Raw genomic sequence first — 70,856 nt, forward strand, 5'->3', positions numbered from 1 at the left:
TACACCCGTGTTCACAGCAGCACCATTCATACTAACCAAAAGGTGCGAACCACCCAGAAGCCCATCAGTTGAAAACAAATAAACAGATTGTGGTCTGTCTGTCTAATGGAACACCATTCGAGCATGAAAACGGATGAAGCACTGATGCTCTAAGGAGTATGCAAAGTTTCCCAATATGGTCCAGAAGAAGCAAGCCCACGAGGACAGAGAGGAGATCTGTGGTTGTCAGGAGCAAGGGAGTGAGGGGGACAGAGGGGTGAGCTGAAGGGTATGGGTTTGCTTGGAGGTGATGACATGGTCCAGAACAAGAATGCGGTGGTGGTGGCACAGCTCTGCAAATGTGCTAAAAAGCACTGAACTGAGCGCTTTAAGTGGGTGAATTCTATGGAATGTGAATTTGCTCTCCATAAAGCTGTTAAAAGAGAGAGAGTGTTGGGAAGAAGGTGATGGGTGGGGCTCTGCCAGCACCCAGGACGCTAGCTAACAGGTCCCTAGACGTAGGGGGGCTGCCCCTGAGGCCTGGAGGGGAGGTTTCCTTCTGCCCATGGTTGCAGGGTGCGGAGGGACCCCCGGCTTTCTCAGCACAGCTGCCTTGCTCCCCCTCCTGTTCCTTCCTTTCTCTTGTCCTCCCCTGTCCAGCTCTGTCAGCCTCCTCTCTGCCCGAGCCCCAGGCACTAGGCTTTAGGTGGCCCCTCTTCCAGCTACAAGCCTCCACCCCCACCCCGAGGTGCTCAGCAACCCTAGAGGAAGCTGAGGGTGAGAGCGGGCCGTGTGGCAGGCCCCAGAGGGAAGGACACTCCTAACATCCTGGAGACCAGCCGGGAGGGGCAGCCATGCCTGGGGCTCTGACAGGAAGCTGCCCTCTCCTGCGGCCCCACTTAATTTCCCAGAGATGATAACACCAAGCAGAGCACCTGCTGGGCACCCGAAGACGGGCGACCGGAGTTTGCAGGGTAATAGGTTGTGTCAGATCATCCCTACAGAACTCTCCAGCGTCCCCGGGACCCCAGGAGTTTGCACAGTGCTGCTCGCCGAAGACCGGAGCAGAGACCGCATCCCAGAAGAACTCTGCTCACCTGTCTGATTTTTAATGTCTTAACTGAGTTGACAAGCCCGAGAACACCGGAGAAACAGGTCACTCAGTGTCCTTCTCTCGATTTGCACAGATTAGGGTCATTTTCACCTTCTGGAAACTCAGGGAAAGTAAATCGGGAAGTAAGCATTTTTTGTTTTATTCTGGTTTGGGGGTGGTTGTTCAGTTTCGCGTGTTTTTAATCTTGTGAATAGACGAGAACAAATTCAGGTGCACTTTCTCCCCTGTGTTAAGCTAGTTCTTAGAATCCCTAATCCTTCCGCTGTTTCTTGCTCCCGGGAACCAGCACACAATCTGCTTTGCTCTTGATTTAAACAGGCTGACAAGCGGCTGCCGCTTGCTGGCTCAGTGGCGGGGCTGGATGGGGACCGTCATATATAATGCATGAAACGAGCCGCCGAGGGAACAAAGCCGTGTTGAACGCGTGAGTTTCCAGCTCTGGAGCCCTGTTCCCGGAGCCATTGTGCAAACATATTTGCTCCGTGTAAAAGAATGGGCTGAGGCTGCCCGCAAGTTGTTCATCGCAGTGGATTCAGTTTTTAAACCTGCATCAGGACAGGATTAACCTTGCTGAGGGGTATGGAGACGTAGGTGGAATGCATAAACTAATCCGGGCTGTGCGTTGCTATGGGAGAAGCACGGGGTGGAATTCAATATTTATTGCACATAAATACCTTCTCCTCAGCGCCCCTCATTGCTGTGCAGTCACGTTGCATGGCAGGTTCTCTGCCCGGTGGAGTGGGACACAGGGCCCACGGCTCAGGCCTGGACATACAGCTCTTCCTTCCATTCTCCCAGCATCCTTAATCCTGGTCATCCCAGAGACAAGAGATGGCCGTGGGCAGGTGGGTGAATTTGCAGACTCATGCAAACACACATCTGGTGACGGTCTGGGTTCTTTCTCACCTTCTACGGAGAGCAGCTTTCTGGAAGGCAGAGAGAACCCAGCCTTGGTCACAGAGGGGTCACCATCATCCTCCTCTGCAACCAGGGAAGCAAGAGAGAGGATGACCCAGTAATTCCAAGGGAAGAATCCCAGGGAAGCTTCTGATTGGTTGGCCACCAGTCAATCATCCTGATGGAGGGAAATCGGGGTGGAGCTACTGGGCCACGGCAGGGGACCTTGACCAGGGCTCAAGCAGGCTGACCAACTGGCCTCTTCTGCCTGGGACTGTCCCAATTTCAGCAAAGTTCCATGTCCCAGAAACCCTTTGGTCCTAGGTAAACCAGACAGTTGGTCACTCTAAGCTCAAGAATCCATCTAGAAATTTCCAAACCTGATTAGTGAGTTGGGTGAGCAAGTTATGACCTATTTCCCAACCATTGCATTTGAGTGATTGCCCCATAAAGTGTTTTAAGAAGAGACATTTCAAAAGGCATGACAAATAAGGATGGAAACAAGGTCAGAGGGCATCCCGTGGCTTTTTCCTCAGCAGAATGCAAAGCCCTGTGTCATCTCGCGGTTGAACTGAAACTGCCTTTTGGGAACCCCTACAGGTTCCTCTTTCGAGTGCTGCCCACCCAGGTCCCTAGCTAACCAGAGCTGCTCAGGTGATGTTTGGGGTCATTCACACTTTGGTATCAGGTGCAACAATTTCCACACTGCCTACAAGTCCTCCTAAGAGAAAAATCAGAGAAGAGGTCCTAACAACTCCCATTCCTGATGGAGATGCTCCTGGGTCTCAGGGCAGTGTGGACATCCAGATATTTTAACTTCCCTTCCCGTCAGGACAAAGGCCTGAGCAGCCTCCTCATCACCCCGTGAGCTGCACGGACAGCAAGGAGAGGGAGTTTTGGCCACCCCGGTCCCTTTGAGCTTGCTGATGGCAGGAGTGGCCCCAGGGCCTTGGGTCACCTGGGCATGCTTTGGACATGAGGCGCTGTGCAGTGGATGGCACACAGCTGGGAGCACCATCCACGTGCAGATTTCAGCCGTCTTTGGTGTAAAGGATGTCCACAATGGCATAACAATAGCAGGTGACATTCACTGAGTGCTGGCTGGGATGGCCAACAACCTCATCATGTTTCTTCATCTTCGCAACCCCCTGGAGGGTATCCTCATTCTGCATCTTACACTTGTGGGGCCCGAGGCAACCTAGTACAGATCACAGAGCTGCTGCAAGCAGGGAGGCGTGGATGAGCGTGGAGGGGAATTGAACTGCAGCTTTGCAAGGAGGGAGATTTTTGTCTTTTCTGGGACAGAGACACTGCCCGCCAGCCGCTAGCATCCTCATGGGGTGCTCCTCCTGTGAGGCTCAGCTTTCAAATCCATTCTGCTTCCTCCTATCAAATCTCTCTGGTTAGCTCGGCTAAAAGGATGCAAGAGATGACCCCATCCCTTGTAGAGACTGAGAAGCTGAACCTGTCAGGGAGGACCCCCTTTTCTTTTGAGCGTGCATCAGCTACTAACTGGACGGTTAGTCAGGGAGTTGACTGATTAAATCAGGACACCTTGTCCCCGACCCTTGGCGGATACCTCTCTCCTTCTGCCTCCCCCAACCCCACAGGCTGGAGGAGAGCAGTCTGCAGGGGGCGTTCGGGATCCTGGAATGTTGCCAGGCCCCACCCTCCGGTTTTGTTCCCTGTGGTCCTGGTGAGTGTGGTCACTGATGCCCTCCACCTGTTTCCTCCTTGCTCTCTCTAGGGTGGGCTGCTGTCAGCAGGAGTGTGGGCTGCCCTGGGCTGCTCAGGAGTTGACAGTGATGGATATAGTGGGAGCGGGAACCAGACAGTGATGCACTGAGGCTCCCACGCTGGTCAGCTCAGCATCTCTCTGCCCTGCCCCCGGCTGCAAGTCCACACCTTGGGCATCTCCACCTGTCGCATGTCTGCAGAAAGGCCCAGAGAGGTCCACGGCGGCTTCTCACTGCTGAAGCCAGAAGAACAGAGCCTCTCCTTGCTCACAGAGGGGGCGGGCCCCAGAAGTGCTGACAGGTGTTCAAGGGTGTCCACTAAGGGCAGACTGTCTCAGGCAACTGAGCCGACGGCCTTTTGTGAGTACCCATGATGTGGAGGGAGACTTTGACCCACATCTCCACACGACAAGTCTTCAGAAAGGGAAGAGCCGGGCCCGGGGGTTATCGCCTCAGCATAAGCCCAGGACCAGGGTTTCGTCCCTGGGGGCTAGCTGGAGGGAGTCAGCTAGAACTCCACAGGGGGAGCAAATCCTGGAGTGTCCACGATCCCGGCCCTCCACCGGCGTTGGGACGGCCTCTCCGAGAGCCAAGGGCACTCTCAGCCGGCTCAGGAGGAAACAGGAGCAATCCTATTTTTTCATCACAAGCTAAGAGCCATTTCTGCCTCTCCCTGCTCTGCCCTCTCCGACCCCGCGAGGCCTAGCTCCGTTGGAAGCTGCTTTGCTGTCTCTCGTTGTATAAAAACGCTCCTGGAGCTTTGCTGCTGCTGCTGCAGACAGCTTTGATTCTCCGCCGAATTGGTACCGCAGCCTCCAAAACGGGACCAAGCTCCCGAGAGCAGCACGAGGAGGATCACTGTGTGGTCTCTGGGTAATGAAGTCGCCACGCAGTTACAGAACACGCATTTTACGATGATTAATCCCCGGGACGGAGAGGATATTTTTCATCTTCAAAGCTCTCCTTGGTTGCTCGTTAGTCATCTCAGCCCCTGGGAATAGAAGCGCTGGTTCTCTTCTCAAGAGTGGGGAAACTGAGTCAGCTGTGCCTACCCCCACCCCTGTCGGAGTGGATATGGCCTCAGTGGGCACGCCCTTGGGGGCATCTCATCCGTGTGGTGTCCGCTTGCCTCTGCAACCTCACCTGAGCACGAACGCCGGAATCAGTAAAAATGTTATTTTAGATGAAAAGGAAGCCGCCTAGGTCTGCTCGGGGCAGGGCTGTCATCGAGCGCCTCTTGCTTTCGCTTTCGGTCATCTTTTTCTCCGGAACCTGCGCATTTTCAGCTCACAGCCTCCCCTGGAACGCGGACTGTCTTACCATTTTCTCAGTGAGCAGTTTAAAGGAAAGTGCTGTTTGGCTCCCAAATGCCTTTCTTTCCAGTTGGGACGAGCTGCTATAGATACAGCACATCCTGTTTTGCATTCAAATTGTTGTGAAAGTTTAAGGCTGTAAATAATGTTCTCCCAGTGCTCAAGACAGAATTATTATTATTTTTTCCCCAGGTTTTGGGACAAGTGATAAATTAAACATTCCTTTTGCGCCCCCCCCCCCCCCCCCCCCGCCGAACACACACAGCTGGCAGAATATGGAGCTGATTGCTCTGCACCTGCCGTCAAGGATTAAAGGTGACCTGGGTGCCGTCGTGAAGCCTGGGAAGGAGGACTAGACTGAGCCAGGGCGGGCGGGCGTCCTCAGTGCGTGGGAGGGGTGCTTTTCTGGAGTGGGGCTTCTGGTTCATGTTTTCTCCGGGCAATCTTCCAATAATGAAGAGTTCATCCTCCGAGCTCCGAGGTTGTCATCCAAGCTAGTCATCTTACACAGGGGGAAACTGAGGCAGGGAGGAGCTTTCTGGAGTGAGCCTCTCTTCTCCTCACACACTGTTCTCGAACACAGTCTGCCCAGGGTCAGACTGGACACCCCCTAGGTGGCCTCACCCAGATCCTGGGAACTGGAGCTTCCCCTGTAGGTGCTGGGCACGGCTCGCGGACGTGGGAGCAGCCGCTGTGCAGGGGTCCCTCCTGGTGGAAACAAAGCCATGGGCGTCTTGGATACTAAAAGCCCACGGGGCGGACCCCCTGGCCTGCCTCCCGCCTCATGGCATGATCTTGAGCACCTTCTGGGAGTCTCGGTTCCCTGGCCTATGAGTGAGGATGACAACAGCCGGACCTCAGGAGGCCACAGAGGGCTCAGTGAGGTATGCAGCTCATAAAGAACAAGACGGGGCGCCCAGCCGGCCCCCTTCCTGGCCTCCAGCCGGGGACAGCGCAGACCCTCCCCCGTCCATGCCGGCTCCGCCATCTGTCTCGAGGACGCTGGGGGTGGGCAGGCTGTGCTGTCCACGATGATAACCACCCACCTGCATGCAGCTGTCGAAACGCTCTGCCGTGTCGGTCACCTCCCGCCCCCCTCAACAGCCCCGGGGAAGGCAGGCTGGGGGCCTTGATGGTCGGATGGGGAACCCTGGCTTCAGGAAGGAGGAAGGGAACGGGGCCCTCCGAGTGCTGGTAGCTGCCTGGGTGCATCAGAATCCCCAGGCACATTTCTTAAATTCAGACGCCAGAGCCCACACAGAAACCTACTGGCCCAGGGACTCCAGGGCAGGGCCAGCAGGGCAAAGGGTTGCATCCCTTGAAATGTACTAGAAGATTCTTCTTGCCCTGTGGTACCCCGGGGGCACCCTTGGCCCCAAACTGCCCAGCATGGCCACTTGATCACCTGCAGTGGACCCTGGCTTCTCCAGCAGCTCAGGGTCCTGGCCAGGCTGCTGTGACACTTAACGCTGGGTCAGACAGATCACGGTCCTGGAAGATTCAGCAGAGTTGGGAAAACAGCACACCCCTGCCCTGCCAGGTGCAGTTCTAGAACCTTCTTCACCAGCATTCCACCTTCGTCAGACGAGGCACTCAGGCTGGTCTTCATCCTCACGGCCTGGAGAGCTGTCCTGCCCCACTGTCCCTTCAGCCAGCAGGGTGGACAGGAGGCTGACCAGCCCCATCTCACAGAGGAGGAGGGAAGCCTTCATGAAGCTCATGGGTAGCAAGTCACGGAGCCGCGGCGTGGCCTCAGGTCAGGCGGGACCCACCCTACCACACCTGCCTTGGAGCCCTTCCCAAGAAGGCAGAACTGGGAGTTTCAGCTCCCCCCAAGTGCTCCCCTGGGGACACCCTTGCCTCCCCCACCTTTGGGCGTCCCCAGGCCTGGCCATGGCAGGGCAGTAGGGGCAGACAGGGCTCTCCAACCCAGCCCCCTGGAGCCCAAGGGGCCCATCCCTGGCTGCTTCTCGGGGTCTTCTCCTGGAGCGCGTCTGCTGACCGGTTCCCTGCCCACCCTCTGAATCCCCCCGGGGCCTTTGCACACGTTCGGTCTCGGCCACCGTGTCTTAGAATCACGGCTGGTGCTGCTAACGGAGGTTACATGAAAAGCCAATGCATGACCAAGAAGTATGTTTTGTGGGGACGGGCTGCATGACCTGGGTCAATGTCCTTGACCAGAGCCCCCGCTTCCTCCTGCGAAAGTAGAGGTAATGAGGAGAAATACATGCCAAGAGCCCAGAACAGGGCCGAGCACAGGGCGACGCCCGTACAGCGTGGCTCTGACACATGTGGCTGTGATCACGATGATTTGCTCAAAGTTTCTAATTGTATAAGGCATGCATGCTCAACATAGAAGTCTGCATAAATGCAGAAGAATCAAAGAAGAGAATTAAGAACTACCCAGAAATAACCAGTGGTGGCATTTCAGATCCTTCCGTCCAATCTTTTTACTATGCACACCTGGGCCAGCGGCCATCGTGCTCCGTCTTGGGTCCTGGAACCCACGCCCCTCCTTCCCAGCTGGACTCTGGTGCAGACCGTGACTCCTCCTGCTCCCTGATGGCAGCCGGCCAGGGTCTACCGGAGCTCCTACGATGCTGGGGGACATGCACCGCCGAGCCCCCGAACTGCACTGCTGCAGGGCCCCTCACCATCGCCCCCTTTATCTGGGCAGAAACGTGAGCTCCCCCTTTCCCACCTTGCCCAGGTGGGATGGAGCTGTCTATCTGATGTGGGAGGCTGGGCTCCGACCCCTCGGTCTCCTGCTCCCTTCTCATCCTGGGGCGCAGGGGCTGGTAAACGTTGCATGAGCTTTAGGCAACCTTTGTGGAGGAAACCTCTTCCTTGTCCAGGAGTTCAGCGGGTGCATGAGACAGAGGCCAGGTTCTGGCTCTGACTGCGGGCACCCGGGGGCATCCTCACACTGCACACACGCAGTCAAGCCACATGAAGCTGCTGCTGGCCTTGCCCTTGGGTTACAACAGTGCATTCAGAGCATCCTCTGCCTCTGAGTAACAGGAAGCCAATGATATCACAGGTGCCTATGGCACCTCTAGGCCACTCCTGCCTCCTGCCCACCAATGCCACTGCGGTTGAGATCATGTTCTGCTGTGACAGGTTCCCCTAGAAATCTACCAGTTTACAGCATCTGCAGCTGCCTTTCAGAGTCCCGGGACCAAACTGTATCAGAAGATAGCAGAAGCAACAACAAAATCTTATTTCTCCAGATGGTCTGGAAGAGGCTTGGGAATTTGGGAACTAAAGGCCATCCTCACCAGGAGACTCATCCTCGGGGAGGCCGTGGCTGGCCAGAGTGCATGCTGGTGAGGCTAGCTCGTGGTCACCCCTCTCTGGTCCCCTGTCACGGAGGAGATGCCCAGTCGTCGGGGCAAGCAGGTGCGCAGCTTTCTGAGACTGTTTTCCTATGAGCGCAGAACTGACGGGTGCAGTTCCTCCTCCCTCACCTTGCAGGACTCAGGGCTGACATGGAAGCCTTGCTGAGGACAGGGAGTGACAGGAGTCGCCGGCTCAGGGGCTTTGGGAGCGCTGGGCTCTGCTGCGATTTCCTCCACCAAGCGGTTCCCTCGCGTCCCGTAGCCGTTCCCTCTCTGGGAGGATGTGGCATCCTCTGCTCTGACAGAGCAGTGTCGGGTGCTGGGCACGACCCTCCTGGAGGCTGGGCGCGGGCTGCCTGCCTCCTCTCATCCTCCTGATGTCCCCCAACTCCAGCTGGCTGGGCTTTGATGCTGAGGGCTTGGGTCATGAGGTGCGCCCCACAGACGCATGGACCACCCTCCAGGAGCCCATGCGCAGCCTCCAACATGGTTTCCTCGGGCCAGAGTCAGCACAGAGGACGGTCACCGAAGCAGAGACATAGTTGCACTGACTCTGTGCTCCTGGACTGGGTGTGGAGATGGGGGCTGCCTCCCCCAAAGTGACACCTTCTTCAGTCACCCAGGCCCACAGTCCAGTGCCCACAGTCTCCCCCGACCCCGTGCCTTTTCTTCAGAGACTCTCGTTTACCGATGTGTTCACATGTTCTTTACCTCCTCGTCCCCGGTGAGAGTGAGTCTGTGCCTATCCTGCCGTGGAAGTCCATTGAATGAACAAACACACCGTTAGGGCCCTTCTCCGTGCCAGGGGCGGAGTGAGGCACGGGACCACAGACACGGCCAGGGGCCTGGCCCTGAGGCGTTCACTTTGGGGGACGCATGTCCCCACTCAGCCGTTCTGCTCTCGGGCGTTGACCCGGGAGAAATGGAGACCACGTCCACGAGAAGACACGGCCAGGAATATTCACGGCACCTCTCTTCACAACAACCCCGCTCGGAAAAACCCAGAGTCCGGCAACAGGATAAACAGATTAGGGTATGGTGGTGCCGTGGGACAATCCTCAACGGTGGAAAGAAACATGCCACGGCACAGAGGAGTCTCAGCTTGATGTGGAGCAAAATGGGCCAGATGCGAAACGCCCGTGCAGTGCCGTTCACGCGATTGCTAAGGACAGGCACGACCGACGGTGACAGCCGTCGACGAACGGATGCATTGCAGCCACAAGGGTGACCGGAAGGGGCTCCAGGGAACTTTCCAGGGTGATGGGAACATTCCATAGGTTGGGGTATGGGGTGGTGGTCACCTGGGTGCCTACAATTGTCAAAATTTATTAAATTAAAATCTGCAAATTTTTTTCAGAAATTTTTCTCAAACAAAGGAAAGGAAAACAGAGCACACTTTAGCATAAATGTCCTCCTTGCTGTCGCTCTGGGACTGCACCTCCAGCCCCTACCCCCTACCTCCAGGGGGATCTTGCTTCCAAATAGACTTCGCCTTGACTGGTCATTTGAGATTCTGGCCAGGGGTGGGTATGGAGTCTTTTTTGGTCACTGGAATTTTTAAAACAGGTTTGTTAAGATATAATGTGCATACTGTAAAACTGACCCATTTAAAGTCTACAAGTCAGCGGTTTTTAGCATGTTCACAGAGCGGTGCGGCCGTCAGCACATCTAACTCTGGAACATGTGCGTCACCCCTGAGAGAGCCTGTCTCATCAGCAGTCCCTCCCGAGCCCCAGGCCTCACTAACCTGCCATCCGTCTCCACGGATTTGCCTGTGCTGGAGCCTCGTACACACGGAATCATGTGATCCGTGAGTTTTGTGACTGGCTTCTTCTACTCAGCATGATGTTTTCAAGGTTCGTCCTTGTTGTGGCATGCGTCAGTTCTGCGTTCCTCCTTTTTGTTGGGCAGAATAATATTCCATTGTACATGTACCACGTTTTTGTTTATCTGTCTGTCAGTTGATGGAGTTTGAGTTGTTTCCGCTTTTTGGCAATCTTGAACAGTGCTGCCGCGAATGTCTAAGTCCTGAGGAGCTCGGCTCCCGGTTGGACCCTCTGTGAGTCTTCAGGCCCCACCACAGGTGACTCTAGAGTCTCCACCTGGGGGACCTCACCCGGGACGCTGCCCCTCACACCACACTTGGTGACAGCGTGTACTGCTGTCTCTGAGGGAGCTGCAGTCAAGGACTCAGGGTCCCCAGCCAGCTCTGCTCTTTCACATGTCTGCATCGCCAGCCCCGGCATGTTCAGTCCCAAGTCTCTTTATCTGCGGCCTTGGGTGGGGTCTCTTCAGGCTCCTCTGCCCAGACTTCCTTGTCGGGGACGGAGAAAACTTGAAGACACTTTCCCCGCTTCAACTCAGTACCCGGTACCCCTCCACTCCTAGCTCCCCCTCGCGCACCCCAACCCCAGAGTCCATGAAACTGGCAGGCCTTTAGTTCAGGGCTCCCTGACCGCTGCGCCCATCCACCAGACCCTCGCCCTGTGCACGGTTCACGGGGGAACGAAACAGGGGGAGTCGGCATTTGCTCCATTTTTAGACTCTCGCTTAGCTCATCGAGGTTAGTGATGAAAGGCTGACCTCTTTCACTTACGGTTTGTCACTGTCATCGCTACCCCGACTCCCAGCAGCTCGGCCCTGTCTCCTTCTCCAGATCGGTGAGCTCCTGACATGCACACGTTTTTGTGTGGACACATGTTTCCATGTCCTTGGGCATATTCTAGGAGTGGGATGGCTGGGCCATATGGTGACTCTATGTTTAAACATCAGAAGAGCTGCCAGACCATCACACATGGCCACCAGCAGTGCATGAGGGCTGCAATGCCCACATCCTCACCAACACACATCATTGTCTGTCTTTTTGATCGTAGCCACCCTAGTGTGTGTGAAGTGGTGTGTCACTGTGCTTTTGGCCTGCATTTCCTGATGGTTAATGATGTTGGGCATCTTTTCTTGTGCCTGTTAGCCCTTTGCATATACTAGTCAGAGAAAAGTCTGTTCAAGTGCTTTGTCCTCTAAAAAAATTGGGTTATTTCTCTTTTTTATTATTGAGTAGTAGGAGTTCTTTATAATTCTAGATACAAGTCCCTTGTCAGATATATGATTTGCAAATATTTTCTCCCACCTTGTCAGTTGCTTTCTCTTTGTGTGTCCTTTGACGTACAAAGGCTTTTAGCTTTAATGAAGTCCAATTATCTAATTTTTCTTTTGTTCCTTCTGCTTTTGATGTCATATCAAAGAAACCTTGCCTAAACCAAGGTCACGAAGGATACGCCTCTGTTTTCTTCTGAGACTTTTATAGCTTTAGCTCTGGTGTTTAGTCTGGATACATTCTGAGTTAATTTTAATGTAGGCATTAGTTTTGGAAATGCATATGGGTGTCCAGTTGTCCCAGAACCATCCATTCTTCCCTCACTGAATTGTCTTGGTTCTGATGGAAAATCACCTGCCCACAAACATGTGGGTTTGCTTCTGGGCTCTCAATTCTATCCCATTGAGCTCTCACTGACTCCACCCTATGCCTACCACAGTCTTTGTTGTGGCTTTAGAGCAGCATTTGAAATCAGGAAGCGTGAATCCAACTTTGCTCTTCTTTTTCAAGATTGTTCTAGGCTATTCTAGATTCCTTGCATTTCCACGTGAATTTTAGCATCAGCTTGTCTATTTCCACAAAAAAGGGCAGCTATGATTTTTCTGGGGATGAATCTGTCCACAAATTTGGGGAGTTTTGCCGTTTAACAACGCTAAGTCTTTCGCTTCGAGGACGCAGAATGTCTTTCCATTTATTTAGATATTCTTTCATTTCTACCAACGTTTCGTAGTTTTCAGTGTGCAAGTCTTACACTTGTTTTGCTAAATTTATTCCTAGGTATTTTATTCTTTTTAATGCTATTATAAATGGAATTATTTTCTTGTTTTCATTTTTGGATTGTTCATTACAAGTATATAGAAACAAATTGGGTTTTGTATATTGACCCTGTATCCCGCCACATTGCTGAACTCTTCATTCATCCTAGGTTTTTTTAGTGGTTTATCATTGTGGATTCCTTGGGATTTGCTATGTACGAGATCACTTCATCTGCAAATAGAGATAGTTTTACTTTTTCTTTTTCTATCCGGACATTTTTTATTCCTTTTTTCTTGGTTAATTGCTTTGGCTATTAAGTGTCAAACCTCTAGTGCAATGTTGGATAGAAATGGAGAGAGTGGACGTCTTGTTCCATATTTTAGAGAAAATCATCCAGTCTTTCTGCATCAAGTACAATGTTGGCTGTGGGCACTGTGGTTACTTTATTTTATTTTATTTTATTTTTTTGTGAGGAAGATTTGCCCTGAACTAACAGATGCATCAATCTTCCTCTCCTTTGTATGTGGGCTGATGAGCACGGCTGATGAGTGGATTAGGGTTCCACACCCGGGATCCAAACCCGTGAACCTAGGCTGCCGAAGTGGAGTGCACGGAACTTTAACCACTCGGCCATGGGGCCGGCCCCACTGTGGTTATTTTTAAATGGTGCCTAAGCAGAGTGTTCCTTTGCTTTCTCAGCAAAACTTTTAGAAACAGAATCTCCAGAATCCTTTCTTTTTCCTCTGCCCCTGATGCTCACCCATGACCCTCCTCCGTCCTCACTTCTTTAAGATTTCAAATAACACCCACCAGCTGCTTCCTACACTACTCTCAATCCTTCAGCTAACGTTGGAGCCTCAGACCAAACCTGATCACTCAGTGCCTAGGTCCTTGAGGCAAGATAATCTGCCACCCGGCCCCTGGGTGTCCCTGGGAGGAGCAAAGGAGCACCAGGCAGATGCCAACAACAGACATTCAGACGTGGCCTCCTTTTGTCCTTGTAGCTGCCACAGATCCTTCAGGAGCGCACTGTTGGTTGGACGGGCGGCTGCAGACAGAGAATGCTTTCTGATTTAACAACCACCAAGTGCCAGGAGGGAGAAACGGAAGTCTGGGAATAAAACTGACTGTGGCAGAATTTTTATTAAAATTCATGCAAAGTTCATTTATTCAATGAATATTTATTGAACTTCTGTTATGCGCCAGGCACTGGGGAAACAGGAATGAAGGAGACGGAGAGAAACCCCTTGGCACGTAAGCCTAGGGGGCTCAGAGGTTGGCATCCAGCAGGTGATGGCTGGTTCCTCCCCGTGTGAGCGAGGCCATCCAGAGCATTTGCATTAGTAGGCACTCTGCCAGGTGTCCATGCCTTCGAGCAGTCTGGACACTGACCTTGGGACCCGTGTTTGAGAGCAGAGGACAGGTGGCTGGCAGAGTAAGGAAGAAAGGGGGCCCACCCCTCTCTCTTCCATGCTCTGATGTGACCTGGCCCTGGAGCTGGAGCGGGGTCTTCACTGGAGCAAAGGCTGGGGGATCCCAGAGCCCTGAGAGCTGTGGTTCCGAGCACCGGCTTCTGTCACCTGGAAGTGACGGTGTCAGAGGAAGGTGAGGATTAAACATGGTTCATTAAACATAAACACATATTTTTCTCTGTCAATCTGGTCTTTAAACAAGCCTCCAGATTCATATCATACTATTAATTACAGGAGTTTCCCATGGAGCCTAATAAAGGAAGTGCACACAGGCTGATAAATTATGGACGAAAATTGATTCTGGGTGCAGCGGTACGTAAGCCTGTCTTGGTGCCTAAAGCCCACGTGGGAGGCAGGGCTGACTGACGGGTGTGGGCACCTGCAGAATGATTCCTCTCTACCCTGGAGGAGACTCCAGAACCCCGGGCTGTGTGCTCGCTCCACTGGCACAGCCCACATTGCAGTGTTGCAGCCTTCCCCGTCCCTCTGGGCCCGCCAGCCACGGCAATCTGACAGCTGTGGCCAGCCAGATGGGGCGCCATATGCTTCTGTGCCACAGCTCACTTCTCTCCACTTGGGCTTTGCTGTGGAAGGAGCTCCCAGGATGGAGTGATGGCCTGAGCCAGGGACATCCGTGCCATCACGGTCTGCAGCATCCATGCCATCTCCCGGCCAGGAAGCTGGGAGGCAGCAAAGAGGCAGCCCAGAGGGGCCCAAGAGAGATACCTCCCACACCGTGGGCCCCATGAAGAAAGACCCACGCCTAGAGAAGACCTATGCTCCAGCACGGGTCGCCACACCACCAGCAACTCAGACCTTTGAAACTCCACACACTGGGACGTCGTGCACATTCCAGGTCTCACCCTCACCATCTGTCAGTGGCAGGGTACAATCACATTTTCTGAGATCCTTTTCCCCTCTTAAAGTTTCAAAGAATCAACAAGAATGACAAGAGTCCACCAGGTTGCCCTAAAGGTGCCATTTTTCCTGGTATTGGGTTAAAATAGCTAAATGGGGCTATAGTAAGCCTTTCCATCTTTACGTGTGTCTGTCTGTGTGTGTGTCTCTCTCTGTGTACGTGTGTGTGTCTGTGCGTCCATGTGTGCATCTGCCTGCGTGTCTTATGTGTGTATATACCTGTGTGTGTTTCCGTGTGTGTGTTTCTGTGTGTGTGTGTGTTTCTGTGTGTGTGTGTGTTTCTGTGTGTGTGTGTGTGTGCATGCACACACGCGTGCTCTGGTCTCCGAGCCTCGCCCACGTGGTCTCGATTTGACCAGATAAGCTACTGCGGCTCATCTTCGCTTCTGCACACGGGGGCCTCGTCCCTGCATCCTAAGGGGCGGAGCCAATTCTGTGAATTTCGTGGGGTGTCCTTATGCAATTCTTTCAGTGGAAAGTCTGGCTGGCCTCGGACATGGTCACCGTTCCACCGGTGACTGCTGCACAGCACAGAGAACTTCTTCCTGTTCCTCTGGGACTAGGGGAACAGTGCTCCACTATGTAGGGAGGAGGTTTGTGTGAGGCTTTGATCAGAGAGGCAGAGCCACCGGGAGATGGATTTAAAGGGTTTATTACCTGCACTGGCCCTGATGCAATCGTGGGAGCTGGCGCACAGCCTATGGGTGGCTCTCGCTTCTGCGTCAGCTGGTGGGGCCTGCAGTCAGCAGGGCAGCCGGTCGGGAAGGAGAGATGGATGTAAAGTGAGGAAGGAGGGACAGGCCGGAAACTGCTAGGACGAAGGGAACCCAGGGTGGTCTCATGCCACAGCCTGCAGCTTCCACGCAGGGGTGTCCTGCAGCAGAAGACAGAGCCCTTCATCGGGAGCTAAACACACCTGGCCCAGGAGGTGGAGAAGCGTGGAGGAAACGGGCAGGCGCTGAGGTTGCTGCCACGCCCACAGGTGTGCAGCAGACAAATGACAGTGAGAAAGAGCTGCAGCAACACCTCTGCCAGCTCCCACCTTGCGAGCACAGAGGTGGCCATGCCTCTGCCTTCCAGATGCCAAGCACAGCTCCTCTTGGGGGTCAGACTCGCCCAGGGCTGTGCCGGAAAGGGAATTCAGGCAGTGATGTGGCTTGGGTAGGTGACACAACAGAAACCCTCCACAGTCCACCCCTTGTCAACCTGGCATCCATATAAAACCCATTTAAACAGATGTAATGCCCAAGTAAATAACAAAATCCTCACTTATGCTGAAGGTGCTGCTGCTGTCATTCGTAAAACTGAGACCACACATAGCCTCTGCCCCAAAACAGGGACGGAGCTCCTTCATCCATCTGTGGTGACGTTCGTTCCTTCTCCAGCTGCGTCTCGCTCCCCTTTAGATATCCTGTGACCTAAATACAATGTGGTATTAGGTATCCATTGCTGTGTAACAAATCACCCCAAAACTCAGCAGTTAAACAATTCCCCTGTATTATCTCACCGTTTCTGCGTACAGGAATCTGGGCTCAGCTTGGCTGGTGCCTCCGCTCAAGGCCCCGCCCAGCGCTGCAGTTAGGGCTCAGCCGGGCTGCGGCCTCGTCTGGAGGCTGGACCCGGGGAGGAGCCTCCCACGCTCACCCACGCGGCTGCCGGCTGGGTGGTCAGGTCCCTGCCACAGTGGCTTCTCCACGGGGCAGCTCGAATCTCTGAGAGGGAGGGTGCAGGCAAGAAGGAGGTCACATTCCTTTCATCAGCTAACTGTGAAGTGATGGCCCAGCACACTGGCCAGATTCTCCCCTGTTGTTAGAAGGGAGTCACTGGTCCAGCCCACACTCATGGAGAGTGGGGAACGTCAGCCGTGAGTACCGAAAACGGGCATCATCCCGGAGCCTGAGCACCCCACTGAGATGGATGTTAACTGCCGTTAACGCAACTTAAGTTAAGTGGGAGGCCAGAGCACAGTGGGTTAGTGTGCACAGCATATGCCTATCTAAACAACAAATACACTATTCCCCGCGTCGTCTGCGTCTGGTTATGCGGCTGTGGCTGGTGTTCCTGACTGCCTTCCTCCACCGCTGTTTGTATCCTCTGCCTCAGCATGCACCCTGGTTGCCCAGGGTTCCTTGCCTGATGGATAACCCAAATCTTCATTCCTGATCCCTTCCACGTGGTTCCTGTGTGGGACTGTTGTTGTTTTCCATTTCAGTTGTGCCGCGTGTGAGCTTCCCAGGAGGCCCGATGCCTCGGAGCTGGGTAATTGAATTGCTGGAGGCCGTGTGCTGCCCCGGGGCCTTCCAGATGGAAGGAGCCCCAGCCCCAGGCGGCCCTGGGGGAACTCGGAGCTGGGTCAACAGAAGGGATCTGAACCACAGCCACCCTGCCTTCCAGCCCCTCCCTGCAGGGGTCACCCCCAGGTCTCCCTCCTGAGGGTGCCGGGGGAGACGTTGCTGGGGCAGCTCTGGCTCCAGGAGGAGGCATCACGTGCCCCCCTCGGCCCTGGCCGCTTGTCCTGGTTCTGGCGCAGCACCGCCACCCTGTTGGCTTCGGCACTGTTGGCTGGGATCGTCCACTCGTTTGTCTGTTCCTTCACCCATTCCTTGAGCAAATAGGGATCAGGTGCCACACTCCACAGGAAGAAGGATGACGCACCCTGAAACACTTACAGCGTAAGCCCACTTTGGAGTCCGGCAAAGGTTCTGGACAAAATCAAGAAGGTATAGCCTCGTGGGAGGGAGGCTGTCTTGGAGAAGGGGCCCAGGGTGGGGGTCTGAAGCGTGGGGATGAGCCAATCACCGGCCTGCATTCCGGCAGGTGGAAAGGAATATGCTAAGGCTGGAGGTGGGGACGCCTGGGAATGATGAGGCTCGTGCCAGGCTGGAAGAGTCCAGACAAGGGGCGATGACTGGGGTGGGGCTTGCCAGCCCTCCTGCCCGCAGCCAGGCCAACCCATGAGCAAGCGTCTCACTTTATCGTTCATACAACCCCCCAGGGCCTGTGAAACCACTTTCTAGACCTCTGAGATGCACATCCACCAGCTGGCTGGGGTGGGTGAGGACCAGCTATGTGACAGGCATGGGCCAGTCTGAGCCGGATGGCCCAAGGACCACCAGTGGGGAACTGAGCAAAGCCTGCAGGACCCTCGAGAGGGAACATGTCCCTGTCCCAGCTAGGCCCAAGCTGGGCTTTCCCGTGTGTGCCATGTTCTTGGATAGAAGTGAGAAAGAAGCAAATGGAGGGAAGAGGCCCTGACCCTCAGGTGACTCTGTTTCTGGGTGTATTCACGGGACAGAGAGGGGAAAGAGCAGCCTCAAGAGGTCACGGTGGCTTTGAGAAGCCGAGGAGAGGGGCTCCCCGAGCTGTACACAGGAGGCCCATTGAGAAGCTACAAGGCCTCCGCCTCCGCCCTGCTCTGTAGGACGTGGGGGAGGGGCGCAATTAGGCCTGAGCAGCTGCGCAATTAGTATTCCAGCCCGGGAAGCCCAGGGTTTAATTAGTCATTAGGCCCTTTCTGCAGAGCCTTGCCAAACAGACAAGGGCGTCGTGACCTTTCTCCCGAGAGGCGCAGTGACACCGCCTGTCTGATCTGCAGGCACACTGACGGCCTGTCAGAGCGGCTTGGGTGGAAGGACTGAGTGGGCGGCTCTGCCAGGCGGCAGTCCAGCGTCTCTGCCCCCAGCATGGGGGCGCTGCAGACCCTCGCTCCCGCCCAGCTCTCGCTCGCATCGTCCTGCCTCCTCCCACCCACCCAGGGCAGCTGGAACGGCAGCTTCAGTGGCTTGTCTAGCGAGAGTACAGCTGGCGCAGTTAAGAGCTGCCTGGAAGGTGTGCGGAGCATTGAAAGGGCCTGCTCAACCTTCCGCAAGATGGAGAGATGAGGGGAGAGGGCAGCAGGCAGCAAGCCCCTGCCCAACCCTAGGGAGGCGAGTGAGTCGAGTCCCTGTGGGCCATCAGCCCCTGGGTCTCTGTGGCTGAGCTGCCCCATCCTGTCTATTTGTCACCGCGTCATCAAATCATAGAACTTTCCGGCTGGCTCGCTCTCGAGACCAAATTCCCCAGCCTTCTGGTGTCTCTAAGAGGGCAGGGGAAGCCAAGAGTGGCTGTGCCCAGAGTCATGCAGAGACGGCAGCCGAGCCAGGACCAGGACCCGACTCCTGGCTCTCTGTCTAGAGCTCTTCCTGAAGCTCCGAATAAGATGCTAATAGTCACGGCACTGACTGACGGACAGCAAGTGAGCTTCTTGGTTGTGGTGATGGTGTCAAGGGTGTTTGCACATGTGCAAAGTCAGCGAGTTGTATACATTAAATGTGTGTGATTTTTGTCTATCAATTACACCTCAAAAAAGCTAAAATTTAGAAAAAGCAGATGGAAGTCTGTGATGCCTCCAACAGCGTTTGCGGACACTCGGAGGAGAGGGGAGGGGAACAGAACTGTTTCCAGTCACCAGCACAGTAACATCCGGGCCACTCTGGGGTCCCGTGTCCCACTCACGCAGTCAGCAGGGCAGCTGCTGCAGCTCCGCCCACTCAGGACCCTCCCGGCCCCTCCTGCCCCAAGGACGCCCACCCCTGACTCCACCCCGGCTCCTCTGACACCAGGGCAGCTGGAGCCATGCCAGGCGCACTCTCTGCACGCGGCAGTCAGCAAGGCCACAGGCCTCGCACAGCTGGCACATCACAGCTCCTCCTGGGACAGCACAGGACCACGTGGCAAAGTTGCTTGGTCTGCGCTGTTTCCTTCCTGGGCAGAGCCCTTCCCTCCCCGAGGCAGGTGGGAGGAAGATGGGGGGGTCCCCTCCTCAGGACCACGCCAGCTGGCGGACCGCAAGAGAAACGAAGGCTGCTCTCCCTTCCAGAGCCGTAAACTTTAATAGGGCTTTTTAAAGGCCACAGAGGCAAACAAATGCCTTAAACACAGTCTCTAACTTGCTCAGAACATAAAGGTGACATTACCACGTGCTTATTTGAAGCACCAGGAAGAAAATCCCTCCCACGTAAACTTGTGCCTGTAGGAGGCATACCTGCCTCCGGGCAGCTCTTCCAGCGCCCTCCTCGTCCAGCCAGCCTGCTGTCACTGCTCTGAGCCCGGGTCCGTCCTGCTATCCTACAGGGCAGCGTGTTCGAAATCAAGATTGTGCTCCAGACCCCGCTCGGCACACCCCTGACATTTCTGAACATCACTTTCCTGCTGTGCAGAAAAGGGTATGTGAGGAGATCCCTCCCGCCTACCACATGGGCTTATGGGGAGGAACAAAGCAGCTGGGGACGATAATGACCACATTGCTGGCCAGCTGCGCTGATCCGTTCCCTTAATGACGAGATGGGATCGTCATTCCCCTATGCAGAAGGGGAAATGGAGGCCCGGAGAGATTAAGCCCACCTTCATCACGCAGAAAGTGGCTGAGCTCAGACTCGGCCCTCGGTCTCTTCAACTCCAAAGTTTGAAGGTGACTGACCTGGAAGTGGAGCCCATCGCCTCCTCCCATATCTGCCAGACTCAGGTACACTGTGACGCCCAACCCACGGGCCCCTGCGACACGTGGTCACTCATGCCCTGGAGGAAGAGAACACTGGTGGAGCACCAGCCATGTCTGCCACAATATTCATCTAAATCTGTTTAAAAGAGTTAAACATTGACTCCAACTTGGGTGCCCTGTGAGTTGTGAGTTAAATATACTGAATGACGGCACCAGGCATTCATCCATTGTCCATTTATTCAATAAGCACCTATTGGGACGTTGTGTCATTTGAAATAATATGCAGTCACGCAAAAATAATGATACAGATCTGTATTCACAGACATAGGGTCTTCTCCATGACAGGACTGAATGAAAGGATCAGGATTCTATACAGATTATATAAAATAATCTAAGTCCTAAAAATTTAAATATTTATATCCATAGGCACAAGTAAACACAGAGAAATATAGAAAGATTTTCACAAAAATTTCTAAATATGCCTACACTTTCCTTGGCAATCCTCCCTTCAGAGGGTGGAACTCAATTCACCGCCCCTTGAACGTGGGCTGGACTTAGTGACACGTCTCTAATGATAGAATGTGGAAGGTGGGACAGTGAGTGACTTCTACTTGGTCATGAAACCACAGCTTGCTCCTTGCCTCCCCTCTGGGACCACTTGTTCTTGGGGAAGCCAGCTGCCCCGTATTGAGGACCCTAAGCAGCCCCATTTCGAGGCCCCATGGGGAGGAACCACAGCCTCCTTCCACAGCCATGGGGGTGCGCCATCTTAGAAGTAGCTTCTCCAGCCCCAGTCGAGCCTTCAGATGGTGCAGCCCTGGCCGACACCTTGACTGAACCTCAAGGGAGACCTGAGGCAGGACCACTCCTCTAAGTTGGTCTCGAATTCCTGACCCACTGAAACTGTGAGAGGAGGAATGTTTGTCATTTAAGCCTCTATGTTTTGGAGGAATGTGTTATGTGGCAGTTGATGACTAACACACCATCTTTGCAGGGTTAGGGGACGGGACTCTGTCCCTGCCTCCCCCCTTCCCCTCTGTGTCCACTCAGAGCAGAATTCCGAGAAGCCCCTGGCTGGACTGAGGAAGTCAGCGGCCAGGCAGCGTGAGAGTAACTGACCACATGGGTGTAAAACCCCGGCCACAGCCTCTCAGAGGCTCTAAGGGCAGATCTGGGGCACCAGGCCTGCCTCACTGTCCCCCCGCAGGGTCTCCCCCGCTCTCCAGCCACCCCCTTCCAAGGACCTTAGTCTTGAACATGGGCCTAGGTGAGCTGGAATAACTCGCTTCTCTGAACCCCCGACCCACCTCTGTGCCAGGCACAGCGAGAGACCTCCACAAATCCTCATGGGGTGAGAAAAGGAATGAAGGCTTCGCTCTGCTATTTAAGCCTTCTAAGATTAATACATATGGCTTCAGAAAGGGGGGAAATAAAGTATCTCAAAGTGATGGGGCTGACAGCAAGCCTTGTCCTCGGATCTCCCGGATTCCACAGTGAGCGGGGAGAACACGCGATGGGACCCGTTCCAAACGCTGGCTGCTGGGAAGACGCCTGAAATTTGGAGGCAGCTTCCCCGTGTGTCTCAGGTTCCGCTCAGGCTGCTCCCTCCCTCCTCTTCTGACTCCCGGAGGCAGAGCCTGTTCTCCCAGAGTCCTTAGAGGGGCGGAAATGGGCTCGTTGCTTGGTAAGAAGAGCTGGTCCAGATGGACTGGGAACCGTGAAAACAAGGTTAATGGAGCTGGACTGGGAGCACCCTCCCCCGTCCCCGGACCGTCCCCGCCTGCTAATGGGCTTTCCTGGAAAGGCCACTCAGGGCTGGTCCTGACGCTCTGTGATGTGCCGAGCAGGCACTTAACGGTGCTTAATACGCTGAGGCCGCAGCGCATGTAAGAAGCACTTGCAAACTCTCTGTTTCTTCCATGACCAAGAGAACTCATTTCACTTGTGGGCCTTGCGTGTGGGAGGGTGGCCTTGCTTTGGGGACAGGCAGAGGAGGAGGTAAATGGAGGTGCCGGGCCGGGCTCCCGGTGGCTTGAACCTGGTCAGTCCTGCCCTGCATTGACCAGCCACGGCCCTGGAGCAGGGCTTGGTGGGCAGTGGCACCAGGATCTAGGCTGGTCACCACCCCTGGGGGACCCTGGGCCTGCTTTCAGGTCAGGCCTGTTTCCGCCTCTGTGACACGAGGCTGTGGGCAGCCTCTGTGGGCTCTGGAGTGGCCCCGTCGGGGACTGGTCCAGGGGACAGCCTCGGAGCAGGACACACCGAGGTGAAAGCGATCAATACACCCTCAAGTGTTTCCCCACTGGATGGGGCAGGAAGGGGTCCCTGGTGAATGAAGACCCAGCTCAGGTTGAGAACAGCGACTTCGGGAAAAAGCCTCTGACCACAGAGTCCCGATGGTTGAGCCTCATCAGGGGACATGGGACAGACAACTCCCAGAGTCTGGGGTTGCTCAACTATAAGGCTGGGGACAACCCAGGGCCTCTCTCAGAGCTGCTGTGAGGATGCGGCCCAGCAGAGGTCCCGCTCGGGACGCCAGGACGGGCCGGGAGAGGCTCTTTTAGCTCGCCCTACACACAGCTTATGTTCCTCTTCGCGAGAAGCGTGCTTTCATTTTGTCATTGATTTTAAAAGACAAACCTAAGCACTATTCAGCAGTGCCTCCTTCACTACTTGACCTCAAAGGAGCGGCTCAGCTCCCATGCTCATCCGACAGTCCTGGCTGGAGGCTCCCCGAGGCAGCCGCCCTCTCCGTGCTGTGACTTCTCCCCTCTCCAGCCTGCCCGAGATGAGAGAGAATGTGGCCTCCTCCGTTTATGGAAAGCGCGTCTGTGGGCAGCGTCAGCCTGGGCGTGGGCAGCGCTGACAGCCTGGAGGCCGGGCAGACCCGCGGGGACGTGTGCCTGCTTCAGCCCAGCCGCAGCCTCCGCACAGCCGGCCAGCTCAGAGGGCTCTGTCGCTTGAGCCATCAAGGGAGGATGAGCTGCTGGAGAGGCATAATTATTTTTCTGGTGATGCTTTCCCAATATTAATTTTCTACAGTGCTGAATTCTGGTTCCTTTTTCCTTAAAAATAAAGAGGAGGCATAATTGGGACAAGTGTCTATTATATGCATTCTCTCTTATTTGACCTCAGAGGCGTACTTGTGAAAAAGCAAGTGAGTGCTACTTCATGGATGAGAACATGACGGGTAGAGGTGGGAAGACGACGCCTGGATTCCGGCAGGATGTGGGCAGCCCGACTTGTCCCCCGCTCACCTCCTTCTCCAATGTCCCCAGGGGACGATGGACAATGCTGCATCCTAACTCCAGAGCAGCCGCCCTGCCTGTGCTGAGTCCCGTCCCCACCTCCTGGGGCCGCCGCCGCCCTGGAATCCATTGCTGCGTGTGCTGAGGCGACACAGGACCAGAGAGCACCCCGCTTGGCCTGAGGGTGCGAAAGTGGGCCGTGCACTTAACAGATCAGATGCTCGCCTTCTGTCCTGGAAGAAAATGAAGACCAAGTCGGGGTGGGCTGCAGGAAGCCTCATGGCCAGGAACGTTGGAGGGACTCTGGTCCCCGGGAACCTCCTGGGCCTGGGGCTTGTCTGGCAAGGGCAATGTGTGTGCTCCTGAAGCAGCCTGGGAAGCTGGTGAGAAAGGAGCATTCAGGAGCCCCTTCTGTGCAGGCCAGGGGCTGCATATTCAATATTCGGACTCTGTCTCATTGACATCTGCCGGCGTGGCCCAGAGACGTAACATGAGCTGCTCAAGGTCACTCAGCAGAAGTGCAGCAGAGGGCGAGGCCTACCCTGCTGCTGGACCCCCGCCTGGCTCTCTCCATATGTCTCAGGGTCGCCCAGGCAGCCCCAGTGCTGGCAGGCTGGGTCCTCCATCCCTGAGAGGCCCTCTGGGTCTGGATGCTGTGGCTAAAGCCGTGCCCGGGACTCAGGACAAAGGGCAGGCCCCAGGAACCCCCTAAGTCTTGTCTCTACAAGATCCAGCCATCTGGAGAACCCAGAGGGCTCTGTCCTGTGGAAAGACTCCTGTCGTGGTGGCTTTGCTGACAGTGTGACCTGCGCTTGCCTCTCCGAGCCCTATTTCTGCATTTGTCAGAGGGGAGGCAGGTGGTTGCACGTGGTGTGAATGTGGATGCGGAAATGCTTGTTAAGCCGGAGCGCTGACAAATACTAAATCCTCATTATTCTGAGCGTGCAAAGCTCCAGCCCAGCTCTGTGGGTGTCACGTGGCCCCCTGCTGCCCACAGCTCTGTCTCAGGCGAGGATGGAGAAGAGAGGGCCGTCCATCACCCGCGTCCCTTCACCCCCGTGTGCGGGGGCCCGTGTCAGCCCAGGGAAGGGCCTGGAAGCAAAGCCGTGCCCGGGTGGGGGAGACCAGGATGCTCAGGCCGCATCCCACGGTTTCCCAGCTGGAGAAGCCTAATGGGGCCGTGCGTCTGGGCTAAAACCTCACATGGGAACAGGCAAAAGTACATGGGAAGACACAGTCAGGCTAAGACCAAACTTCAGTGGAAATTCAGGGGGAAACACATCCACAGTCAGTGCAGGAGAGTGCCAGGCCAACTCAGTGCCCCTTGGAACATGCTGACTGCCTGGCCCGCCCGAAGGGTACCTCCTCCAGGGAGCCTGCCTGGACTCCTGCTTCCTAGGCTGTGACCCCCGACAGAGGAGCACCCCAACAGGAACCCCAGTCTCTGCTCACTTCCTGCCAACATTTCAGGCAGCCGGGTCCATGGCTCTTGACAACCCTGATGCGAATCCTCCGTTCTCTCCAATGCTTCAGGATCTGGTGTTTGGGGGCCTAGGCCTGCCTCCTGCCTCCTTGCTCCCCCACCTGCTGTTTTGACCCTGCTCCTGTCTCCCGAGGGGCCCTCTCCCTACCCCGGGATTTGTGATCCCAGGACTTCAGACCTCTCTCCTGTCTGCCTCTGGCTGAGGCTCTGTGGGCAGGCTCTGGCCCTCAGGGGAGGCGGGCGAGGAGGGGAGGGCGGCATGTGTTTCCTGTCGTCACCCCGCACTCCAGTGCAGGTCGGGCCCTCCCAGTGTTCATGGGCACCTGGGGCCTCTAGAAGCCCAGCCTCTGTGCGGCCGCTCTCTGTGGATTGTCCTTCTTTCCCATGGGACTGAGGAGGATGAGGGAAGGTGAGGCTGTGTCTGTCCTGCTTCCACATTCCTTCATGGACCACATGTGAATGAATGAATGAACGAATGAATGCACGCCTCGGTGGCTGCCTCCCTCGGTTCCAGCGGGCTGGGTGCTCATTGCATTCTGGCAGGACCATGCTGACATCACTGCCCCTGGGACGGCTGTCTCATAACTTCACCCTCCTCAGTCTGCGTTTAATAAGGAAGGACGTTAGACTACACACAGTATCCGTCTTATTAAAATGAAATTAAGTTCCTCATGGAGACATTTAAAGTGGGCTGAGCTCTTGGTGCCATGCGGGGGCTCAGGAACACTGGGTTGGGCTGAAACGTCCAGCCCGGCACCCTTGACCCCAAAGCTGACATTACGTGTAGGCTGAGCGCCGGTCCTTCCCTGACTGTCCACCTCCGGGTGGGGCAGAAGGGCTGGCTGCGTTTCCCGGAGCAGCTCTCAGAGCTGCATTGATGCAGAGGAGCCAGGCAGAATCATTTATCATTCAATTAACGGTGTCAGCAGAGCCATTATTTCAATGACCAGCCGCATGTGTCATCAATCTTTAATGAAACACTAACTGTCCTCCCCCACCTACCAGTGCCCAGCCCCTCCTAAACCTTCCTGGTGTGAATCCTACACGGCAGAGGGTCTGCCAGCTGGGGCCCAGTGTGGGAGGGCTGGTGCTTTGCAAGGCGGTTTGGGGAAAGGAGGGGCCTGTAACGCGCCAGGGCACCGGAGTGCCTGTCGAGGGCCCCCTCCTGCCTGCCCAGCCCTGCATCATCCAAGGGGGATGAATTCCCCTTCTGGACGGACGCCCTGCCTCGGGAATGCTCTGGCCAACTGGGCAAGGCGGGGAGACATTTGGGACCGGACATCAGGGGATTTGGGTGTCAAATTCTAGCTACATCCTTAGCTCTCTGTGCAACCTCGGTCAAGCCATCCCCCCTCCCCGTCTCTGAGCTTCGTTCTCCCCATCTGAAAAGTGGGGGTGGGGAAGACTGGGCCCCCAGGGCTGCATTTACTCTGGCAGTTTGAGCATCTGGGCTACACGAGAGGGAGGAAAGAACTAGAGACACGGCCCTGACAGCCAGTGCATGCCCGCCCCTCCCCTGGGCACCAGCCACCCGACCTGGCTGCCGGAGAATCGGTTTTCTCCGTGCAAAGGTCCTGGGCCCTCCTGAGCAATGGACTCAGCTCCAGAGCACAGGATGGGCCTGGGTGGACCGGAGGGGATGCCTGCACTGTCCAGAGGCCTGTTCCTTGCTCCTTGGGAGAGAGTGCTGTCCTGGGACATGTTCCTCCTCCTGGTCAACCCAGGGCATGACCAAGGAGAGGTGCATTTCAGCCTTGGAGTTCCCGAAGATCTCAGTTTTCTCTGCTCTGCTCTCCCTGCGAGACGTGAGCGCGAGGAGGCGAGGAGAAGCAGGGCCCCAGCCGCAGCAGCACTTCCCACGCAACAGGCGAAGTCTTGCTTCTGCGTCTCGCTCCCATTCTTGGTGGGGGAGACACCGGGTGGCTGCTCCTGCCCCCAGCCCCCAGGCTCCTCTGTGTCCTTGTCAGCATCAGCCCCTGGCATGGAAGGAGGAGCACTCACTCACCCCCTCACCTGGCTGGGCGAGTACCCTGTGCACGGATGAGTTCCAGCGCCTGGAACACAGAGGGCTCCGCGAACGCTCAGTGGAGGAACAAGACACCAACCGAAACTCCCACAGCTCACTGAAATGGCTTCTCTAGCCGAGCTCCAATTTTGAGAGATGACCTAGAAAAATGGGGGGTTTTAATCCATGTAATCCCAAATACGTCTGACCGACCCTTTGTCCCAACATCCCTTTCAGCCGAGACACCTAGATTGTTCCTCGTACCTGTGGATGCTCTGTGCACGTTTGTTCGAATGACTCAGACTCAGGCGGCCCTGGGGTAGCCTGAGCCCGGCTCTCAGCCCCTCCCCGGGCATGTGCTGCCCTTCTCTTCCTCCCACATCGCACCACCCTCCCGCCCAGAGCCCGCACTGGCTGGGGTGCCCTCTCCACCCTCTGTCCCTCTCCTGCTTCCCTGTAAGCAGCGCCACCACCACGTGCTGCATAGCTGGATCCGCCCTGGAAGCGTGAGCCGGGCACCGGCTCCCTCCATTTCCCCAAACTCCCAGCAACCAGTATTTTCCTGAGTAGCACTTATTATACTTTTCCTGCCCTGTGAACGAACTTTGTTGGCTCATTGGTCCTCTTTGTTTTTGTTTCTTTGTTGCTTTGTCAGCACAGCCCTCAGTGTAGACTGGGCGGGGTGTGTGAGCTGGGCGGACCTCTTCCTGGCTGCTGGGCTGTGGAGTGAAGTGGCTACAGTTTCAAGCTGGAGGGAAACAGTATCCCCTGGGGGGTTAGTGCAGGTAGCAGGTGTTCCAGAGACCCCGCCTGCCTTCCTCTGCCCACATCCTTCAGCCAGCAGCTCCTCACTCCCCACCTGATGAATACAGGGGCCGTTTGGACCCACTTCCATTCTCTCTACCTGATTCTGCAAACGAACCCATCCTGACTCAGTTCCCAAAAATGTACGTGGCGGGAATCCTCACGTTGCTTGACCGCATCTGCTTGGACACTGTCGGCTTTTAGCACCCTCAGGTATCACAACCTTAATTGATTAGCTAATTGTGAGATTCACTTAACAGCCCTCTCGCCTCTGAGGGCGGCCATCCTGTCTGTATTCACGGCGCCTCCTCCCCAGCCCCGGTCCGCTGCCTGGCACATTGACATTCAGTGAATAAATATTTGCCGAAGGACTGTTTCCAGCAAAGCCTTCCCTTGGCTGGAGAACATTTAAGAATTAACATAGCTCCCAGCCAAGCTGGAGTAACAGGAGCCACAGTATTCTCCCTCCTGAGAGCTCAAAACAAACAAACAAAGCCCAAAATACTGGATAAAATATAGCAAACAATGGTTCTAAAGAGCTTGGACATCCCATGACGAAAGAAACACACCCTGAAAGGCGGGGAACAGAGGAGGCGAGCCCTTCGGTGCTCCAGCTCACTGCCTGGGGACAGCTTCCAGGCTGCCAGCAAGAAGGGGGAGCCTGGAGGTCCCCAAAGGGGAGGAAACGGAGCTGGGGTTCAGGGGGCCAAGGTGGCAAGAGCCCACAGGGCGGAGCACCCAAGACGGGGGAGCACTGTACAGAGAATTCTGGAAACCAGCAGAGGGACCCTAAGTTTTCAGTGAACCGGCACAGGTATGTCACGAGACTCCCTGAGGCCAGGGGATAAAACCACTCAGGATTACAAGGGACAATCCTGGGACACGCGCAAGACTAGGAGTAGCACCTGTTCCCCCTGCTGGAGGGTAGGCCATCATGTCACAGGGCCTCGAAGGCCACACTCAGGAGAGCCTCGCTCCCATAGTGAGGAAAACCAGCCCTAGAGAAAACGCTGCTCTGTTTTCATCTGAAAATCTCACCAAAAGGATAAAATGTTTCCAAGTAATTAACTGTGTCCCAGGATAAGCTCCGGAATATTTATAAGATTTTATAATCTTGAGTATCCAATAAATTAAAATTCCCGTTATCTAGCATCTAAGCAAAACTGACTAGGCATGCAAAAAGCAAGAAAATACAGCCCACACTGAGGAGGAAAATCAATCATTGAGGGTGACCTAGAAATGCCACAGAGAGTAGATTTAACGGATAAGGACATGAAGTGCTTAGTATAACTGTATTTTATATGTTCAGAAAGCTACAGGAAAAAAAGAAGTATATTAAATAGAGACCCAGAAGGTGTAAGAAAAGAGCCAAATTAAACTTCTAGACGTGAAAACTGCGATGTCTAAGATGAAACATACACTGGATGGAATTATTGGCAGAACTGACATTGAAGAATAAAAGATTTGTGAAATTTAAGACATAGCAACAGAAACTTCACAAAATAAAACACATAAAAAGAAAAAGACTGAAAAAAATAGCAGAGCATGAGCGAATTGTGGGACGGCTTCAAGCATCCTGATATATATGTGACTGAAGTCCCCAAAGGAAAAAAAAAGAGAAAGGGGTCAAAAAAATATATGAAGAAATAAGATACAAACCCTTTCTAAATTTGATGAAAACTATAAATCCATAGATCCAGGAATCTCAATGAATTTTTTTATGCTTTTTTTTTTGATGAGGAAGATTGGCCCTGAGATAACATCTGTTGCCAATCTTCTTCTTTTCTTTTTTTCTCCCCAAAGCCCCAGTACACAGTTGTATATCCTAGCTGTAGGTCATTCTAGTTCTTCTGTGTGGGATGCGCCTCAGCATGGCCTGATGAGCAGCGTATGGATCTGCGCCCAAGATCTGAACTGGTGAACCCTGGGCCGCCGGAGTGGAGTGCGCGAACTTAACCACTCGGCCATGGGGCCAGCCCTCAATGAATTCTAAGCACAAGAAACCCCGAGCATAACTACAAAGGCACAAAATAATCAAATTGCTTTAAACTAGTGATAAAGAGAAAATCTTAAAGGCAGTCAGAACAAAGAGGACACATTACATCCAGAAGAACACAGCAGATCTTTCATCTGGGACAATGAAAGCTACAAGAGAGGACAGCAACATCTTTAAAGTCTGGAAGAAAAGCACAACTGTCAAGCTGGCCGCTTTTGTCTAGTGTTATCGAGAAATAATTGATCTATAAGTTGGGGTTTTTTATTTTTTATTTTCGGATGTACATCGTAATACATTTTGAATTCTGTGTAGATTACATCATGTTCACCACCTGAAAACTAATCATAGTGCATCCCCTCACATGTGAGCCTCATCACCCCTTTTGCCCTCCCCCCCTTCCCCCACGGTAACCACCAGTCCATTCTCCGTTGCTGTGGGTTTGTTTGTCGTTGCTTTTATCTTCTACTTATGAGTGAGATCATATGGAATTTGAGTTTCTCCCTCTGACTTATTTCACTCAGCATAATACCCTCAAGGTCCATCCATGTTGTCACAAATGGCCGAGTTTCATCATTTCTTACGGCTGAGTAGTATTCCATTGTGGATAAATACCACATCTTCTTTATCCATTCGTCCCGTGATGGGCACCCAAAGTGTACAGCATGATGGTTTGATTTACATATATCGTGAAATGATTACCACAGTAGGTATAACTGACATCCACCATCTCATATAAATGCAATAAAAAGAAAAGAAAGAAATATTTCTCCTTGTGATGAGAACTCTAAGGATCTACTCTCTTAGCAGCTTTCCTGTATATCATACAGCATGCGACCCATAGTCATCATGTTGTACGCTGCATCCCTTATTTATCTTTATTTTATAGCTGGAAGTGTGACGCCTCCAGCTTTGTTCTTCTTTCTCAGCATTTCTTTGTCTATTCAGGGTCTTTTGTGATTCCATACAAATAGGAATTTTTTTTCTATTTTTGTAAAAAATGCCGTTGGAATCTTGATGGAGATGACATTGAATCTATAGATGACTTTTGATATTATGGAGATTTAAAAAATATTATTTGTTTTGACAATATTTATAGCTAATCAGCCAATAAAGGAGTTAAGTGAAATTTTCTAAAACACCACATTTGCTTTTTAAAAAGTTGAGGAAGAGAACAAAGAGAAAAAAGAATATATGGGATAAATTTTTTAAAAGTACCAAGACGGTAGATTGAAAACCAATAATTAAATGTAAATGGTCTAAGAGCCTAAATGAAGAGGCAGAAATGGACAGATTGGGTAAGTGAGCAAGACCCAGCGATATCCAGCTCATACGAAACCCATGTTAAATATAAAGACAGAAACAGGCTAAAAGTAAATAGACCAGGAAAGATCCGTCATGCTACACTAAGTGAAGCAATGCTGATTTGACTATATTAATAGAAGACAAAGAAGATTTCAGAGCAAAGGCATCACCAGGGATAAAAAAGGTCTTTTCATAATGATAAAGGAGTCCATTTATAGGGGGACATAAATTATGCACCTCAACATTTATGCGCTTAATAACAGAGCTTCAAAAACACACAAAGTGAAGGCTGATAGAATTGCCTGGGAGCTAAGGGCTGGAGGCTGTGTGCTGCCCACTGCCCAAAGCTGGGCAGCCTGGCCGTCCTGAAGGGGGTCTGGGCCGCGCGTCTCCGTGTCCACCCCTGGGCCCTGGGGCCCTTTGAGTTCCCCTGGGGGCCGTTCATCCTGGAATTGAGCGAGGACAAGCTGAGGGCCGGGGGCAGCAAGACCGGGCTTCCCTGCTTGCTTCGAGCTTTAAACGTGCTGGGTTTTGAAGCACAGACCAAACCCGCACATAGAGACCTGCTCAAGTCCTAGACCCCCGAAGACTGCCTCCTCCGAGGGTGAGGGTGAGTTCCCCTCCCTGGAGTGTGCAAGGAGGGGTCGCCTGTTGGGACATCACAGGTGGGGGAGGGAGCATGTAACTGGGCGTACAACAACAACAACAAGACGGTAACTTCATCGTAGGGCATGGTGCCCACTCCGCAGATTATCTCTGGAAGGTGCCCAATGAGCCGTCGACATATTTGTTTAGGTGCTGACAAGACCTAGCTTCATTTCTCTTTCCCCTGGCTTAGAAACAGGGGGAGTCTGCAGAGGGTCCCCCTTCTCTGCAGGGGGAGGGGTCATCTCCTCCTGGTGCAATGTCAGAGGAGCAACCCCTCGGCCTTTCCCCACTCCAGAAACAGCAGGTGCAGGGGGCGGGGGGTGGCAGAGGGTGGGGAGGGGGCGGGCACTGGCGGGCAGTGCAGGGAGGGAGCCTGTGGCGTATCCGTCTTTCCCTCGCTGCCAGGGGGATCTGAGCAGCCTGGGTTGCAGTAACCTCGCCCTCCCCTGAGTTTCCATAGTTGCTGCTTTGGCCTGCCCCCGGCTGTCTCCCATCCTCCTCCGGGCCGAGCCAGAATGTTGTCTGTCGACGTCCACCGGCCCCGGAGCTCCCTGCCAGCTCACAGGGTCTGGGCCGCTGCGCGTGGGATAAAGGCGTAACTTTTCAGCATGGAAACTTGGGTTTTCTGTGATTTGCCGCCAAACTCTGCTTTCAGCCCTGTGGGGTCGTGAGCTGGCTGCGATGGGGCCCAGCCCTTACCCCACTGGGAGGGGAGGCCCCCGAACCCAACTTCCTGTAAAACTAGTGGCCTCCTGTCTCCCCAGCAGGAGGGGCTACACCCTGGGAACCCCAGGAGCCGGGCAGCTGGTTTTCCCAGCCTCCGCCGTCCACACCTGGGACCCAAGCAGGTCTCTCCCCCATCTTCTTCAGAATGAGGGGCATCAGGGGGCCGCCTCCCTGCCCAGGTACTTGGGCGCATGCTTGCCTGGGGCTGGGGATCGGGGACCAGGCACCCTCCGCCCTTCTGCCTAAGATCCCAGCCTGCACTGGGAGTGCCATGGGCATCTCCCTAACCTGCAGCCCTGACCGCGGCAGCAGCTGTCTTTTCAGGACCCCGACAGAGTGCTCGGAGAACTGGGCGGGGGGTGGGACGCTTAGCAGAATTAGAGAAAACCAGCGAGCATTCCTTCTCCTTTCAAGCAGAGTTTCGATCTGGGAAAACAGACTTGGTCATTGAAACCTGAGCAATCTTGCCTCTTCTGGCCACGTTGGAGAAACAGCCTCCCCCGCAGCATCGAGGGACAGTGGGTTGAGGGGTCACCCGGGGCCTGGGTTGGGTTTGGGGTGTACATACCCACCTGGTGCTGTTCCACTTCTCAGAGCCCCGTCTCTCTCACCTGCTGAGGGAGGGCCGTGGGACGCACCACACAAGGTCATGGTCACGGCCCAGCCGGTGGAGGGGCCGGTGTCCGTGCTCGCTGACTTTCTTGCTTCTGCAGCATCGAGGGCGCTTGTCTGACTTTGCCCCCAGCGCCGGGGGCCACGCCGTGGGCCGAGGGCGCCAGGCCGACCCCAGAGGAGTCAGGGGAGATGGAAGGTGAGCCTCCCCCGCGCGAGGGACTCAGCACCCGTCCTCATTTAAATTTGTACAAAAGAGATTTATGGATTTCACCGTAATTTAATTTTAAGACTTACTGCCTAATTAAATAGACTTATGAAGCCGTCGTAGTGTGTTTTAACATTCAGCCTAGAAAGCAGCCTTGAATGTCATGAGGGATTTTCATGTGGGATTCCAGGCCGGGTGGCCTTGCTCTCCTGTTGCTTGCAGTGTCCTGTCCAGCCAGGCCCCTGGCAGCCGAGGGTCCACGTCCAGGCGCTGAGGGCCGGCCGGTGGGCAGCAGCCCCAGCGCTGGCTGACTTCCTGGGGACACTCTGGTTTCTTCTTGACACAGGTGCCTCGACTCCGTAAGGTCTGAAACACTGGCCTGCTGGTGGGAAACAAAGGGTCCTCCTCCTCAAGGGGCCTCTCATGTGTTCGGGAGAAGCTGGAGGCCCCGTCAGCAAGGGATGCAGGAGAACCGGACGCACAGGGAGAGCCAGCTTCCGGCTCAGAGCAAACGCCGCCAGAGGCAGAACACGTCGTCGGATGGAGCCCAGGCCCTCCGTTCCCCTCTCACGCTTCTCTCCTCCCGGGCTGCCAGTGGGCGGGGAGCCGAGAGGGCGTCCGTCTCGCGGCACGTGCAGCCAGGCGGGAGGCAGAGGGCTCGCTGGGCCCCCGACGGCCACTCCGTCCTGGGGTCTCAGGGGAGGGCTTCGAGGCGGGAGGCTGGGCCGGGGGGTCCTCGAAAGGCTTTCTCCCCAGCCTCACGACTGCTTTGTCACTTTGCACTGGTTGTAACAGCAGCACTAGGCCAGGCCTCCGGGAAGTGTGTTCCTCCTTCTGCCGATGGGGTCTGTCGAAGAGCTTAGAATGTCCCCTGTCACCAGCACCCATCAGCTTCTTTTTTTGTCAGTATTCTGTTCTTTTTGAGTTTACCCCCTGCGGCTGGCATTATACGAGGCACTGGGAATTTGGAAAAGAAGATGGAAACTGGTGCATGCGGTGCCCCCCCGAGGCTGCGGGGAGCCAGACGCACACGTAGGTTCCGCGTCGTCCCCTGCAGAGCCCGGGGTTCAGTGAAGAGGCCATCGCTGCTTTGGGAATTTAGTGGGGAGGGGACGGAGGGAGCTGGGGGCCAGTGGGTCAGGGGTGCAGGCAGCCGGCTTCAGGCGGAGCACACCCCGCGCACGCCCCGTCCTCCCGCGCGAGGCCCAGCTGCCCAGAAGGCAGTCGCCCCATTTCCTCGGTCTCCCCTTCCCAAGCCTGCGCTGGGCGGTGGCAGAGCCTGGCTGGTGGAGTGGGCGGGGAGAGCCTCCCAAGTGCCTGTGAGCTGCCTCCCCACCTGCCACAGCGCCCTCCCCCTAGGAGACTGGGGAGGAGAGGCGTGGCAGGGAGCCCTCCCAGAGGGCCTCCTCCCAGGCGGGGCTCTATGCTCTGAACGTGGTAGTCCACCCAGTGGCTGTCCTGCAGTGATTTCTAGAAAGACTCTGCGCAGATCCCTGCCGAGGCCCACAGCGCCAGACCATACTCCGTGGCTGGTCTCACTAGTGCTTACTGCGTACCAGGCACCCCCTTCCGTTGGGTTTAATCCTCAGGATGCCCCCACTCTGTGGATGAGGCACAGAGGAGTTGAGTCACCTGCCCGAGGACACACAGCTGTCTGTAGGAGAGGGCCCTCATCACCAAGGGTCTGCATGTGAAACTCGGAAAGAGCCCCAGCCTCCCTGGACCACAAAGTCCTCTCGGCTCCTGGCTGTGAAGTCCTGACCCAGGGCTCTGCTCCCGGCACCTGGCTCGGCTCTCCAGAGGGTTGAGGTTCCCGGGACCCAGGTGCGTCCTGGCGCCTCTCAGGAGCAAGCTGTGTGCCAGCTGTCAGTGCCGACCAGCTCACTAGCGGGGCGCAGGCTTCACGGCAGAAACGCGGCGTCTGTGGGCTAGTGCCAGTTAGCTGAGCCTTGAGGCCGAGGAAAAGGGTGTCTCAAATGGTACAGATTAGATTTCCTTTGCAGCAAGGAAGTGTCAGTGGAGGTTGGCTGGAGCCCCGCCCGGGAGGACCTGAATCCACAGCTCCAGGCGTGGCTGGGCACCTCTAGTTTATTTACTTGTTTTTAACGTTTCATCATGAACATCTTCACAAACACCCAAACAGAGAGAGGAGAGCATATGCATTCCTCGCGTGCCCATCACCAGCATCCGAAATGCTCCACTGTCATTGTCTTTGCACAGAATGACTCTTGTTTCTTGTGGGAAAGTGGGGCTACTGGTCATTTGTCAGGCGGGCGGGTAGGAGGACTGGGCAAGGGGTGGCAGAGGGCCTACTGAAGAGGGACTCAGAGCAGAGTCTCAGTCTCTTTGCTGTGTGACCCTGGGCGGGTTCATTAACCTCTCTGGACCGCAGTCTCCTCCCGGGGAAAATCACAATAATGAAACCTCCTTCACAGGCTTCACTGCTGGACAGGACACTAACTTCTGACGTGCTCTGCTCAGAAGTTGGCACACGCTAAGCACCTGATCATCCAGAAGCCTTTTTACAATGAGAGCGTGGACGTGAAAGAGCCTTAAACGCTGTGCTCGATGCCTATGGAGGACGTGCCCGGTGGCTCCTTGGAAAGCTGAGTCACGCGGGGCCCTGAGCTCAGGCCGCAGTAGGCCCGGAAGGAAGCGGGTCATTTTCTAGCAATGGGGCAGCCCGCCCAGTGGAGGGGAAGCCCCATTCCCACCTTGACTTAGGTTCCCGGTTCCCTTAATCGTTCTCCCAGCCTTGTTCTAGACAGATCTAATTCTCAAGCGTGCATGGGGGAGAAATCCCGATGATCGACGGCCCTCCACGAAGGAGTTTGCTCGGCTCCTCCCTCCAGATCCTCCCTGACCAGTCTCATCGACCGTTGGGATCCACATCACCAGGACAGCGGCTGCCGCCTCTCAGGACAGCCTGCGAGCAGCCGAGTGCCTGGGCAGCCAGGGGGCTGGGGACGCAGCCGAGCCGGGGACCAGGGTCCGGCGGTGGTGGGTGACTCTGGGCTGTGGGTCCATCCAGGGAGGAGTGTTGGCCCTGAGAGGAGGTCTCCAAGGCCAGTCTCAGAGCACGGCCCAGACTCCATGGAGGCTCATGCACAGAGTCTGCGGGTGCATCCTCGTGCAAGGGTGACACTGCTGTCTCTTTACTGTGACCCACAGGAGTCGGAGGATTGAGAGAGGGGAACAGAAGATGCTCCTGGCACTTCAGTGACCCTCCCCAGATCCGGGGAGCTGATGGGCTCTGAGCTACAGCCGTGAGCTGGCCTCCTTCCCCCGGCCATCCCTGTGGGGGGTGGGTCAGTTTCTCATCTGATGGCGGAGGAAAGTGAACTCCAACAGGCGCAAGACTTACCAAGGCCACCTGCCCAGCGGACTGCCGAGGCCGGGCCAGAGCCCAGGCGGGGCCGACTCCAGAGCTTGGCTCTTAGACACAGCTGTCGAGGGGCTTGGATCAGGACTGAGGAGGAAAGGCAGGCTGGCACCTCACAGTGTCCTGGCTGGCCGGCCAGAACCAGGTGCGGCCCAGGGCTTCACAGCACGCTGTCCTCAGGTCAGGCTGAGTGGACCAGGGAAGGGTGACACGGTGTCTGGAGAAAACTCTCCTCTTCCCATCTTTCATTCCCTCCTCGCTCCCTCCTCCTCCTCCCTCTTCCTCCCCCCTCCCTCTTTCTCTCCTTCCTTCCCTCCTTCTTACTGCAAACACTTGCTGTGCACCTGTCAGGCACAGGGCTCGAGGGAATGCAAATTTGCAGAAACCTAGTCCCAAACCTTAGCTTTACTCTGTGAATTAATTCCCATGTTTGTTTATTTTAAGATGTTCCCTAAGCCCCAAGGGCAGGCACTCGGCCAGGGAACGGGTCCTCGCCCTCATGGGTCTGACATTCAGGGCATGAGACCCACCATGAGAACTTGAACGTCAGTGAGGACAAATGCATGCGAGGCCATGTTTGGATGTCTGAGTCAGAATTGGGCTGAGGGTCAATGGTGAACAGGATATAAGGACTCATGTAGACCGGAGACGGCCGAATGTCCAGCCCCACACGGCCTTGGAACCAGCGCTGCAGGATGGGGTGGCGCCTGGCCTAGCCACTCACCAGCCACGTCAACTTGAGCCCTCGCCCCCACTGCCCCCACACGCAAGTGGGATGGCATGCTGCAAGGCCCCCAGGGCCACGTGAGTGTTGAATGAAACTCATGCTGACGACGTGATGTCTGGCGTCTGGCACGCAGGAGTTGCTGGCAGATGTTGAGTGAACCTGCTCTGGCAGAGCCAGGTGTCCTGAGCCGTCGCCAACGTGATGGCCTCCTGGCTGCCTGGGAGGGTGTGATCCTGATGTGACGCTGGCCACACCCTGGGACCCCGGCCTGGTGAGAGCCCGGCCCTTCAATGCAGCGTCCTCCATCCCCCACCAGCACAGCCAGAGTCTGTGTGACTTGCAGGGGGACGACCGGGACCTCTGCTGGGTTTCTCCAGGGGTTCTCACGGGGCCTCCTCCTGTCCCTTTATTGCAGTGACTCTGGAGAGAAAAAAAACGGGAGGTGCTAACATTTGTGAAATTCATCTCAAATAGTATTAGAGGGTGGTAATGAAAATGACTCATGTTGCAATGAACTGAGCCAAATCAATCGTGTTTAGGAAATTAAAGCCCTTTCTGTCCTCGGCAGCGTGGGCTTTGGGGAGCAGGGGAGACGATGAGCCTGCCCAGGGGTTTTCCCCGCAGGGCTTGGAGGACTCAGCTGGGATGGAGCCACCCCCCGGGGCAGATCCATGGCATGTCCCAGCTCTGGGTTCAAAGGGCCTCCTTGTGGCCTTGTCCCGGGACCTGGGACCTCCCTTGGCATTCGACAGTTTGCGCTCTCAGTTTTGTCCGTTCCTAACTGACCCTAAAGATTAGCGACATTTGTAGAGAAAGTATTCACTGAATCCTTGCTATGTGCCGGTGGGGGTGGGAGAGAACAGGGTAAAGGAATGAGACCCTTTCTGGGGTTGGGAGGGGTGAGGATCGGGGGGTGAGGATGGGGGGGTGAGGATAGCAGGGGTGAGGATGGGGGGCATGGGCGCTAGGAACGGAGGGAGGGAAAGAGACAACAAGTAAGCGAAGTGTGAGGAAGGTAATTCTCTAAGGTATTAAGAGCCGAGAAGACAAGACGTGGGGTTGACAGGAAAATAACCAGCTGGGATGGGGGGGTGACTTTAGATGGGGGCCCCTGAAGAGGTGACACGAGTGGAGAGCTTTGTGGTCAGGGGGCATGTGGCAGGGCCCGGCCCGGAGCACGGAGCACAGAGGAGAGCCGTCAGGAAGGGGCAGCAGAGAGCGGGACCAGTGGTGCGCCCTGGTAGCGGGGGGAAGGGAGGGGGCTCCTGGGTGCAGCTGGAGCCCTGGAAGGTGCTGGGCACGGAGCGACTTGATCTGGGCTCTGCTCTTCAAGGCTCCGTCTGCCTCTTCTGTGGGGACGGGTCATGGGGCCGGGCAGGGCCGCAGAGTGCAGGTTTGCAGGTCGTCCAGGGACTGTCCCAGGACGGTGGCCTGGCCAGATTGCGGGCAGGAGGCAAGGAGAGGAGGACAAATGTTCAATGTATCCTGGAGGTGGGCTGACTGATGGAAAGATGCGATGATGTAGATGGTGGGGAGAGAGGATAACTCAGTTTCTGACTTGGCCGAGGCAGTGCCGGTGGTGTTCTCTCAAGGTGGAGACTGCTCAGAGGATGGGCTGCAGTGGTGTAAACCAGGAGCCATGTCTGGAACCTGCTGCCCTGAGATGTGTGTTAGGAAGCGCAGGGTGAGGTCAGGCGGGCAGATGAACAGCTGAGCCGGAGGGAGCTTCGGGCGAGGCTGGGGCCAGAGAGAAACGCACGGAGCCACTGGCCTACAGATGGCATCTTGAGGGTGCCCGTGGCTGCCCTGGGCCAGAGAGTGGAGGGGAGAGGGCAGGGAGGAAGCACTGGGCCCTGGGCATGGTCCCAACGGGCAGTGGGGCAGGAGTCTGGAGGAACACCTGTGCGGTGAGAGGAAAACCGGGAGCATGCTCCAGGAGAGAGGAGACGATCCCAAAAAGCCAGAGCAGAGGGCACGGGGTGTCACTGGTCACTGGGCAGCTCATCAAGATCAGTGTGGACGGTGCAGGGGCAGAAACCCAACCATAGCCGTCGAAGCTGAACTGCATGCTTGAGAAAGGAGTGAGCCCCATTGCGAGCAGAAGCCCCTTCCACCCTGGTGTCCCCGCCTGGCTGTGCTGGGTGCTCTGTGTGCAGCTCTGGGCCAGAGTCCGAGACAATGAGCGCTATTCCCACAGGCACAGAGCCAGGACCTGCGAGGCACAGCCTGGGAGGCACAAACTCCACCTGCAAGAGACTGGGAGGGAGGGCTTCCTGGAGGCGGTGCTGTGAGTGGAGGCTCAGGGTCCATGTGTATTTTCTAGGTCAAGAATGAGGGAGGGCATGAGGCAGAAGGAACAGCAAAGCAGGGAAGGCTCTGGAGAGATGTGGGGTGTTTGTAGCTGGAGGTTGGGTGGGGAGGAGGGAGGAGGATGGGGGATCCTGGAGATGAAGCTGGAAGAGGCAGCTGTGTCAGAAGACGAAGGGCCTTGGACGCCTTGCTAAGGACTTTTAACTGTAAATAGAATACGTGAGCCCAACACTTCCAGAGGACCACCTGGTCTGCACCATAAATGTATTACGTACTTTTGCCCATTATAAAATAATATGTATTTGCTATGGAAAAGACGCTATGGTGGGCTGAATCACGCCCCCATGAAGATGACGGTGCCCGAATCCCCAGTGCCCGAAAGGGACTTTGCAGAAGTGATGAAATCATGGATCTGAGGTAAGAGATTATCCTTGATTCTTTGGGGGAGCCCCTGTCATCACTGTGTCCTGATAAGAGGGAGCCAGAGGTCGGAGGAGGTGGGACCGTGGAAGCAGAAGCTGGAGCGATGCACTTAGAAGATGAAGGGTGGGGCCGTGAGCCAAGGGATGTGGGAGGCACCTAGGAGCTGCCACAGGAAAGGCGACTGATCCTCTCCTGGAGCCCCGGAGGGAACCAGACCTGCCGACAGCCTCATTTCAGACTCTCACCTCCAGAACTGGGAGAGGATAAACCGTGTTGTCTGAAGACAGGGCCTTCGCAGTGCTTTGTTCCAGCAGCGGAGGAAAGGAGCACGGAGGCCCACAAGGAGAAAGGAAAATACCGTGCCCACCGCTGCCCTTCCCCCGTGGGCGGCATCCTCACGGAATTCTGCTGTAAGTAGTTAAGACCAGACAGCTCGATATCCTACCTTCTTCACTGAACTTTTACGATGAGCATTTCTCCCGTGTTGTTAACACCGCTTCCCAACGTCATCAGTCTTTCAAAGTAAAGGGACGACATGGTCCGGACTGCCTTTGGCAAGAGAGCTCCGCATCCTGCCCCAAATCCTGGAAGCCGGGTGGCTCTTAGCGGAAGCCCCTGGCTGGCAGGGGTCATGGTGAGGGTCCTGGTTAGAGCACGAGGTCTCCAGGCCCCAGTGTCAGTTTTCAGTCACGTGAGGTTGAGAACTGGGCTTCCTGGTGGGTGGTGACCTTCTCAGAGCGGCGACTCAGGGCACAAGCTCTCTCCCTCTTGTGCGTCTGTTGTCTTTGCCCGTGGCTTCCCGGGTCAACCTGCTGAAGGAGCTGCAGACGTGGAGGGCCTCCCTTGGGAGAACATGCTGGAAGGAGATACAGACAGACAGGGAGGGTCTAACTGGGAGAATTTTTTGGCTCCTCGTGGAAAAATCTCATCACCACCACAATCTTCCAAGCACGTGGCCACACCTAAGGGCCCCAAGGCTGGGAGACAGCGCCTGGCAGTGAGCTGGCCGGGGGAGGAAGCAGCTTTGAAGCCTGTCCAGCCGTGTCCCCGGAAAGTTCAGTGATGCCCCGGGGAGGGGGGGTGGTGGGAGCGCCTGTGTGTAAGCAGAACGTGGAGGCAAAGGAACTGATTGTCCAGCAGAGGACGGGAGACAGCGCCTGAGACCCTGGGAACAAGGAAGGACACACGGCCAGCAAAGCCGGCCTGAGTCTGGAGCAGGGAGCGCACGCTGTGCTGGGCGGGCCAGAAACAAGAGGGAAGGCAGAAAGCTCTGGATGTTTGACGGCCTGTGGAGCCTCCCTGTGTCAGAGCAGAAGGTGGAGTGGGCTCAAGGGCGGAGGGCGGCCTCCAAAAGGTAGCTCCCCTGGGGGCTGTGGATGTATCCTTATTTGGAAAAGAAAAAGATCTTCATAGATGTAATTACGTCAAGGGTCTGGAGATGAGACCACCCTGGATTACCTGGCTGGGCCCTAAATCCAATGGTGGGTGTCCTTCTAAGGGACACACAGAGGAGAGACAGACAGACGCAGGGAGCAGGACACGGGAAGATGGGGGCAGAGGCTGGAGCGACGCTGCTACAAGCCCAGGAACTCGTGGGGCCACCAGAAGCCGGGAGAGGCGAGGCAGGAGAGACCTGACTGTTGTAATCATCAAGTTTGTGGTCCTTTGTTACGGCAGCCACAGGACATTAATGCGGAGCGCAGTGCCGAGAAACTTCCCCTGACCCCTCAGGAAACTGATGCTGGAGGGAGTTGCGGTACCTTCCTGACTTTTCTGGAGTCTCCGAGAGCTCCAGGAAGAGGACCAGCTTGGTTTCTCTGCATCCACCGCCCTGCCTGGCCGCTGTGGCTCTGGGCCCGGGCCCTGCTGAACTGAACCGTGGGCCGGATCTGGGGCTCACCAGCCACGTGTGCGAGGAGGGCCAGGGCAGCCCTCGTGGAGGGCGGGGGCCTGGACGGCACTCGTGGCCTGAGCAGCAGGCCCAGGCTCAGAGGGAAATGGCCACCTCCTCTTTCCCAGAGACCGAGGCCAGAGCAGCCATCACCACGTGCAAAACAGGAGCCGTGGGGGTGGGCCGACGATCAGCACACGGGAGCTGCTTTCAAACATTGCTAATGTTATAACTAACGAAATAATTTCCCAAGAGAAGCTTCCTGTCTAGCAGAGCACTAAATAATTTGTTATTTTGAAACTTCTACAAGATTTATTTGGTTAAAAAACCATCGACCATAGTTTTTAATCCACACATCCGCAGAAAATTCTTGAAGCCTCCAACTTATTAAAATGGAGAAATGAAGTTCACAGCGCGTCCCAGATGACACCCCGTCCCCTCCCCGCGTTCGGTTAGCCACCTGCCCCCAACACCTCGGGATGTGCGTGCAGGACAGGCCCAAGATTAATTTTTCATGGGGCATTGGACTGTAAATGGTTTTTCTATTTACTTATGTAACTCGTACATAAAAGATGATGGTATTTAATCAAATACAGGCCAACTGCAAATTATGTTAGACAAACAGTGTGAAAAAATTCAATATGCTAGTGACTGTTTCTGTACACACACATATACATTATTGATATATATTTAAGAGTAGCAATCTAATTCATATCGTTAACCCTTGGCAAATACTTTTACTTTTTTTTTTTCTTTGAGGAAGATTAGCCCTGAGCTAACACCTGCCACCAATCCTCCTCTTTTTGCTAAGGAAGACTGGCCCTGAGCTAACATCCATGCCCATCTTCCTCTTCTTTATACGTGGGACGCCTACCACAGCATGGCTTGCCAAGCGGTGCCATGTGCGTACCCAGCATCTGAACCGGCGAACTCCTGGCCGCCAAAGCGGAATGTGCGCACTTAACTGCTGCGCCACCGGGCCAGCCCCAGTTTTACATTTTTGAAGTGTTGGCTTGTGGTTTAGAAAATTTTAAATACCAGCGCGGCAGGGGATTTCCTTGTATTCACTCCTCCGGGAACTTCAGCACCACAGAGTTCCAGGAAGACCCTAAAACTCCACTTGTTTTCACCTTTGCCTCTCTAGCCTCTAACACAGGGGTTCTCAAGTGGGGGAGACCCTGCCCCCCAGGGGACATTTGGCCCAGAGATATTTTTGATTGTCACCACTTCTGCTGGCGTCGAGTGGGTGGAGGTCAGGGGTACAGCTAAACAGAGAATGATCTTGTCCAAAAACGTTGGCGGTGCTGAGGGGGAGAGACCCAGCCCTGGCGAGAGCAGTGCCTGAGCCGGGAGCAAACTTGGGCCACATCCGAGCAACGGAACACACGCTGGAGCGGCACCTTCTCCTAGTCTGTGCACCTGCTGCTCCTGCGGCCGGGACCGCCTTCCCCGCTTCCCTGCTTCTCCTTTGGGACACAGCCACGGGATCACCTCCAGGGACAGCCCCTCCCTACACCAGAGCTCAGGGCTGTCTCCACAGGGCTCCCAGGGCACTCCACACCCCCTTTGAGTAAAGCCCATGTCCCAGGACACTTGCTAGTTAGGCTAGTGTTAGGCTAGAGTCTGCTCCCCAGAGGCTCTTGAAGTTCACTGGAGTAACCTCCATCTTGTTCATTTCTGTTTCCCCAACAGCCAGTGCAAGGCTCAGAGCCTACTGGTTCTGAAAAACTGTTTGCTGGCTGGCTGGTTGGACGGATGGATGCATGCATGCATGGATACATGAATGGGTGGATGGATAGATAGACAGATGGATGGATGGGTGGGTGAGCAGATACATGGATGGGTGGGTGAGTGGTTTGATGGATGCATGGGTGGACAGATGGATGGATGGATAGATGGATAGATAGATAAATAAATGGATGGATGGATGGATGGATGGATGGGTGGGTGGGTGGATGGATGGATGGACGGTAGGGTGGATGAGTGGGTAGATGGTTGGGTGGGTAGATACGTGGGTGGGTGGACAAGTGGATTGATGGATGCATGGGTGGGTAGATAGATGGATGAATGGACAGATATATTGGTAGATAGATGAGCAGATGGATGATGCAGAAGTGGACGGGTGAATGGATAGATGGATGATGAACGCGTAGATGGATGGATGGATGGATGGGTATAGTGGGTAGGTCAGGAGACTTGGCTGTAGTCTTCTTTCTGCCACCAGCTGGCTATTTGACTGTTGAAAGGTCAAGCGTGCTCTAGGAGTGTTTCCCCATTTAGAAAGTCGGTCTAAGAGCCTGCGGTTCGCTTCCGAGCAGGGCTGTGAGGCTCCAGAGAGCTCTGTGAGGTGGCCCTGGGGCTGCCATGGGGAACATGTCGGGTACCTGAGAGAAGGGTTGCCAGATAAAATACAGAACTCCTAATTAAATTTGCTTTTCAGAAAAATATCACTAATTCTTTTTAGTGTTTCTTAAATATCACATGGGGTATACTTATACTAAAAAACTATTCATTGCTCATCTGAAATTCACATTGAGCTGGGCATCCTGTATCTCCCTTGCTCTCCTGTGACTCTGCCTGTGAGGGAGGGAGGAGGGGAGGGAAGGTGTCCGTGTTTTTCTCATCCACATACTGTGTGAGGTTCTGATGCAGACTTTGAGTATTGCTGGCAGAAAAGATCTTTAGGTCCCTTGTAGCAGCCCCCGGGTCTTGTGAAGCTGGCAGAAGGAGCCTCTGCCACTGTGTGTGTTCCTCACGTCCCAGATGGCATGGGGTGGCCATGCAGAGGTGTTTCCGTTGGCATCGGAAGCTGCACCGGGCCCACCTGCCCCGTCCTGCCCCATTCTCTTCTGAAGCATCCTTTCTCTGTTGGGCCAGATCTCCAGCCCTCCTTCGGCCTGAGTCCAAGGCCTCCATGGGCAGGGAGGGGCCTCTTCTGGGCCTTTTGAGGACAATTCCAGGCCCTTTCCATGTGGTCCCTCCCAGCTCTGCTTTGAGATGACAGATAGAATAATTAACTGCAAAGCAAACAGCAAGAAGTCCACTGCAAATTAGTATGTGACTGTGGGTTTTTACGAGCCCCAGAAAACCAAGAATTACAGGTTCAGAGAAGTCTCTGGCCCTCCGCGGACAGTTCCAGCTGGGAGGCCCGGTGTGTGGGGAAGTGGCTTCCGGTGAGCAGAGAGGGGCCGCCCGTGGACGCAGACAGGACCAAAGGCAGAGCTCAGCCGGGTTCTCATCAGCAGGGGACAGGGGACAGAGCAGCCCTCCTGCGAGTCTTCCTACTGCTCACCCACCTGAGCACCAGAGACCAGGGCCCCAGCCAGCCCCTGTCTGGGGTGGAAGCTTTATCAGATGCCCCATTTCCTGTCTGTTCAGTAACTATTGACGGAGGCCCCCTCCGTGCCGGATGCTGAGAGGCACGGGCTCCAGGCCCTAGACCCCCGGGGAGTCAGCACAGCACTGCAGGGTGGGCCAGGGCAGGACTCAGCCCGAGAGAGTCAGGGGTCGGCCCCAGGAAGCACTTTCTAAGTTGAGTCCTGAACACTGGCCAGGTGGCCTGGGAGGCTGTGGGTGTCCAAGCAGGGAGCGGGGCCATCACGTGGGGGCCTGGAGGAGGCGGGAGCTTGCAGAGCGGAGAAGCTGGCTCTGACCTGCAGGTGGCTGTGGGTGTGGGGAGCGAAGGGGCAGGAGGAAGAGGGTGTGGTGGGTCTGAGATGCCGGGGCAGCATCCAGACGGACTAGTCCGGAGGGTTGTGGGTGCCGTCCCTGCTCTCCCAGGCCTTCAAGCTGGTGGCATGTTAGCATCACGGGGGGACTTTGAGAAAGCGCAATGCCTGGCCACAGCTTTAGAGCCCAGGGTGGGACCCAAGCGCCGGTAGCTTTCAAAGCTCTCAGGGGTTCCACCGTGAGGCCGCGGTGGGAGCGCTCACGGAGATGGACCACCTCAGCACATGCACAGACGAACCCGAGACTTCATGGTCTTTCTCTGCTGGGTGGTAGGTGAGGGGAAAGGAACCTGACACCGGAGGTCATGCGCCCTGAATCGATAGATCAAATCCAGACTCTGCTGGGCTTGTAGCTTTGCCGGTGCACACATGCATCCCCTTCCATCGCCGCTCGTTACGGTGGGATTAACAGCACCCTCGTCAGCAGGGTCTGAGGAGGAAAGGCTGGCTGTTTGCAGATGTCGGTGAGAGCCTCGGAGAAGTGGTGTGTATGCCCCGGTTCTCCCTGCTGAGGCCCCAGGGCCTCCTCTTGGCTGGGGTCTCACCAGCCAGGGGCAGCCAAGGCGACCCTCCCTCCAGGCAGCCCAAACCCGGGATGCAGACCCTCCCTGCGGGGCTGGGTCTCCACGACGCCTCCCCTCCTGGCTGCCAGCCACAGTCTCCCTGGGCATCTGCAGCACCGGCTCAAAGGCCGCTGTGACCCTCGGCACCGGTTTAACTCCGTTCCCCCGATTCTGAGACTTAGTGGCCGTTCTCTGCTGAGTGGTAGGTGATGGGAAGTGAAGCTGACACTGGAGCTCCGCTCGCCCTGAATCGATAAATCAAATCCAGACTCTGCTGGGGTTTTAGCTTTGCAGGTGCGCATATGCATCCCTTTCTATCACCGTTCGTTAAGGCAGCATTAACAGCACCAGAAAAGTTCTCCAAAAATAGGCTTAATAACAGATGCAGCATGCAATTATTTTTCTTCGGGATCTTAACAATTCCTTCTCACAAAGATATTTTTTGCTTGGCTGAAAATATCCTCCGCTGAGCACGGAGACGGGGCCTCTCGGCCTTGACCGGCCAAGTTACGTCGGGAAGGTTTATGTGACAAGGACAGGCCTCCGTGGGGTGGAAGTGAGGTGGGTGCTGGGAGGTGGGATGCCTGACAGGGAGCAGGGCCCCCACGGCCTCTATCCCCACCCCTCCCCGGGCCCGAAGGTGGGCAAGAGCCGCCGACACCACATGGTGACGGTGACGAAGGAAATTAGAATGAGCCCTTGCTGAGCTGCCAAGAGGGGAGAAAAAGAAAAGAGAGGAATTTTCTCTGACAAAGACCTGGGAAGAGTTTCAGTAGGCGTGAGGCTCAGACCCCCTCTCCCAGTGCTGTGCGGAATTGCGCCTCCTCCCCCAAATTCACATGCCAGTCCTAACGCCGTACTTCAGAATGTGACCTTATTGGGAAATAGGGTTGTTACAGATGTCATTAGTCAAAACAAAGAAGCCAGGCTGGAGCAGGGTGGGCCCTAGTCCAGTGTGAGTGGTGTCCTGATGAGAAGAGGAGACACAGGGCGGGAAGCTCACGTGAAACCAGAGACGCACAGAGGGAAGCCAGCCTGTGACCAGGAGGCAGAAACCGGAGGGATGTGTCTACAGGCCAGAAGCTGAAAGAGGCAGGAACAGAAGATGCCGAGGGCCTCCAGGAAGACCCAGTCCCGCCCACACCTGGATCAGGACTTTATTTCTGTCGTCGGAAGCCCCCAGCTTGTATGAATTTGCCCCGGCAGCCACAGGACCCTGACACACTCCGTCTCTCTTGCCCCAGGCATAACCAGGCCTCTGGGCAGCCTCAACTGCAGCCCCTCCCCTGGGTCAGGGGCTAGTGTCCCCCTGGGCAGCGGAGGAAGAAAGGGCAGCCAAAGACGCAGCTCTCTTCCTGACCAGAATGGCAGTCCCTTCACTTCTGTGTCCACTCGACATGGCCGGAGAGATTTGAACAAAGAGCACCGTTGTCAGCCCCAGGGGAAACGGGGTCTCATCAGGGTCCCCGCCTCCCAGCCGCAGGCCCATCTGCTGGCGGGTGACCCACCCTCTCAGAGGCGCACTTCCTCCACCCGTGCAGTGGGGCTCCGAGCACCGGGACTGCCGAGAGCACTGAAGGCCGTGGGGTGGGAAGCTGTCCGAGGAAGGTGACTGCCTGTGGGGTGTCGTCACTCGGGGGGATTGGTGCTCGTAGCTGGGTCACCCCAGGTTCTAGATGCCCTGCTTGTAACGGGAGCTTCTGAAGTCTGGCAGATGTGGAAAAACTGAGAGATGGGGGCTGCGGCAAGCTCCCCTGGGGGGACAGGAGGCAGCGGGGACTTCTCCCTGGGGGAACCGCCAGTGGTGGTCTCTCCAGGGCAGGTGACTCTGGGATCTCATCAGAACAAGGCTGGGAGGGACAGCACACGCATCCGTCACACCCGTCGTCCCTGAAGGTCCTGCCTGCTCCCTGCAGACGGTGACAGTCCTGCAGCAGGAGAAGCCTGCGGGGAGAAGGAGTGGACAGAGATGGGAGGACAATGTGCACCTGAGACACCCAAGATGGACCAAAGGTCACCAGTGGCCAAATGGGCCCAAATCCAGTTGGCTGGTGCTCATGGCCCAGTGTAGGCAGATGTGGGGATCCCTGGGGAACCCCCTAGGCATGCAGATTCCTGGGCCCCAGATTCTGGTTCAGAAGGGCCGGGCGGGCCCAGGGATCCCCCTGTTTGACACGCGGTCTTGCCACCTTTGCTCCGTTTGACTTCTCTGGATCTGAGAAGCTGACCTCTCCCACCACGCCTCTGGGCGGCCTGTCCATCTGTAGGGCTTGGCCCCTGGGCACACCCACGCACAGGTGGGGGAGCATCCACTGCTCCACCCAGAGCAAGTTCTTGACGCCCTGTGCCTCGGTTTGATCACTTATTAGACGGAAATAACCACGCTGCCTGCCTCATCGTGTCGCTGTGAGAACGAAAAGAGGTTTGGGCAAAGCACAGTCAGTGCAAACCCCACGTTGGCGCCACGATTGCAGGTCCCGGGAGCTCGACGAAACACCCAAGATAGGATAAGGGGCAGATAACTACCAGAAAGCGAAGCCTGCCTCAAAAGCATACAGAAAGTTGGGGACGACAAATGACGGTTTTAGATTCCAGCTGTGGAGCTCCCGTCAGAGGCTTCAGGAACAATCTTTCTTGGGTTACTTCACCCCTGGAAAGACGATCAGGAGAACCTGTTTCTCTGGGGAGAGCTGTTTTCCTTTGACACCAGCCTCATCCTGGAAGGGGGTCTGGATGTGTATGCAGGTAAACACGTGTTCATCAACGTATTTTGGACTAGTTTTAGATTTACAGAAAAGTCACAAAGATAACAGAGAGAGTCCTTGTGTGTTCCTCACCCGGTCCCCCTTTGTGAACATCTCGCATGACCCAGGTCCATTTGTCACAGCTAAGGAGCCGACAGTGTCACTACGCCACTGTTAGCTAAACTTCAGACTTGATTCTGATTTCACTGTTTCCCTAATGTCCTGCTCCATCCCGGGATCCCATCCAGGACCCCACATGACAGGGACTCATCCTGTCTCCTTGGGCTCCCCTGGGCTGTGACCGTTTCTCAGACCGTCCTTGTTTTTGGTGACCTGGATAGTTTTCAGGAGGCCTGGCAGTCCCTCCATTGGGGGACGTGTTTCTCCTGTCGTGGCGTTGGGAACAAGATTCCTTGGGCCACTTCTCCAGACTCCTCAGTCTCCAGATTAGACTGGGGTGACGGCTTTTGGGAGGAGGACCACAGAGGTGAGTGCCATTTTCATCACGCCCTGTGGAGGTCGTGCTGTCACCATGACCATCACTGTTGACGTTGACCTGGATCGCCTGGCTGAGGTCGTGCTTGTCAGGCTTCTCCCCTGTGAAGTTACTTTTACTTTTCCCAAAGGGGTGTGTTTTATCCTCACTGCTTCCTGTAGACACAGACTCATAGGCAAGGGGCCCTCCCCCCGGGCCCGAGAGCCTCCTGAATCGCTGGGGACAACGCATTTATTACCTATTATTTCTTCGTGAGATGCTGGTGTGTATGTGGGAGCCATCACCTTCAGAGCATCCTAAGAGGGCCTGTGACCCCCTTCCAAAAAAGAAAAGACAATTAAAAGTGAGGGCACCTGTGCCTGAGGATTCAGGAGGCTGCTCGACGCAGGAAAGCTGCCCGGACCCAGCGGCTTCTCTTCCGGGCGCTGTTCCCCCTCTGCTCCAGGGGGAATGGGCTCCCGCTGGCCCGTCTTCCCCCCGGACACCTGACCTCCCTCTCACGGGGCCTCACCCTGGGCACCGGCTCTGCTGTGGGGGGTGGGTCAGCAGAGCTAAAGTCTGCACCAGCGAAGCCGAGGGGTGCCGTTCCATGGCTTCTTGATTATTTAAAATATTTATTTCTCTGTCCTGCCATTTTGACTTTCAAGGGGCCAAGATCTGAAAAGAGCGCTTGATTTAGTGCTAATAATGGCAACCGTCTAAACCGGGGCTGCTTCTAACTTCAAGTAAAATGACAAGAAAGGGGACAGGGGCTGACTTACGGAGCCCTTAACTGGAGAAGCAGCACTGGGTGGGGGGCAGTGAGCTCAGCCCTCGGCACATCCTTGATGTGGAAATCACCCAATAGGCCCGCACGGGAGCCTTGCCGGCACATCCGAAGCCAGCGTGCTGCTGGGGAGCGGTCACCCCTCCCTTCCTCCCCGCAGAGCCCCCGAGGCCCCGCGTAAGCCATCTCCAGGGACGAGCTCGCCAGCCACCTTCACATCTTCTTCCTCTGTCTCTCTCCTTAGCTCCATCCTTCTGCCCTACCTGGATGTTCTCCGGGATCCTCTTCCTTCCCGGAGGTGACGGCCCATCCCCAGATAAAGCCCCAGCATGACTTTCAGGTTTGGTTCACGTTATGGGCTGAATTGTGTCCTCTGAATTCACGTGTTGAAATCCTAACCCGCAGGATCTCGGTATGGGACTGTATTTGGAGATAAAGCCTTAACAGAGGTGATTAAGCAAAACGAAGTCTTCAGGGCAGGCCCTGATCCAGTGTGACCGGTGTCCTTATAGAGGAGGGAATTTGGACGCACAGAGAGACACCAGAGACGTCACAAACAGATGAAAAGCCGTGCGGGGACACAGTGAGAAGGAATGTGCCTGCCGTCTGCAGGCCCAGGAGAGAGGCCGCGGAAAAACCAACCCTGCCCACACCTTGATCTGGCATCCAAGCTGGGAACCTCGAGGGCACAGGTCTCTGGGGTTCAGGCCTCCTGGTCAGCGGGGCTCCGTCACGGCCGTCCGGCAGGAGCCGGCAGCTCGGGGCTCTGTGAATTCTTGCTTTCTGTTTCTACTCGCCTACTCACCGAGCCACATGTGAAGGCCCAGGGCCGGTATTTTAAGGCACCCATTTCCTCTCCTGTTTGTGGGGCCTGCCTGGGGTCCCTGGGGTGCCTAGGACACCAGCCGGGGGCAGAGGCCTCATCCTTATGCTGACCACCTTGCCCCAGAGTTGAGGCAGGTGGAGCTGGTGGCCCCTCGAAGGCCCTGCATGTAGGTTTGTAGGGGGCCAGGGACAGACAGCAGCCACTTCGAGTCATTGCATTTGCTGCTTTCCAAAGTGGGTTCAGTTCCAGTCCTGGGAAGAAGCCCCTGGGGCCCCTAGGTGGATGTCCACCCCCACCTGCTGCAGGATGCCTGCATGGGCGGGGCCAGATGAAACACAGAACGTTCTGTTAAATTTGAATCTTGGCCATATGACCCACTAACTCCACTCCTATGTATACACCCAAGAGAAACGAAAACACAAAATCCTGTGCACGAGTGTTCAGACAGTGGGGTTCATAATGGCCTGAAGGTGGGACACCCCAGAGGTCTGTGTAAAAGAAAAAATTTGCAGCCGGCACGGGTTAGAAACATCAAGACAGATTTTGTCTGAGCTGCTGCACTAAGGAGAGATGCTTCAGTGCAGAACTGGGCTCGACTCCGAACACAGCAAAGGCGGCCGTGGACTCGCAGCCCAGGAGCAGAGCCGGGGCTCTGTCGGCCTCCTGTGAAGCAGACAGATTTGCCCACACTTTACAGAGCAGGAAAATGGAGCTCAGAGAAGTTTCGACTTGCGGAAATGGACTCAGCTCTCAAGTGAGGGCCCTGGAGAGCCGGGAGCCCCAGGACGCGAGGAGGAGAAGCGAATCCTGCGTCGCTGACAGCTGGATCTGAAGGCGGCGGGTGAGGCCAGGGCCTGGAGGTTCAGTTAGACACCTGCCGGGGCTGGAGTACATGGACCACCACCTGCTTCTTCTCCTCATGGGCCCAACAGAGAAAAGGAGTCAGAGGCATGAGCCAACCCCGAGTCTGGCTGCAGGGCTCCGTGAGGACGCATCTGATGCATCTGATGCCCCGCAGGCCTCGGGCCCCTCCCCTTTCGCCTTCCCAGGGCCATGGCTGGGTTCCTAAGCCCTGGACGGCCGGTGGAGCTCTAGGGCGAGCCCGTGAGGACGTCACCACGGGTTACAAATCAACAGGAAGGTCAGGAACAGGGCGGCAGATCTGAAGGTGCCCCGGGCCGGCTGCGCGGAGAGCAGCGCTGTGCCACCAGGAAGGGAGCCAGCCTCCTTGTCCCAGCGCCTGGAGGGTTCCGAGGCTCAGCCGCACGAGTGCCCCATAAAGGGAGGCAAACAGCTTCTAGGAAGCGCTGCCTGCTGTCCTGAAGGGAAAAGGAGATGAACCCATAAGTGATGCACTAAAAAGCATCCATTAGGAGGGAGAGTGAGAGAGAAGCCAGCTCTGCTCGGGGCTGAGAGCTGAGAGCTGAAATCCTCTCTGTCTGTATTTGCACAGGTCTCACCCAGGATACACGCTCGTTGCTTCCGAAGTCCCGGCCCACGGAGGCTTCCCTTCCTTGACACCCTCTGCCCGGGTGCGGGTTGGCTGGAGCCCACAGACAACCGGTGAGCAACAATAAGGAGAGCGAACCACACGGTTAAGAACTATGACCCTCTTCGTGCAGGCAGGTAAACAGCAAACAAGAAATGAAGCCACAGGTGGAGCTCACGCGTGTACGGGACGGAGCAGGAACATAGACCCAGCTCGTTTCCCTTGAAATCGTGTGCTCCTTAAACTATATTGTTCGGATGATAAATTCCTTGAAAACAACTACACACGTTCTTCCACTTCTCAACACCGCCGGCCCTTCTCGAGACGAGACTTGGCAGACAGTATGTGTCACCAATATCATCGCCGTTTACAGAGCCCCAGCTCCGTGCCAGGGCTTTGGGCTCTGTCACACGGGGGCCACCTCCCGGCACTGGGCCACTTGCATTCCTTGAAGTGCCATCAGATGGACACTTGAGGTCACCAGAGGTTGGTCACAGGGTCCCACCTGCCTTCTATGCCCTGTTAAATGTGTCACCCAGAAGGCATTTCCAGACCCACCCACAGCCTCTCCCTGAGCAGCAGAAACTTACATTGTCCAGGCCCAGTGTCACTGTCGCCCTCAAAGTAAGTGGGGGGGGGGGGGCAAGGACTGAGGGGCTGCCTCTGGTCTTCCTGCCAGGGGCCAGGCTGCCCTCTTGGGCACAGGGAAGGAATGGAGGTTCTTCCAACTCCCCTTCCAAGTCATCTCTTCCCGAGGTGGCACTTTGGCCCCTGAACAGTGAAACTGCAGCCTCTCGGGGCGAATCCCCACCAGCACCCTCTCCTGTCCGAACGCTGCATCCTCTCTGTGCTGCATGAGGGCAGCAGAGGCAGCTGACTTTCTCTATGCAGATCTGGGAGATGAGGCCATCATAGTGTGGCGAGGGGGCCGCATCTTCCTGCAGGCGCCGTGCAGGAGTCTGCGTCTCTGAGCGACGGTGACAGCTCTCCCTGCCCGGGTGTGCAGGCTGTTACAGGGAAGGCTGCCGTCTCCAGGCTGGCCTGTGGGCTGGGGAGCCAGGTGCCATCGGCTAGCGCCGTCTGTTTCTGCAAGAAGAACACTCAAGAGGATATGCCCAAAGGGACCTGTATCTCAGGGTCCCGAGCCCCCCGTGGTCTGGGCTGGAGATGGAGATTTGTGGACGGGCTGGTTAGCTGCAGATCTGGGCCAGGGCTGGGAGAGGTGGCCCCCGCACAGGCAGGTCAAGGCAGATGATTTAAGTATCATTGTCACTCAAGCCACAGAGTTCTTTATTAAGGAGCCATCTGGGTGTCACTGGGTAAAGAAATCTAATCCGCCCACACATGGGAGAGGAAAGTGGATTCTGGGGAAGAACACTGGCCTGAGGGCAGGTCGCTGGGTCCCAGCAGAGACTGCCATTGGCGAGATGTGGGACCAGTCTTCACCCGCTCCATGGTGGCCACTGCGCTCAGGGGTCTGGTCTGTCAGCAGGGATAATGCCTTGCCCAGACCCCTCCCTGGGCCGTGAAGAGCTGGAGAGATAACGGATGTGTGACAGCTCTGAAGCTGGGATGCGTCACACCAATGGGAGGTGTTATTAAACCAATTTATTACCTGGGACATCCCTTCCAGCCACGTCCACCTCAAACCAATTAGACTGAGAAATGGCTGCAGAGAATTATGCACTTTGAGTCCACCAGCTTGTTACGCTTGGGTTACAGGATTCTGCTTTCAGGGGTCCCTGCTGGGTCAGCTCAGCCTGCTGTGGCCCCCAAAAATATCAGATCCCAATTCCTGGAACCTGCAAATGTTCCCTTAGACAGAAACAGGATCTTAAGGATGTTGAGATGAGGAGGTAGTCCTGGGCTATCCAGGCCCGCCCGGTGTTATCACGAGGGTTCTTGAAAGAGGAAAGCAGAGGGACAGTGACACAGACACAGAGGAGAAGCCACGTGAAGATGGAGCAGAGGCTGGAGTGAAGCGGCTAGGGGCCCAGGAGTGCCTGGAGCCCCTAGGAGCTGGGAGAGGCAGGAAGACCCTCCGCTGGAGCCTCCAGAGGGGGTGTGGCCCTGCCACACCTTGATTTTGGACTTCCAGCTTCCAGAACTGGGAGAGAATAAATTCCTGTTGTTTTAAGCTGCCGGCTTGTGGTACTTTGTTATGACAGCCAACACACTGTCCCGGGGGAGGAAAAGACTCATGGGACCTGAGTGGATGTCTCTCCTGTCCCCGTGGCCTGGGGTTTTCCACCTCCAGGCGTGGACAGAGGACGGAAATAGCGGTCCAGGGCCCAGGCCGCGTGCACCTGCCCAGGGCCACCCTCACTGGGTCTGACTGGTGTGGGATTCACTGGTCATGAAGATCCCGCCCACTTCCGTGGGAATGACGACACCTCAGTGGAGCCTCTTTTCCGGGTGAAGAGAGGATACTGTGCACGCCTGAGTTAGGAGGCTGACTCCTCAAATAAGACCCAGAAAAGTCTTAGCGGCCCTGAGGCCAGCGGCAGCCAGCCTCCTGCACACAGAGCCCTGGGGCTTGTCCGCAGTCCAAAGTGACTGGCAGAGCTCTGTCCCGCTGCTGCCTTCCCAGCGTCCACATGCCCCATTTCACCAGCAGTCCCCGAGTTGGATGACTTCAGTGAGGATCGAGGGAGCTAGCTGGGCTTCCTGGTGGATGTCAGGGGACTGTCCCTTAGCCCCTGTGACCTGCACTGGTCAGTCACGGTGCCCCCAGCTGGCCTAACCCTTTAGTCACCTGCTCACGCTGCTGTAAAGAGCTTCCTATTGTCCTTGGAGGCGTGGGAGAGCCCAACTACGGGGTGGGCAGCTGGACACCAGGGAGAAGGAGGGAGCCCAGCTCGAGGACACGGGGTGATGCTTGTGGCTTCTGGGGTGGAGGGGCTTCTGAGGCTGTGGTGGATGACGAGACTGCTGGCCAGAAGTCAGGGCAAAGCTCTCCACAGCAGCCGCTGAATTCCAGGAACATTCTCTGCACGCCTGGTTCCTGGAGGGGGTGACGTTAATGAATCGTTGCCCCGGGCCACAGGGGTTTCTTAGGCTTCCAAATGCCTGTCTGAGGGCCCGCTGCCAGTCTCTCACGTGGCCCTTGGGCTCATTCACTCAACCTGTGTTTCCTAAGCAGCTGCTACAGGCAGCAGAGCATTCAGGCGGGACACACGGCAGGGAGGGAGCAGACCATCACAGCTCTCCTCGGCTCTCTGGCGTGCCACGGCTCAGCCCCACAGCCTCGCCCTGCCACTCCTTCAGGAACCTGGGAGTCCTGCTCCAGCCCCTGTGGACCCTCTGACCTTGGCTCAAGGCACCAGCAGCCGCAGGGTCAGAGGGCTCTGACCTCCAGCTAGATTTAGCTGGGATGCCAATGAGCAGCCCGTGGGATCTGGGCTTGGAAAGGCTTTAAGTAACAATTCTTGCTTCCCTTCTCCTAAGCTGGATTCTATTAGGGGGAAAAGGTGGTTTGCTGACTGCCTGCTGGTCCAGAATTTCCAGAAAGCCTCTTCCTGATTGGATTCTGTCCTTTTATCTCTTAAGCCCCAGAGTCCGTGAACGCAGCAAGGGATGGGGAAAAGCGTGACTTAATTTTTGGCAGAGGACTTTTCTCTGTACGAAGTCAGGTCTTAACGTGTGTTAACTCAAATACATTGATAACCAAATACCTTTGCTTATAAGCCTCTTTCCTCTGTGGATTTCAAAGCATTTTCGTGCTGAAATATGAGGATTTTTTGGCAGATTAGACTGTCCCGGCAGGCCATCCGTCATCCTTGTGCACTTGGAATAGCAATAATTGCAGCAATAATAATAATATTAGCTCACATTTGCATGGTGCTTTATGGCTTACAAAAGCACTCTACATCTTTCATCTCATTTCATCCCAGCAAAGACCCTGGAGGCAGACAGGAGAGGCGTAGAGCTGCCCTTGTGAAGAAGAGTGTGAAACCCACAGAGGCAGAAGGACAGCCCTCAGGTGTGCCAGACGGTGGCCCAGGTATTGAGACCCCGACCAGGGACCCAGGCCTGATCCTTCCCACCCCCTCAACCCTCCACCCTTCCTGGGACCGAGCATCCAGCACTTCTCTTGGTCCTCCTGGTCCTCCTTCTGTGTCTCTGACTGTTGCTGCTCAGCCTCTGACTTGTGAGCCACCCCCACCCGCACTTCCTGCAGTGCCTGAAGACGGGCGGGCAGCCGGGAGGTGAAGGCAGGAGCCCCAGCAGCCCTAGTGCCTGGAAACACCCCGTCCTAGTGCTGTCAGCTTCCCCGTCAGAGCCGAACGCATCTTGGACCCCACCTTGCCTGTTTTCAGATTTGAGAAGCTGAGGGGCAGGGGAGACGGAACGCCAAACCTCTGACTCCCCCTCTGCTCCTCCATTACCTCCAGGCCCAGGCTTCTCTCCAACTGAGCTCACGAGTGGTTCTGAAGCCTGGGCCCCAGTGACGGTGCTGTCTGAAGGCCCCCTCTGCACTGGGAGTGGGGGCTCCCTGCCCCCCCCCCAGGGCTGAGGTCATCAGGAGGGCTGCCCAGGAAAACGAAGCCCTCAGCAGGTGCCTCCTTTTCCTCCCACCACCCCCGCTCTCCGAGGGCAGAGTCAGCCCATGCCTGGGCCCCCATCAGGGTACAGCGGGGGGCTCGCTCCTTCCCTGCCTGGCGAGCCTGGGACTCCAGAGACGCTCTCGCTTCCTATTACTAGAGATGGTTGAACTTCCATCCTGGACCACTGATCTGATGGTGGTCATGTGTCCTTTCTGGAGACCCTCAGAGAACCCCTCCCTCCAAGCCGAGAAGATGCTTCTTCCCCACTCCAAGCATCACCTGGATTTCTCTCCAGCCAGGGGCCCTGGAATTGGATAAATCAGAGGCAGGGGCTGTGAGCCCCTTCATGAGGCATTTCCCAAAGCTTGTTCCCTGGCCCACGGGGACTGAGAGGTTTGCTAGGAAGTGGCCGGCCTCATCTTTCCAGGGCAGACTCACCACAAGCAGCTCTGCCTGGACAGGGAAAAGTTGCCAGAGGCCATGACAATAACCAGGACCCCCTCGCCAGCAGCTCCTGGGGGAATTGCTCAATGTATTTTGGGAGGGTGCACAATGTTAGGATATTACATGGTAAAGAAAAGATTCACCATTTATAGATGCAACGAGACCTCAGCTCTATACACACAGACAGGCGCGCACACACACACATGCGCACGGTAGAAAAAGTGCTGGACAGAAGTGCTCGGAGCTCTGAGAGGGGTGACCCTGGGAGGCAGCAGTGGGAGGCGGTGCAGGCCGAGGCGGGGGAGGCTCGCAGACTGGGGCTGCTGTCCAGACTTCAGCGTGTGCCCCCGGCGCGCAGCCGTGTACAGGCACGTCCGCTCTCCGGCTCCGAGTCTCCTCACTGGTACCGTGGCGCTGGAAGGCTGGAGAGACCTTGCACAGCTTTGGGAGGACCGGGAGACGAGGCACGGGCTCCCGGCTCAGCGCACGCCCAGCACGGCGCACTCCCTCCGCCCATGGTGGCTGCAGTTGCCATCTCTCCCTGGTGGGATGACAAGCTCTCCTTTCCATCTTTGCATCATGTCTGTTTTCTGCATCTTCTCTCGGGGTTGGGGATCGCTTTCCAATCAGGAGACGCTGAGGAACAGGAGGCCCAGCTGCAGTGCCCGCCCGGTGCGGCTGTGGTGGGGTGAGTCCGAGAGCCCCTGCTGGTCCCTCCCGGAGATGGGGCAGTGCCGCTCCCCCGTGCCGGCCCCTCAGGGTGGGCCCACCATCAGAGCGGCTGGGGAGCACTTTCTGGATGGCACCTGGTCTGTCCCCTCCCTCCTGTTGCAGCAGCTTCCTGGCTGCTCTTGCTAATTAGGGTTTGTTCATTATTGTGCTTCCAGAGGGAACACCTGTCCCCTGCTGGCGGTGGTCTGGCCCGGGATCCACTCTCCACGCCCTGCGCTTACTACCAGGCGGAAAACCGATGGCCACCTCCTTGAGATGGAAATACCGACCCACATGCTTCGAAGCAAGCACGGAGACCGCGTCTGCCGGCACTGCCTTCGCTGTCACTGGTTTTCCTTTTTAAAGGGCCGTGAAGGGCGTTTATTCCCAGAATTTCTGACACATTGATGCCACCATCTCCTCTTCGCGCTCACTCAGCCAGTGCAGACCCGGAGGGTCTGAGAACGCTCCCATGGGGCTGCGGCCAGACTGGGTCCTGGCAGGAGGGAGAACTTCCACTTTACGTGGTGAACTGGGGAGTGCGCGCTCCTGGGAGAGGAAACGGCACGTGCAGAGGCTCCGAGTGCTGGAGGCAAGGTGGCGTCCTCACGGACCAGGAGGAAAACTTCTCAGAAGGGAGGTAAAGGCAGGAAGTGGAGCAGCTGAAAAGGGCCCTGGAGTCCCGGAAGCTCGGATGGCCTGTGGACGGAGGGTGTGGGGACTGGAGGTGACGGCAGCCATCAGTCAGGAGAGCGACAGTCCCTCGGTGTCGAGCCTGAACTGGAGCCTGGCGCACATCCGCCTGGCTCAGTGAGAACAAGCTGCCCCCCACCAGAGAGTTCCCGACACCTGCTGCCCAGCTTCTCAAACCCCAAATGTGCATCAACCCAACTGGGAGTGTCAGCCTCGCCTGGAGGCCCCAGGCCCTGTGCGTGCACGCCTCTCACACCCTCAGAGACTCATGTGCCTCCTGCCTGCTGTTGGCCACCCCACAGATGTCCTCCTCACCTGGAATCTTGGACCAGCGTGAATCCGGCTGAACTCATGGCCCAGCTCTGCCAACCCCCCATCCTCCTCTCATCCTCAGGTTGAAGAGTGGCGCCAAGCTCCCTTCGGGCACCCGCGTCTCTCCAGGGTCATCCCGGCCAGCTCTCCAGCCCCTGCCTCCCCCACCATTTCCGGACTCTGTTCTTTCCAGTTCCCAGATGCCTCCTGCCTCCGCAGTCAAAGCTGCTGAGTTCAGGCCACCTTGTTTCTCCCCCAGCGAAGGTCACAATCTGCTCACTGTTCTCCTTGGCTCCAACTTCACCCTCTGGGTCCATTCTCTACCTGGCTGCCAGAGTTCTCATTTTACCATGTTCACTCCTTCCACAGGCCCTTTCGGCGCAGTCAGAGCACAGTTGGCCACGTCTAGAAATGTTTACAGATGTGTGTGCATGCACAGGTTAGTACACACAGGTAGCTCCTGGCTCTGTCTGCTGAGAGGGCCTAGAAGCAAGCACACCCCAAGGGCCATGAGCACACCAGTGCCCAGAGCTTGGTCTCTAACACCTTCCTCCAATGAGAGGACCAGGGGTCCCTGAAGAAACGGCTGATACTGAGACTGGGCAAAATGAGACCGGAGCATCTGGTAGTACCAGAAAGTAACAAGATGCTCACACACGCACACACACACACACACAAATCCCCAGTGATGGGGCCTGTCAAAGGGGCACAGGGACCAACCTGAAGGAGCTTCCAGTGGCCAAAGCTGGAAGAATTTGAGCAAGAAAATAAGGTAGTGTCAGGTTACATCTGACAAAGTGCAAAATAAGTATGCACACATCCTTACTGATATCAGAAATGATTGAATCGATCCAACAGCGGGGAAGAGGAGGGGCGCCTCTCCTGCAGAAGAATTCCAGATGATGTCCGCAGGCACTCCTTGCTCAGGGAGGCAGAGGCCAGCTCCCCGCTCCTGGAGTGTGGGCTGTGCATCGTGGCCTCCTTCCGAAGAGCCCTGGACCTGTGCCTGAGCCAGGCCACACGCAATGGCTGCTGCTGCCGCTCCTTGGCCTGTCAATCCCAGAGTGTGGGGCAGGCTGAGCAGGGGGCTTGGTGGGCTCCGGATCAGTGGTCAGCAAGTGTCAGACCCCCCATGATGATGGGACCCCGGGCGTGGCTCACCACGTGGTCTCTCCATCTAAGGGGAGCGGCGGGCAGACCCTCGTGGCCCCAGCTCCAGGCTGGCATCCCTCAGAGGTTCTCTCGACAGGATGGGGTAAGGGCGAGCTGGAGGTACACAGCACCGGGCTTTGGCGGACGCTCCACCGCGGGCAGCCTCGTCCAGGAAACACTCCTGCCGTGAGTCAGTCGTCCCCAGTGTGTCCTTCACATGCTTGCCAGGACCTCTGGCAGACATGGGGGAAAGGGCCGGGTGTCTGCCAGCCCCGTGCGCTCACCTTGACGGGATTTGAGAGAACAAGACGATGTTCGAGCATGACCTCTGGCTGAGCCACCTCACTCTCCATCCTCTGTGCCGCGTACCTGGGGTGGCGAATTTCCCATGGGCGCCGTCTCAGGGAGCAGGGAGATGCTTTGCCCGAGGCCAGTGGGATTCAGAGGTAGAATGGCTGTGCTCTGAAAGGCACTAGAAGATCTTTTCTGAGTCAAAACTCTGTGCTCCAACCTCACGACAGAGCCTGAAATTCCACTGTGGAATCCCACTTGGGCACACGCATGGTTTCCAGAAGGTTCTTGCATGTCAGTTCCGTATGTCAGCACAGGAGCTAGGATGCTCTGCAGCTCCCACAGATGCCTTGACCCACAGATGCAGTTCTCTCTGCCTGGGCTTCCCGACACCGGTGCCCCCAGATCCGATATGCTGTTCAGACCGCCCTGCCCCCTCCTCCCTGTGGAACCGCCCTCTGCGTTTTGGCATCCTCCCGTTAGCTTTGATGGGCATGCCTGCCCCCATCCCTCCTCCTGACCCTGGACCCCACTCTCTTGGAGCCGAGGGCTGGGCCCAGGGCAGGACGTGCGGTGGGCGGCACATCCTTTATGACAGTCACTTAGTACAGGCAGGGAGAGTAGGACGGGGGCGGGTAGGTTTGGTAAGTGTGAAGAGGGGAGAAAGGCTAGAACTTGGGGCACCCACGGTGCAGGAAGGCAGCCTGGGTGAAGCCGGAGAGTCTGCGGCCGAGAAGTGCTTCTGAGAGGCAGGAGGAACCAGAGTGGGGCTCGGTGGAGGTGGCCCGCTGTGCCACCCTCCCCACGAGCACCCACACCCTTGCCTGGCCCAGAAACTTCTGCCAGACTCCAGGCCAGGCGCTGCTTGGCGCCCTTCTCCAGGGGGATGTTCCATGAGCGCTCAGCAGACTGCGGTGACTTCACGCTGCAAATGGGTATGAGACATGACAACCTCATGAATATGCAGCGTCGCTGCCTCAGTCGCCCTCTGCAGCTCTCAGGGGAGCAGGTGGCCCTGTGCAGGGTGGAAGGAGGGCAGAGGAGGAGGAGGAGGCCAGATCTGAGGGCCTGGCCTGTGGCGTTAGGCCGTCTTGGGTGTGCCGGGCACTGCAGACCCATCTGACCCCTTTCTAGGGGACCACTCTTTGGGGACCCTCTCAAAGATGGAAAACAGGCTTCCCTGGGCTGGCACTGTATTCTCCCAGGAAACGGGCTCTGGGGAGGAGGGGTAGAGCAGACTGTGTGTGATAGAAAACATCCTACGAGGCCCGTCTGCCCTGACGACCTGCTCCCAGCAGTCGGGCCTTAGTGAGGGACGGCGGGCGTGCTCACACCTCCAGGTGCAAAGCTGTCCCTCACGGCATCCATGTTGCAATAGAGAAGGTGGAACTGGCCTACATATGCAATGACCAGGGGCTGGATGCAGGCTGTGGGCGCCGCAGCCCCTGAGAGCCAGCCCTCAAACCCGTGCAGGGGCCTGGCAGGCTGTGTGCATGCAGTGCAGAGACGGCTGCCCCGGACGGATCTGAGCAGGGAGGGTGCCCCTGGGACCCTTTTTCCCCCTCCCCACCTCTGGTCCTGAGCTCCTGCCACATCGCCCGAGCCTGGGAGGGGAAGCACAGTGTGTCAGGCCTGGACCGGAGGCTGCTCAGCCCCCAGACTTGGCTCTGCTGCTCCTGACCTTCCATCCTCAACCCCTTGCCCTCGCCCTCGCCCTGCCCTCCAGGCCTTTGCCAAGTCTGGCCCCCTCCAGGTGAGCGCCTTCTCCCTGACCTGGGCCCAGATCCGAGGGCGCCAGGGTCCCTTGGGTGCTTTTGTTCCAGAGACCTGCGTCTGACGCTTATTTGGGCCATTGAGCCAATTTGCCTCTCTGGGTGGAGAACCAGGCCCAACTCACATCAATTGAACTATTCTGCCAGAAATTTCTAGAAAACACAGTGCTATGTCCCTGATTCCCTTCTCCAACACCCTCCTGCAAAAGCAGATGTGGCCAGGAAGAGACACCCACTCAGAGGCAGCCAGTTCATCTGCCTGTCGGCAACCAAGTGGATTCTTGTGAATTGCGAATTGGCAGACCTGTTCACCACGGTCGGCATGTGGGGGGAACACAGAGAGATTGGGGGTGTTCCGTCCCCACACAGGCCTGGATCCTGCCCCACCTCTGGCATCCTCTATAGGCTGCTGGGCACACCATCCCCTGGTGCCCAGGCAGGGGGCTCTCCCAGTCTTGAGGTCCAAGGTCCTTCCTCCACCACCCGCTTAAGGGGCACTTCCTGCCCCAAGGGGAGCAGTTCCCACCCCTCCAGATGGGGCGGTTGGACCTTAACCACTGCTCCTGCCTTATGCACCATATCATGGTATCCACAGGGACAGCCAGTTGCAGTTCGGGGGCGGGGGGGTGTCTGTCTGTCTCACCGGCCTGTGAGCTCCATCATCTTGATTTGGGGGTGATTCTTTCCCAAGGCAGGGCCCCCTCCCTCTCCTGTGTTGGTGGCAAGGCTTTTCGTCTCCTGTCTTCATCCCCCAACAGTCCGGAAATTGCTGAGCTCACACTCTGTCTCCTTCCACAGGTTGTTATGGATCAGAGCACTAGGCTTCCATCTGGGGACGCTCGGAAGGGCGAGGGGGGACCAGCTCTTGGAAACGGTGCTCTGCAGGGTGCTGAGCAGGAGTTCACAGTGCCAACGACAGACACAAACCTCCGCCAGAGCCAAGAGACGACTCCAGGGCCTGGGAACCGTCGGAGCACCAGCGATGGGGATGTCAGCTGCCCCAGCCCGGAACAGCCCGTGCACAGGCTCGGTGGTTCAAGAATCGTCCCAGCCCTCAGACCACCCCCTACCTCTAGTCCCACAGTCCCTGAGCTCCTGGGATGGGCCAGGCGGAGCCCGGCGTATAGCAATCAGGCTGTGTTTGCCGACTGCATTAAAGAGAAAGATGCTGGCGTGTCATTTTTCAGGGGGAAAATCTGAGCCACAAACTCAGTTTTATAAGAACAAGGTTCTTATAAAAAAAAGAAAGGCTACATGGGAACTGGGTTATTAACACATTAGCGTCTTTATTTGGCCCATATGAAGTGTGTGAAATGAAGGTAACGATAAACAGGAATTTATTTCTCTAAGTGGTTTTGGCAGAAACACAGGTGATTTTCGCATGGCCGGCCAGCCCTCCCTCGCTCCGGTCTGCTCATCCTGGTTCTAGCTGGCAGCCTTCCCGGGGCCGCCCACCGGAGTAACCTCTTTTCCCCTCGTCACTGCTTCCAAAGAAATGCCCTTTATTATCCCATTTTGCAGATGAGGAGACGGAGGCCCGGGAGGGGGGACTTTCTGAGGTCACAGGACAGATGCTGACTCGCCACACCCCTGGCGCACCTCTCACCTGCACCGTTCTTTCCGAGTCACACTTCGTGCCTTGTCGATTTCACTGGGCACAAGTCTCATCTCCTCCTTGGGCAAGAATGGTCCAAGATGTCAAAAGACAGCCGTCTCTGAGATCCACCCTCCACCAGGCTATGTGAGCACTGTTTCTTGTGGTAAACACACATCACATAAATTTTACCATCTTAACCATTTTAAGTGCGAGGTTCTGTGGCATCGAGCACATTCTCATTGTTGTGCAGTCCCCACCATCATCTCCAGGACTTTCTTATCTTCCCAAACTGAAGCTCAGTCCCCACTAACCCCTCACCCTCTCCCCTCCCCCAGCCCCGAGCCCCACCATCCTACCTTCTGTCTCCATGGATTTGACTGAATCGTACAATATTTGTCTTTTTGTGACAGGCTTATTTCACCCAGCATCACGTCCTGAAGCTTCCCCCGTGGTGTAGCATGAGTCAGAACGGCCTTCCTTTTTCAGACTGAGTAATGCTCCAGTGTACGATGGACCCATCCTGCTGTCCATTCCTCTGCCGACGGACATGTGAGCTGCTTCCACCTTTGAGCTGTTGGGAGCAATGCTGTTGTGAACACGGGTTTGCCAACACTTGTTGGAGCCTCTGCTTCAGCTCTTCTGGGTGCACGCTCAGGTGGAGCGACAGAATGGTTCTACGCTTAGTTTCCGAGGCAGCGTCACATGGTCTTCCGGTGGCCGCACGTGGTGCACAGCACAGTGCATGGGAATCCAGTTTCTCTGCATCCCCGCCAACCCTTATTTTCTGCTGTCTTTGTAATAGTCATCCTAATGCCTATGCTAGTATTTCACACGTTATCTCAGTGACTCTTCTTCTCTGAAACAGGAAGCTAGCGACTTTCTATTTGCAATTATCCCCATCTAAGGTTGAGAAAACTTGAGACGGAGGGGCTGCGTACGTAGCATGTCCCATGTCGCATGGCTACTGAGTGGCCAGTGTGCCCGAGCCCGCTCTCTCAGCCACTCCAGGTCTGAGCTTCTGCTCCAGTGGGGACACTTCACTTCTCACACAGCATGGCCTCAACCTTCTCTTGTCAAATGAGCACATCCCTGAATGAATGAATGGTGAATGAATGAATGAGCACCAGCGTGTGTGTAGGACTAACCAGTGGCCACCATGGAGTGTGGCTGATGGCTCCTCCTGAGCGAGGCTCTGGCTGGCAGGACGGGACAGCCGGCGGCTGGGCTCCGGTGAGCAGACCCTGGAAGGGAGGGGTGCGGAGGGATCAGAGGCTGCAGAGAAGGGGATCAGATTCACCTCTGGGGCTCTGAGAAGCCAGAGCCCAGCCACAGCGACCCTACGGCAAGAGGCCAGGGGAGCCAACCCAGGTGGGCGAGGGGCAGCTGGCAGAGTGGAATTTGCTTTTTCCCCAGAGACACTGGGCTGACTTTCTAGGACAAAGGAAAGGAAAGCTCTTTGAGGGGAGGGAAAGTAGAAGGCAGCTCTTGATCAAAAAATGAATTAGTCCACTCGATTTGCAAGCCGCTGTGCCTCCATTTGCCTGGTGTACATTAACTGGTACGCTGCAGTGTCTGGAACCGATCAGCGTGGCTAGCCGGCCTGGCCCTGCTCCAGGTTGGGGGGAGAGGGAGGGAGGGGTACCACACACAGCCCCTCCCCTATGTGGGGGAAGGCTGCCTCTGGGAACGAGCATTTGGGGCTCACACCTTGAGCAGCCTAAACCTCAGCCTGAACATCGTCACAGGATTCCTCAGCCAGCCAGGAGCTCGCCAGCGGGAGTTGCTGGAGGAGGATGTTGGGAGGGAACCTCTGTGGCTAAGAGCTGCATGTAACCATCCCATGTTTTATGCATCACCTGGAAGTCTGTCCCACTGACCTCCACAGGGAAAGGACGGGGCAAGAAGGACCCAAGGATCTCCAGCTGATCCCAGCCTGGGAGCCGACGCCTCCCTGTCCGTGCTACCAGGAAGCAAGGAGTTGGGGCTGGAGGGGAGTCCTGCACCCTCCTGTCTCCCCAGGAGATGCGCACACGTGTGCACACACACTCACGCACATGCCCCTGCACACACACACACTCATGCACACAAGTGCATACCCAACATTCTGGAACACTCTTGCTGCATCCCTATGGAGTGTGTGGTCTTCTCACAGCCCTCGAGGATGGGGCTCCCGCACCATTCTGAGGCCGCCAGTCTTTGGTGGCCCTGACTGTTGGCTGCAGCCTTGCACAGAGGAGACCCGTCGGCCTCCTCGTCATGTCCCTCCATTGGTCCCAGTACAGACTCTGGGGGCCAAGCAGTGCTGTGTCCCCTTCTAGGGAAGACACCCGACACTAGAGGGTGGGGGGAGGCAGGACCCTGCAGAGGGAATTCTAGCTGAGGGTGCAGGACGGGTCTGGTGGTCCTGGGAGTCAGCCAGCTCTCAGGGTTCTGAGATTCTAACCTAAATATGGACATGGGGCCCCTTTGCATAAAACTCATAGGTTCTACCCAACCCAGGCCACACTGTGCAGATGGCACCTGTCTAAGGCCAGGCAACAGGGGAGGGTGCCAACCAGAGCTGCAGACACACACAGCTCACCAGTGTGGTCTCTGCTAAGGTCACAGTGCCTAATCCTCATTGAGCGCTGACTCTGTGCCAAGCACTGTTCCAGGCCCTTTGTAAGCCTAACTCACCGAGCAGCTCTGAGGGATAAGGAAGTTGACACTCAGGCGGCATCTCTCGCTCAAGGTCACGGAACAGTCAATGGTTGGGATCTCACCTCAGGCCAGCTGAGTCAGAGCCTCTGGAAGGGGCAGGGGCCTCTGCTGTCCCCTGGGGTCGGGGGAGGGAGGCTAGCTTCCAGATGCCCCGAGCTTCGGCCAGCACCGAGTCCCATTTAGGGCACGGGGAGTGGTGGAAGGGTGAAAGACTCTTGCAGCTAGGTGCCAGGCCAGAAGATGAAAAGAATACAATAAATAGACAAATTCTTTCATTGGAGACAAATATTTATTCATTTGTTATTTTAATGAACAAAAGCTTTCACCATGAAATTTTCAAACATACGAAACAGTGGGAGAAGTTTGATGAGGCGCGCTGTGCCTGAGACGGGTGAAGCGACCGTCAACGCGCAGCCCCTTTCACGGGCTTGCTCCATGCCCTGCCCCCTCCTCAGCCCCTCTGGATCATTCGAGAACAAATCCTGGGTTCATATCTGTTCACTGATAAATACTTATGGATGTTTCTCTAACAGATAGAGACTTTAAAAATCATCTGGTAATACTGTGGTCATTCCCAACAAAGCGAACACAGTTCCTCAGCGTCATGGATGGGAAGTTCCCGTCCCCCCATTGTTTCTGAAATGTCTCTGGAGGGTATGTTTGAAATAGGATCCCAAGTCCTCATGTTGCATTCCACTGGCAGGTTTTCAGGGGCTCCTTCAATACATGGGTGCTATGGACTCTTTGTATCCCCACTGAATTCATGCATTGAACCCCTAACCTCAACGTGAGTGCATTCAGAGGCCCCCTGGTGGGGTTAGTGTCCTCATGAGAAAAGAACAGAGAGCTCTCTCTCCACCGTGTGAGCACACAGCCAGAAGACACCTGTCTACGGGCCAGGAAGCAGGCCATCCCCAGGCCCGGATCTGCAGGCACCCCAGTTCCGGACTTCCAGCCTCCAGGGCATGCAAAATAATCTTCTCTCATTCAGGTCTCCGCATCTGCGGTTTTCTGTTACGGCAGCCCCAGCTGACCAGCACAAAGGGTCTCCCGGCTGGTGTTATTTCTTGCCTTTTTTATATGTTTTAGGTGGAAGGAATGGGATCCTTTGTCCTCTAGAATCCTCCCCGGGCTGGCGTTTGCTGACTGTACCCCGTCTCGTCCTCTCCTGTCCCTCTGTGCCCTGTGTTTCCTACAACGTCCTCAGAACTGAGGCCTGACGGGAGCCGGCCTCCATCTTTCAGCGAGAGCCCTTCCCTTGAGAGGGGAGTGGGCGCTCCCCACCGCACTGTTGTCCCTTTTTAGGGCGCGCGATGGGGTCAGCCTCGTCTATTCATTAGGAGTCCTCCGGCAGGTCCCGGCCGCACTGACGAGCGTGGCCCTGGTGGCTGTGCTTGCACAGGGGTGTAGCTGTCACACTCCACGTTTCTCAGCTGGAGCGTCTCTAGAAGGAAGAAGGTTCCCACCGAGGCTTGGTCTCCTCAGGAAAGGACAGAGGGACGCTCGACTCTCCTGGCATCAGCCTGTTTCCAGAATGATGCGTCTGTGCCCCAGAGTCCTCCTCAGGCACCGGGATGGCTTCCCTCAGCTTATTTCTAAGCTCATGAATTTTCAGCATATTTGATGTGTTTCAATCTACGACAGTTGTTATTTTTATGCCCAAATTGTCTCATCGTCGACTCAGTGGGAGCGTCTTCAAGCTGTGTCCTTTTAAATATGCTGTGCTTTTAAAAAATCTTTATCACTCGCCTACAAATCAATTTCCAGTTTGTGCAGAGTCAGCCTCCGATGGGGACCCACAGGTCACGATTCCCGTGCGCCCCTTGTCTAACCCACATCTCCGATCTACTCCACGGACGCCGCGCCCCTCTGAATGTCCGCCTCCCTGGGCCTCCTGCTCTGGCGGCCTTGGCAGGCGATGCCGTGGTCACCACGTTCTCAAGGGCTGAGTCTGAGAAGACTCGGCTCAGGTTCCCCCCAAAACAGCTCTGTGGACCCATGGAAACAGCTCTGGGAAAGAAGAAAGAAGGAGCAGCTGCCCGTGGGCTGTGGGCCCCTGGTCTGGCCTCCACCCCTGGCACAGCATAGTGGTTAGAGTTGTCAGGTCTTGCACGAATTATATACGTATATTGCAATTTTTATCCTAGGGTTTACCGTCAGAACAAGAAATGTACAGTCCTCTCAACCTTATAAAGCCCTGGATGCTTTTGGCTTGAGGTCCTCTCCTTAGGCAGCCAGTTCTTCAGGGACCTGGACCCCATGCTGACCTTTTCTTTGGAAAAGTGAGATCCCATTTGCCACCCAGCTCACCTACTCTCTCCTTTGATCAGATTTCCATGAAAAACCCAATCAAAATAAGGCTGACGTTTCGCTGAGCTATGCGAGACGCCAGGATTTCTGGCTCATGTTTTCTCAGGTTTCGTGCCTATTCGATCACCGCCCAGAACTTTGCTGGGCACCTGCTTTGTGCAGGAAGTGTGTGTGCTCAACGCCAAGGGGGAGCCTGTGCGTGCGGTGCCAGTCAGCATCCTGTCTTCACAGAGGAAAATATGGGGAGTTATTCGCTTTCATTTGCGGTACAGAATGTCATTTTAAGTAAGATAAAAAATATATCAAAAAGGGAAATATGAATACGCATACATTTAAAATTCTGCAGCATATACCAACAAACAAGACTGCAAGAAGAGGACAGACCAAGAAATATTTTCATTACATAAAACTGAAAAAGTCGACATTAATTATTCATCACTTATTCCTTCAAAGAATATGCCTGCGTACTTAGTCACAGAAACAGGCAGGAATAATTTATTCACCCTCCCTCTCCCCAGAGGTGATGAAGGGGGAGGAGCCCTCGGCCGGTGGTCTTGGGCTCCCACCTTCTCTGGGGCACTGCGGGGTTTCCTCCTCTTCCATGAGTCTCTCCCAGTCTCCCAGATTAAGCGTCTCCTAGGCTGAGCTGGTCCTTCACAGCACACACGAAAATTCCACTGAACCCTCCTCTCCCCACCTGTTCAGAGTCCCTCTCCCAGGTAACTTCATAAAGGCACAGGCTCTGTTTGCTTCTCAGGGCCAGGCACCAGCATCAAGGCAGCACGTGAGGGCGTTGCTCAGTGAAGTCTGGCGGATTCACGTGCTTCCCATAGAGAATTTCTAAAGAAAGCACACGTGCAGTTTAAAAAATTTCCCTGTCTCTGTGTGACTCAAGGGACAATAAAAGGTTAAAAGGAGAAATGATGACGTGGAAGGGTGTACAATACTCATGAAGGCATGGAGCAGGGTGGGAGGGATCCTGTGTGCTTTTTTATTTTTGGTGAGGAAGATTGGCCCTGAGCTAACGTCTGTTGCCAATCTTCCTCTTTTTTTTTCTCCCCAAAGCCCCAGCACATAGTTGTATATCCCAGTTGTAGGTCATTCTAGTTCCTCTATGTGATGCTGCCACAGCATGGCCTGATGAGTGGTGTGTAGGTCCGTGCCCAGGATCTGAACCGGCAAAACCCTGGGCCATCAAAGCAGAGCATGTGAACTTAACCACTCGGCCTCAGAGCCAGGCCACCTGTGTCCTTGTAACAAAAGCTCAGTTGCCTTTGATACATCTCTTGCTTTTTGCACAATAAGATGCTCCAGGGTCAACATCTATGGTTCTGGGCCCCAGACTGGACCAGGCATTTCCTGAAGAACTTTGGGTCCTGCAACTGGGAAAATAGTATCTTTGGACCATAATCTGGGTGCCGGCATGCGCATTGCTACTGAATTGTTGCTTCTAGGCCTTTTCAGTGGGCAGAGCGGATACAAACACACACAAACCTACACGCAAACACACAGACTTTTATGAGAAAATATATCACAGTATCCTAGGGATATTTCTGATTCAAATATAGGATTACTGGCTTTTTATGTTGTTTATTTCATTTCATATTTGTGTCACCTTTCTCTTGCATTCGTCTTTATTCACAGTTGCTTTGTCCCACTAGCTGCGTATGCACCCCCTACACCAACATAATCTTTTCAGAATAAGCATGTCAATATTTTCACTAACAACATGGTTTCCAGAAACAGTCTAAGATTGCCCTGCCTCCTGATCGGCAGGACACGTAAGATAGATCTCAGCGGCAGACGTAGCGTTTGGAAGTTTCCTGAAATAATTCACCAGAGGACACGTGCAGA

The sequence above is a fragment of the Equus quagga genome, chromosome 1 (genome assembly GCF_021613505.1).
Source record: "Equus quagga isolate Etosha38 chromosome 1, UCLA_HA_Equagga_1.0, whole genome shotgun sequence".
Lineage (NCBI taxonomy): Eukaryota > Metazoa > Chordata > Mammalia > Perissodactyla > Equidae > Equus > Equus quagga.